Source organism: Pseudorasbora parva, chromosome 11 (assembly GCF_024679245.1).
Source record: "Pseudorasbora parva isolate DD20220531a chromosome 11, ASM2467924v1, whole genome shotgun sequence".
Classification (NCBI taxonomy): Eukaryota; Metazoa; Chordata; class Actinopteri; order Cypriniformes; family Gobionidae; genus Pseudorasbora; species Pseudorasbora parva.
In genome coordinates this window covers 8804802-8876890 of record NC_090182.1, presented here as the reverse complement: position 1 = coordinate 8876890, position 72089 = coordinate 8804802, and the positions used below count along the sequence as shown (strand labels likewise).

The following is a 72089-nucleotide window of genomic DNA, read 5'->3' as shown; positions in this document are numbered from 1 at the left end:
TCGAATCGCACAGTAGTCGCCATGCTGAGAAAGTACGTGTCTGCTAACCAAAAAGACTGGGATATGAAACTCCCCCTCGTGCTGATGGCCCTCAGAGCCACCCCGCAGGAATCAACACGGGTATCCCCTTTTGAACTCATGACTGGGCGGCAGATGACTCTGCCACTACACCTGCTGTACCAACCCGGCGACTCCAATCTGGTCACCGCGTACACCACATTCCAGTACCTCGATGAGCTCCATAGACATTTAAAAACAACTTTTGCCTTTGCTCAGCAACACTTGCAAAAGAGCGCTGAAGGTCAGAAAGCCTACTACGACCGCAAAGCCTCACACCAAGAACTGGAGGTGGGCAACAAGGTCTGGTATTACAACTTCAACCCGCCACCTTTGACAGGCTCCCGACGATTGTCAAAGAAATTTCTGCCCCACTGGACGGGACCCCATGAGATTATGAACAAACTCTCTCCCGTCGCATACCAGATTCAGCTAAACCAGGGACAAAGAGAACCAGTTCTCAAATGGGTTCACAGGAACCAGATCAAGAGACATGTGGCCACTAACAGAGAAAGACAGTTAGGGGCCAATGCAAGCTGAACACAACCGCCGTCCCCGAAACGAGAAGACTGTCCCACCCACCTGGGACAAATCTCACTGACACACACTCTCTCTTTCTCTCTCTCCCTCTCTCCCTCTCTCTCTCTCTTGCCTGTAACAGGATGCCACTGTGGATCCTGCTCCTGTGCCTCCAGACAATCAGAGGCCAGCCACCACCAGACATCATCACACCGGGTCCAGCCTCGGGCATCGTACTGAGAGAGCAGCCTGGACTTCTGATCACCAACTGCCGAACCCACACTCAGAAGGTGTATGTCCGACTTGACCCCCGCAACGTCTACAACGCACACTACCCCCGTGCAGTAGCCCAGTACAGCTGGGCCGGTGCTCGCTGGACAGAGGACTCTCTCCGCCACGCCGATGCTGATGTCACGCACATGCTAAAACAACTAGAGAAGATGACCGTCACCCAGGCAGAACTAGGTGGACACAACCGCCGCCCCAAACGGTTCCTGGGAGCGCTGCTCGGAGCCGCTGCCGCCGTCGGAACTCTGTTTAACATTGGTATGTCCAGTGTCAACGCAGTGAACATCGCCACAGTAAGACGACATGTGGCTGAAATCCAAACTGAACTTCCACAGCTCAAAGAGCAACTCACCACACAGAGTGCCGCTCTACAGACTATCGGCAAGACGTTGAGAGGAACTGTGGTAATTCTAAACACCCACAGTGTCCTGTTGAACCAGACCGTGAACTCCATGAAACAGTTATTCACCGTCTTCCAAAATGACTTTGCCCAAACACAGCTAGTTACCGCCTTAATGACGGACATGTTACGGGAAATAAGCTCGTCCATCGACAGCTTAGCCATGGGTAGAATCCCACCGTACCTGATACCCTTAAGCCTGGTGCAAAACGTGTTGGCATCTGCGATCAACGCACCCACTGACCCGCTGCAGATACACCTGGCCTACTCGTTGGGAAGCGCCATTCCCCTGTATGTGGATCCCGAGCAGAAAGAAATGGGTTTCCTCCTTAATTTACCCATCATCGAGTCGAGCCGAATCTACCGACTCAAAGACATTATTAATGTAGGCTTTTGGAAAGGTAACACCCACCTCAAGGTGCGCACTCCTCAGGTAGTCGCGTACCATGACAGCGACACACAGCTGTACCTAGCCCCAAACCTACACATGTGTACCCTGACCAAAGACATTCATTATCTCTGCCCAAGCAAACCTTTCCTCCGAGACAACACGGAGGGAATCTGCGGGTTGCAACCTATGCTCAGCAATACCCGCTGCCCCACCGACGCAACGCCTCGTACCCTAGTCACCGAGACGCAAGCAGAGATCGTAGGTGACAGGTGGCTCGTCAACACTCCCGTGCGCACCGCCACACTGATCTACGACCAACACGACACTGCGACTCGTATCAACCTGCTGGATCAGAGCATGTGGGTCCAAGTACCACGAGGAGCCATCCTCCACCTGGACGACTTGGCCTTGTACCACCTCCAGAGCGAAGAATACCAGTCGGAACTGGAAATCCCCGCCTTCTTCAAGGACCACAACTTCACCCTCGCTCCCGAGTTAGAATTGTGGATTGAGAAAGGGGGGCCCCAGCTCATTGACATTGCTCCCCTTGATACAGCCCTCCAAGCATTGTCCCGAATACCCATCCTGAATAACTCTCCTGTGGTCCAAACCTGGACCGCAGCTGACACTGCGCTATGTGTCTCTATGATCTTCAGCAATACCCTAACCCTGGGCATCGCTTTCCTCCTGTACAGAAAATTCAACCAGATGAGAACCTCCACAGCCAAGCTCACAACGGCCGTGTCCGGGGGTCTCCGATGGAAACCCCGGAGGGAAATTACAACGCCCGGAGTAGAGACGGACCTCATCGAGCTGGCGCCCCAGCCGTAACAAACACCTGCTCCCGACTGCCCGACTCACCTACCATCCATCCATCGTGATGGGAGGCTGTCCGAGAATAACCTCAGGAACCGAAGGCTGAAGAAAAACAACAATTAAGAAACCACTAGCCACTTGACCCTCATGATCCACCTGTCATCCGACCAAAACGATAACTGTCATCCGACGATGTCATACGGACTTCGTCAGATGAAAAGGGGGAACTGTAGCGTCTGTGGTCTCTTACAATGAGGATCAAAGAGGAACCCAATGTTGATTGTAAAAAGGGGGGGATAGCTTGTAGCCGCATGTAAATTAAGAGCCACGCCACAGAGTCTGGGGGAAGTGACAACTTCGGCAGTTTTACGACCCCGTCAAAATAACACAGGCCCTGATCGGGTCACACGACTCGAACCCTGTTTCCCCCCCCCTTTTCATTCCCCAGACCGAAAGGCGCCAAGGCTCCTGTCAATACACAAGGACTCACGAGCACACACACACATTCCTTATGAAGCTTTAATTAAGACTATTCTAGACTGTATACGAGGTAGCTTGGTGTGTATATGCATGCTCCTTGACTCAGGCCTACTCAGTCATGGCATAGAAACAATGTAAGCTCATTTTAAATGCTTGTATTCCTGTGTAAAATTGTATCTCTGTTTTAATATCTCCCAGCCATAAGGTGTTTGATATCTAAATATTCCTATTTCTTTGACTTACTCAACGATGCACAAAATGGGATTGTGAAATGTATCATTAATATGTTTAGCCGACTTGGGAGTAAAACCATACAAAATCAACACCCCTTTACGACACCTCAGGAACATGCAAAATAGGCCATAAAATGAGACAAAGAGAACTTTTCCCGCTACCGAATTCACCCTCTGGATTGGGTGAATTAGCCAGAAGGGGGCGTGGATTAATTCTCTTAAAAGACCAGTGGAGACCACAAACTCCCTCTTGACTCCCCTCTTCGCTTCTGAAACTTCTTCCCGGCTTGACTTCTGAAACTCTCCTCTGAACTCTTCTCTTCTGGAAACTCCTCTTCAAGAAACTCCGTTTCTACAATCCGGTCTTCAACAATCCTTTGTTCCTCGTTCCATCAACTTACTAGCCACGGGCTACTTCAGGAGGTAGACCCGAAACGCCGCTAAAGGAAAACTACGTCACCTCCCGACCTCGGAGAGAACTACCTAAGACGCAGACATATACACACACACACAAGCGAGAAGCCAAAACGAAACCAAAAGAAATGCAAGTATTCTTCTTCTTATAAAATTTAAACTGCTGTAAAGAAGGTGTGTATTGTCCCGTTGGGACAAGCTCCGTGAAGGTCGTAGTGGTTGAACTGAAGGAAAGTTGTGTTTTTACCTCTAAATGCTTTGTCCCATCTCTCTCTTTTATCTCTCTCTAATTTCATTCTATTCATTATTCTCTTTTATGTATTCTTTCGTTAATACCTACATGTCTACTTTCTTGATGCATATTTAGTGTGTACTCTCTGTGTGAATCGTAGTGTTATTTTTAGTCTGTGTTTATTAAACCTCCGAAAAGACATTTAATGAGTTGGGTCTGTTGTTCTCCCACATACACAAAGTCAATGAAACTTGCGATCTAAGTTACCTAACTGCTTATGCTACTATGTTAGTAAAGTAAACTGTATGACCATTTGAAATATTGAACTTGTCCTGATCAGTAAAGTTAATGTTTCTTATGCGCTCGTAAAGCAGTGATCCCTTATGGAGAATTGAGTTGAAAAGTCTATAACTAATTTGGTGGACGAACTTAGTAGGATAATTTCAAGCAATTTCATAAAGGGTTACTTGTATTTAATTAAACAATTTTCCCTATCGGGAAATTTTTAATACGTAATGAATGACGGGCAAATTATATTCATAAATTCATGAATATTGAATATTGAACCCCTTTTGAGTTAATTATTCCCCGAGACATTAAACTCATAAACTCGTTGTTGTTACATGATGTTCGTTTTAGCACTAGTTTAAACATTTCTTGGGTCAAATTATATGTGCCATTCCTTAATATTCACTTGTGACTGCTTATATAAGTATCATTATTCATTAAAAAGATTGGGATGCAAGTTATTTAAGTTTTGAAATTTCACATTTAAAGAAATCTAGTGTTTGATCATCATATCTAAATATTTATTAGAATGCAAAGACTGCAATATATTTTTGAGCAACTAGATTAGATACATGTATATTTATTAAAGAGCCATAAGGCACCTAATGGCATTACAAATAAACATTAATATTTTTTAGCCACAAAATGACTCTAATTTGCCTCTTTGAATTGGAATTCTCTATTTTAATATTAATTACTACACTAATTGTAATATAAATTTTAGAAGAAATACAAATATTAGAAGAAAAATATTTTAAGTGGTCATTTGTTGACAATAATTGTTGCACAAATAGTATTTAGTACCAAAAGATCTCCTCAAAATATTCAATAAATATAATTTAATGAGTATGAGTGTGACCTATTAGTAAGGAATACCTGAGGGCTACATACAAGAATAACATTAATGTACAATGTTGAATCTCTATCACTCTCCATAATAAAACGATCCTGTAAATATGGCTGACTTAATAATCAATAAACACTAACACTATGCTGTACTGTTTACCAAAACTTGCAGCAAACATCTATATGGTGAAACAGTTGTGTATCCGCTTAAGCCATTTAAATTCATTGGCACAGCGCTAGAAGTATTGAGCGCTCATGGGCCACGTGACCAGCGCGCGCCGCAGGGAGACGAGAGCATGCAACTCCGCTTTTCAACGCCTCTGGCTTTAACATTATGCCACATTAGCGCCAAAACGCTATTTATTGTTTGAATTTCATTAAAACACATTTAAAAAAATTATAGCTTATAGCTTTGTTTAATATCAAAAGCAGGTTTGGCAATTTGGCGTGAGATTGAGTTGGGCGGAGTGAGAGCGTGAGACAGAGCCTGAAAGCGTGAGTATCACGCCAGATGCGTGAGAGTTGGCAACCCTGTAATGGGTTATTTCAGCAATGAGCATATGGCTTTCTATCAGTAGAAACCCTGGAGTATATACAAATGATCGTGTCCCCTCATATCCCCCTGAGACGAGAGATTTCTGTATTTTATTTCTGGAAAAATTACTCTGATGACACAAATATCGTCAATTTGCGTCGTCAGTAAAACATTTGGACAGAGACTAAAGACTACAGCCAGCCGAGGGAGCTATTTCCACATGTTTTCAACCCGTGCATTGAGAGATCCGCCTCACAGCTCAGCTCGCAGCTGCAGGCATTCATGTAAACGAATGTACATTGCTCATGTAAGTGTTTTAACTTCTCAAATTAATTAATATTAAAAGTTAAGCTTCCAAAGGCATGACCTGAAAATGCGCCAGATTGAACCTGCACTGTGAATGTATGCCGCGCTTACCTCAGCTCATTCATCATGATGAGTGTAATCTTACTCTTTTTTTTTTTTTTGTAATCTTACACGTTTGTGCCGTGATACTCCCTCAGCGGCTTACTCACAATATATTCATGAGACATGTTCAGTTTTTAATTATAGTGTCTGTTCTCTAATTGAACTGATTTTATGAAGATGAATGCAGTGGGAAAGTGATCAGTGGTGGCTTTGGGAGTGGCCTCGTAGGGCAGTGAAGCATTCTGGTAATTGTTGTCTTTGATTCCCATGAGACAAAACATTTTTTTCTGTTTTTTTTTTCTCAGTCTAGAAAGCACCAAATTCAGAAATAATTTCACATTTCTACTACATTAATGACCCAGTTTAAATACAGATTCATCTTCCCAGCACTGAAGTACCCCTTTAATATTTTTATTTTTATAAGTTTTAGGGTTATTTTGTGCTGCAACTTTAAACAAAAATTGAGAAATGTTACTGAAATAGATTTGTTTTATTACTTTAATGTTTTTAATTCCAGTAATTTTTTCAACCATTTAGATGCCACAAACCCCCTAATTTCATGAAATTTGTGCATATAACCTAAAATTTCCTAATATTCAAAAGGCATTTATGTATATTATATATATATATATATATATATATATATATATATATATATATATATATATATATATATATATATATATATATATATATATATATATATATATATATATATAATATGTATATATATATATATATTATATGTATATATATGTATATATATATATATATATATATATATATATATATATATATATATATATATATATATTTATTGCACAGTATAAATCAAAATATTTTCTAGAGAATATTTTGTTTCTATTAAGTTACATGATTGCGTTGTTTTTCTCTTATATTACTGTACTCTTAGAGTATTATTATTATTTACATTTATTTTATCGGATATTTATTTGTTTATTTAAAAAAAAAATACACAGAAAAATAAAATAATACACATAAACATACTCTAAACCAGAAACAGTGTTGTGTTTTTGAACTCGGCCCTTTGATATACCAGTGTAAGCTTTTGGAAAATCGATATGACCTTTGACCCCCAGTAACATGCAAAGCAGCATGTCCATGCTGTTGTCAGACCGACCGCTAGGTGTCACTGAACGCCTACATACTCCAGCTAGACTGACCCGAGTTCATCCCAAGCGGCAACCTCCTGCGATCTCTTCTGAAGCCAATACGGAAGTAATGTAAACTGTAATTCCTTAACTGGCCACTAGAGGCAGGCTCCAGAAGGGAGCAGAATCTCATTGAGCCCCATATTAAAATTCTCAACTTTAAAGCAGAAAAAAACATGTTTACAGCCTGGTACAAATTGTGGTTTTGGCTTATAATGCTAATTTTGATCTTCATGACAACTCTGAGGGGGGTGAATTTTTTTATAACTCATTCGTTTCCGTTATATAAAGCCTTAAGGTTCTGCATAATTAAGGGCGTGGTTACAGGTGGATAGCCATTTATCCGCCGTCTATAGTTATTGCGTCACCTCAGCTCCGCGTACATCCCGCCTTTTTGCCCATTTTCTGTTATCCGGGAGTGACACGCGTTGACTTGCTCACAAGATGGCAACGCCCAGCTCGCCCCTACTTTAAGCTTCAGAACGGCTTATCAGAATCCTATGGGTGACGTCACGGACACTACGTCCATATTTTTTTACAGTCTATGGTTCATCCACACAGAACAAGCCTGAACGCTCCTGATGAGCTGCCGGTTAAAGCGCTTGATTGATTAAATAATAAGCGGATGACAGAGTGCCGTGGGCTGTGGATTACTCCAGACTCGTGCCAACGGAGAGAATTCTTCCAGAAATCCTGTCTTGTCTTGGTTTGTGTGATAAACACTCTGAATTGAAGTGGAGCCGATACAAATCTCCCTCTCTCTCTCTCTCTCTCTCTCTCTCTCTCTCTCTCTCTCTCTCTCTCTCTCTCTCTCTCTCTCTCTCTCTCTCTCTCTCTCTCTCTCTCTCTCTCTCTCTCTCTCATTATAAGGTTTTATATCAACGGGGGTAACGTAGTTTTATTATCTGAGATATTTTGCTTATCTTAACAATTGTATTACAATTCCATTAACTAAAGGATGGTTTTCACGGGAAATTGCGTACATCACTCGCCCATGCATGTTTCGTCATATCCGAAAAAGGTTGCAGCTACTTTGTTTTGTGTTTGGTTTATGTGGCATAAGTTAGTTGTCATAACTAAGCAACTAGCAAAAAATGTTAACATGGAGCATGAAATCTCCAATCACCCAAACGGGAATGACACGTTTAACATTGATACATATAAAGGCTGCTGGCAAAGGAGCTAAAAAATAAAACAAGAATCAACGTTGGTTTGGTTTTTCGTGAGTGGTGAAACCTGAGGGATGTGAAATGTTGTAAAAGTGAGATGGCGAAAAGAATGAGTAAGGTATTTTATTGAACAGATACATTTTCATATGTAGTAGCTAACTGAGTTCACTGTATTTGCAAAACGGCCTAAATCCACTTGAATCATCTGAAGAGATTTCTCAGTCAGTAAAATACACAGACAGTGTTGAGAGAACCAACGCTGTTTTTCAGTTGGTTTCCTCTGTGAGCATGCGCTAAAGGGATGTCTGACAATTTCGTTGCTTTTTGCAGTTTTCAGATTTAAAAACGCTCAGTGAAGGACACCCTGCCAACCACCTTCACCCCTGTGTGGACTTATGCTTGGAAATGTTAATATGTCCTCAATGGGTTTTCTTTGGCAAACTAGAGTATTTAAATACATAAATGTAACTCATCCAGAATAGATTGGAAAAATTCACAACAGACCAGCAAGAAGAGGGCACAAACTAGCACATTCAGGTTCTAAAGAGGTCCGAATCTGGTTAAAGTGGTTATAAGTAAAAAAATATTATTATTATTATTAATAATTACCTTTATATATATATATATATATATATATATATATATATATATATATATATATATATATATATATATATATATTATTAACCATCATATAATAATAATATATATAAAATTATATTTGTTATATATTTTTTTTATTGTTGCCATTATATATTGGTCTGAATATGGTTAATAATAATAATAATAATACTAATATTGTTATTAGTATTACTATCATCATCATTAAATGTAAGACATTTATTTGATCAAAATGTAAATTAAGCAAGGTTTTAGAAGTAATAATAGTACTACTAATAATAATTTGTTTATTTTTATATAAATAAAATTCATAACAAACCAGTAAGAAGAGAGCATAAAATAGCACAGGCAGGTTCAGGAGAGGTCTGAATCAGTCTTAAACTGTGGCCATAAACTTTTCCCCAACATTCCCAAACAAACACAGACAATCCCAAATGTGGGCCCGCCACGCTGCACCTGTTAGCGGTTCCTGGCGCACCTCAGAGACTCTCCCCCATTTCAAACAATTCCTCTGGCTCGCAGAGCGTTTTAAAGCCACCGGCCAACATGAGAATGTTTGTCTGGGAATGTTGAGTTGTGCAAGCCGATTCAGCCCATTTCAACCAAATACATCTTCAGAAAGGGCATTTGTCTTTGGAGAGTTTTATTGTCATGCTTTTACGGATTGGAAAGAGAGAATGTGTGTCAGTAGTAATTTGTTTGTGGTGTCGGTGAGAGAGAAGGAGCACTTAATGTTTAAAGCTGCTCGTTGTTTTACATTGTGGGTCTGGCTGCGGCGTGTCAATGTCGTTGTGGTTTGCTGTGCTGAAAAGTGTGTGTATGTGTGTGATGGAGCTGTGGTTATTCACTGAGAGCAATATGACCTGGATTCAGTCTGTACACTGTGATATTAGTGGCCTTCTAGTGAATATTCGTGGCTGGATGTTACAGAAGAGGTTTGTGTGTGTTTGGCCAAGTCTTATGAACAAATGCAGAGGCCAAATTTCAGTAAAGGTTAAAAACAAGAAATTATATTTAGCATCATGTGAACAACGTGTAATAATGCCACCACCAACAACAATTATTATTTGCTTTTTGACATTTGTCTTTATATTTTCAAATTCCTAAAGGGATAGTTCACCTAAAAATGAAAATTAGCCCATGATTTACTCACCCTCAAGTCATCCTAGGTGTATAGGACATTCTTCTTCAAAGTTAAATAAAAATATGTCCTGGCTCTTCCAAGCTTTATAATGGCAGCCCAAAATTTGAAGACCAAAAAAGTGCATCCATCCATTATAAAAGTAATCCACACAGCTCTGAGGGGTTAATAAAGGCCTTCTGAAACAAATCAATGCGTTTATTAAGTGTCAAAAATGTCATATACACCTAGGATGGCTTGAGGGTGAGAGAATTATGGGAAGATTTTCATTTTTAGGTGAATGATCCCTTTAAGGATGTGGTATTTTTTTATACCATAAAGTGAAAAAATACTATAATGTCTAAAAGTTTTATAATATTAATAATAGCTATATTTTCAAAGAAATATTAGTATCATAAAAAAAGTATATAACACTTTATTTATTTATTTTTGCATTATGATAATGAGTGAATTATATAATTAATTAGGATAATAAAGATAATAATTTTGGAGTATAATGTTCTTAAACGGATAGTTCAGCCAAAAAAAGAAAATTATTTCATGAATTACTCACCCTCATGTTTTTCCAAATCCATTTAACCTTCATTCATATTCAGAACACAAATTAAGATCTTTTTTTTTATGAAATCTGAGAGCTCTCTGGCCCCTCCATAGATATAATGGCCACTTTCAAGACCCAGAAAGGTATTTAAGACATCATTAAAATAGTCCATGTGACTCCACATAACATTACGGTTGAACACTGGAGTCGCATGGACTATTTTAATGATGTCTTTACTACCTTTCTGGGCCTTGAACGTGGTAATATCGTGCAGTCTATCGGGGTAAGAAAGCTCTCGGATTTCATCCAAAATATCTTAATTTGCGTTCTGAATATGAACGAAGGTCTAATAGATTTAGTCTAATAGATTAATGACATAAGGGTGAATAATTACTTACAGAATTTAAATGTTTGGGTTAACCAACCCTTTAATTATCATCATGATAGAATACTTAATTTTTGCTTATGCAAAATATAATTTCTTACTTTCAGATTTTAGTGTGAAATATGACCTGATTTTTGTGTGATTCACCTGTTTTTCGGCAATAATTTGCGGCCTATAACAGCATATTTTAGCGCGGTTATATGAGCGCGTCTGCGCGTCCATCTGGTTGAGGGTGTGTTGTGTGTCAGAAGTGTTCGGCGTGTGTCATACTGAGGGTGTGTATGAATATGTGTGAGCATGACCTCTGCGTGTCTGGCTCTAATGGACCGTGTGTGTGTGTGTATGAGAGAGAGAGAGAGAAAGAGAGAGATATGGAGATGGAGGGTGTGTGTGTTTCCTGTGGGTCGGTGGGATATGTATTTTTCCCATAATTCCTGCAGGTCTCAGGTCACCCCTGTGTTCTCACGCACATATTTAGCATTCTTTCCTCCTCCAGCATTACCATACACCTTCCTCTGGGTTTGGCTGACAAATCTTTCCACCACTTCGCCTTCAGAACAGTCTGTTTCTCTCTCGGAATCCTTTGCTTTTCCCGCTGACTCAGCTGGGCAGAGACTGCCGGGATTACAGGTTGTTGGTGACAGTAGTGAGTGTGTGTGTGTGTGTGTGAAAGTTCACTGCTTTAGTTAGAAGCAACAGGTCCACATGTAAAATATCTGGAAATATTTTGTTATTTACCTTATTTATGCACATGCATGTATGTATATAGATGTATGAGTGTAAGTATGTATATATATATATATATATATATATATATATATATATATATATATATATATATATATATATATATATATATATATATATATATATATATATATATATATATATATATATATATATAAACACCGATCAGGCATACCATTATAACTACTGACAGGTGAAGTGAATAACACTGATTATCACCTGTTAGTGGGTGGGATATATTAGGCTCTAAGTGAACCTTTTATCCTCAAAGTTGATCTGTTAGAAGCAGGAAAAATGGGCAAGCGTAGGATTTGAGCAAGTTTGACAAGGGCCAAATTGTAATGGCTAGATGACTGTGTCAAAGCATCTCCAAAACTGCAGGAACAGGAACATTGGTGAACTGACAGCAGGGTGATGGGGGGCCAAGGCTCATTGATGCATGTGGGGACTGAATGGTGGTCCGATCCAAAAGACGAGCTACTTTAGCTTAAATTGCTCAAGATGTAAATGCTGGTTCTGAGAGAAAGGTGTCAGAATACACAGTGCATTACAGTTTGTTGGCTCACGTGGATGTCCGGGTGCGTGTGCGTCGCTTACCTGGGGAACACGTGGCACCAGGATGCACTATGGGAAGAAGGCAAAAGGCAGAGGCAGTGTGATGCTTTGGGCAATGTTCTGCTGGGAAACCTTGGGTCCTGCCATCCACGTGGATGTTACTTTGACACCATCTACTTAAGAATTGTTAGAGACCATGTAAATGGCATTCCCTGGTGGCTGTGGCATCTTTCAGCAGGATAATGTGCCCTGCCACAAAACAAAAATGGTTCAGGAATGGTTTAAGGAGCTCGAGTTTGAGGTGTTGACTTTGCCTCCAAATTTCCCAGATCTCAATTCAATCGAGCATCTGTGGGATGTGCTGAACAAACAAGTTCGATCCATGGTGGCTCCACCTCAAAACTTACTGGAAATAAAGGATCTGCTGCTAACATATTTGTGCCAGATACCACAGCACACCTTCTGAACTGTAAAAAAATGTTGTTGGTTTAACTTAAAAAAGTAAGTAACCTGGTTGCCTTAAAATTTTGAGTTTATTGAAATTAAAAATTTGAGTTAATACAATGAAGGAAATTAGTTTAATAAATAGAAACTCAAAATATTTTTGTATCTGAACACATAAAAAATTTGATAAATCATGAAAATAGCACTATTTGGCATGTTTCACTGCGTCATCAGAAATAAAACACACACAATTACCCAATATGCTTACAAAATCTTTTAATAATCTTTTAATAAAGGTTGTCGAATCTCAAAAAATGTTCATTGTATTAACTTAAAATTTTAATTTCAATGAACTCAAAATTTTAAGGCAACCAGGTAACTTTTTTTCTAAATAATATTTGACAGTGTGGGGTCTAGTGCAGTCCATGCCTCAATGGGTCAGGGCTGTTTTTGCAGCAAAAGGGAGACCAACACAATATTAGGAAGGTAGTCATAATGTTATGCCTGATTGGTTTATATATATACAACATCAGAAGATCCCCCCGGGAACCACTCATCTCCACTACAAATAGGGAAAAAAAGGCTACAGTTTGCACAAGTTCACCAAAATTGGACATTTGAAGACTGGAGTCTGATGAGTCTCGAATTCTGTTGAGACATTCAGATGGTAGAGTCAGAATTTGGCGTTAACAGAATGAGAGCATGGATCCATCATGCCTTGTTACCACTGTGCAGGCTGGTGGTGGTGGTGTAATGGTGTGGGGGATGTTTTCTTGGCACACTTGTGCATCGTTTAAATGCCACAGCCTGAGCATTGTTTCTGACCATGTCCATCCCTTTATGACCACCATGTACTCATCCTCTGATGGCTACTTCCAGCAGGATAATGCACCATGTCACAAAGCTCGAATCATTTTAAATTGGTTTCTTGAACATGACATTGAGTTCACTGTACTAAAATGGCCCCCACAGTTCCCAGATCTCAACCCAATAGAGCATTTTTGGGATGTGGTGGAACGGGAGCTTCGTGCCCTGGATGTGCATCCCACAAATCTCCATCAGCTGCAAGATGCTATCCTATCAATATGGGCCAACATTTCTAAAGAATGCTTTCAGCATCTTGTTGAATCAATGCCATGTAGAATTAAGGCAGTTCTGAAGGTGAAATGGGGTCAAACACAGTATTAGTATGGTGTATCTAATAATCCTTTAGGTGAGTGTGTGTGTATATATATATATATAGTCACAAATTATGCATACGTGAATATAAATATGTGATTGTGTTGCTTGGTGAAATTTAGCACATTGCAATGCAGTATATTCTGTTTTCCAGATATGGTTTGTGTCTGACCACCTGCTTTATCGTCCACCAGGTAAGTCGTATATCTTAAAGTAAAGTAACAACACATAAACTGCCTTATTTGAGGAATCATTCATACATCTCAAATTTTACTTCAGATTTAAATGGACTGTTGGTTTGGGGTTCGTTCAGATCACTATCGTGGACTGACAAAATTGAGACAATGCTAGTACTAACTCATTCATCATTCTTCGTCAGCTGTTTGATTATAATGATGACTCACACAACATGTATGTTTTGAAACACGAACACGTTTCTGTAGAGTTTACTGGCTTTGGAAAGGTTTTTGCCGTACACAGAGATAAAATAAATAAGTGAAATTCTTTTATAGTAACAACAATGATAGTAGCAGTCAAAGTAATATCACTTAGTCAGCATTAATCTTTATATATATTTATATATATTTATATATTTATATTTAGAAAAGGTTTTGTAATGTTTTTCCTTTAATAAGCTGGTATAAGACTTTGGTTCTCCGTTATTTCCCAGTAGCAGCATTCCACATGGAATCCAAACAGGAACGTTGCTCCTCGTGTCATTTCGTGGCAACCCTCCACATCTCCCGGTTGTCACTGTCGTTGGTCACCATTTGTCTTTGGTCGTTTAGTTTGTATTTGGTGCAGCTTTTGAGAGAGATTCCTCATTATTGTCTTTTACGTTCCAGTTCTGGCAAATTCCGTCCATCCAGCAATGGTCTTCTTTTGTTATAAGTCACGTATGATTATATCCCTCATGGTCTTTAATGCAACCTGAAATACACCATCACTTATACAGCATTACATTCATTCGTTCATTAGCTTTAAATGAATAGTTCAGCCAAAAATGAATATTCTGTCATTATTTACTCATCTCAAATCTATAGTTTATATTGACCACGTCTCTCATGCTCCAAAAATGAACAAAGCACTAAAACTGTGGTCCTTGTGACTGACTTGTGCACTACATTTCAAGTAGTCTGATGTCACATAATGATTTCTGCAAGAGCCATGAAATCAAATTTCATATAAACAATTCACACATGCATGTGTTTAATTTTTAAAATTGACTTTGTAATGTTTAATTAAATGGATGTCATGACTAGATCTTCCGGTGAAGCTACCAACTTCTCTCTGTCTGGGGACATATGCAGGATTATCCAATTATTTAGTGTGCTTAAACTCCGAAATAAAATAATAATTAATAACTTTTGCTGCATGATTTTGGATGACCTGGAATACGATGCATGTGTCATATGGACCATTTTTAGGGTGTTTTGTGCTTTCGAGAGCTTGACGAACATGATAACTTTGAACTGTCGTGTGACAAAGAGACACACAATAAGCACATACAAGCTTAGAGTGTCATGAGGTAAAGAAATGATGCCTAAAATTTCATTTTTGGCTGACCGTGTCCTTTAAGTCAGCACTCCCAGTAGCCTTTCTCTCATTTGTTTCTCTCTTGGATGTCCATTTCTTTCTTTCATTCATCCTTCAGGTATATCTGCTCCTCTCCCTTAGGCGGGATCACGTCCAAGTCTTGTCTTAGGAAAATTGCAACACGATCAGCGTCTACAGGCCGATGTGTTGTGTTTTGTTGTGTGTCTTCATTGGATGTGCAGCCTTACGCTTCTTCCTCCGCCCGAGCGCTGGGCCGGCCTTTGCTTGTGTTTGCTTTGGTTAGTCATCTCCGTGTCAGAAGTAAGCTGTCATAAACCACAGCTCTGGTGTAAATTAGCTAGTATTTATTATTAGGGTTGTAGAGGTCCAACCCAGTGGAATATAAAGTGATGCCATCGCATTGTCTGGTCAAACAAGACAAGATGGTCCTGCTTTGCATTAGCAGTGTCATTTTCACTGGACTGTGGAGTAGGACTGTCTTTGTTTATTCCTAGTCCTCATGTAAACGTTAGCAGTGGGATATTGGCGTCCACATTAACGTGGTCGCGCGGCACGCACTCTCTTGCTCCTCTTGCTGACGGTGGTGAAGCGGAACGGCGTTAAGTCCGGCTGCTCTCCGGGCGGGAAGCGCTTCATAAAGTGGACGTCCTGCTGGTTGGGAAGCGTGTGCGGACCACGGCGAGGGCGCCCTCTTTTGGTGAAGCCCACGTACCACCCTGTGTAGCGTGCTGACATTAGCGCTGTGTAGTTGTTTTCCAGAACCTTCTCTATGAAGACGCAGTCTGCGCTACGATTGCTGGCTTTCTGGGGACAGAGAAAAGTCCATATACACATATGGAGACAAACATACACAAACAAAGAGAGGGGTGCATGTGTTAGCTTGACCATGAAAATGACATGAACATTACATGTTTAATGCATTAAGACCCCAAACTTGGACTAAAGTCACAGATATTCATCTAGTGGTTCTCCAGCTTTTTGGCTTAAATGCACTGATACCTTAGACTACGTTAACACTGTCAGTTTGGGGTTTTTTCAACCACATTTACTCATAGATCTGAGTCTCGAACAGAAATGTCCCGTTCACACAGAAACTTACAGCAGCTTCTTGGAAACTGAGTATGTATGTGCAACAGGAGTCAAGCTCTTATTCTCTAACCAGTGACCAAAGTAATATCAAAGATGGCGATGTCGATAAAGCAGAATAGACTTAGTCCACTTTTAACACAACAAGAGTCCAATCGAGCTGCAAATTCATCTGTCAGAGCGGAGCAATTGAGACACGCATAGAACACAAAACTGACGGGGGGCCCTCCGGTGGAGAGCAGTGACTGGATCTAAAACCTTCAGATAACACACTGCTCTTATTAGTTACCGAAAACCCACAACACACGTAAGATATGCATTTGTGAAGCACAGAGGGGGTGTGAGTTTGGTTATAGACTGGGATTGTAAATAACCTGTAAAAAACTGTGTGAACGAACGTAGTCGTAGTAAGGACTCAAAAACAGGACTGACAAACGTATTCTGCTGCTTTGTAAACGTGGCCTTTAATAGATGTCTAAAATATGGCACAAAGTATTAATATGAACTTTTGGTAACACTTAAGTATGGGAAACATATTTACTATTAACTACGACTTTTGCCTCAATAAACTCCTAATGTACTGCTTAATAATAGTTAGTAAGGTAGTTTTTGTAGCATTTAAGTTTAGGCATTGGGTAGGATTAAGAGATTTAGAATAAGGTCATGCAGAATAAGGGATTAATATGTGCTTTATAGGTGCTAATAAACAGCCAGTATCCTAGTAATATGGGCTAATAGCATGCTAATAAGCAAGTAGTTAATAGTTAATAACCGAACCTTAAAATAGTGTTACCAACCTTTTTTGTTTTCATATTTATTTTAACAGGTGTTATTTTGATTTACACATTGCATTGTGCTAAAGGAAATGCATGTAAACATAGAATACCAGTATCTTTTTTTATTTCTTGTACTTCTGCTGTAATAACATAGCTGCATGTTTTCAAATGTTTTTATTTACATAAACTAGGAATGGTAATATATTAAAAATAATTCAGTAAAATAATTAAAGTAACCATGATTTAATTTAAAGTTTCAAAAACGGAATTATCCAGTAGTTTATACAGGTAATAGAAATGTTTTCCCTCAGCATTTTCTAATTGATAAAATATATATCAATATATTTCATTAATATTTAATAGTCTAAAAATCCCACTATTCCAGCATTTCTGTGGGAATCCTGGCTCTTAAATAAAAATGACAGTATAAGATAACAGTGTGTATGTATGTGTATATATATATATATATATATATATATATATATATATATATATATATATATATATATATATATATATATATATATATATATATATATATAAATATAAATTGCTTCAGTGTTTTTCTTTAACACTGCTAATGGGAACTTTTACACCACAGACTGAACAAAATGAAGCATTGCTTGGTCATTGGTTGACCTACTGTAAATTTGTATTATCTAATTGTGTACTTAAATTGAACAGCTGATTGGTTGATTGTAATCTATTATCAAAATTATCTGACATTATCAAGATGAATTTGTTCTGACACAGTTTAACTTCTTATGTTCTTGTCGTGTTTTATTACCATTTTCTAACTATAGCGAATAAACTGTAATAATGTACATTTTAAACCATCTTGTCCTCTGGTTGAGAACCACTGATCTATTTGTTAGTATGCTAAGTTGAAATAAATCCAGCAGGTAAATACATTAAATATATAAAGTGTACTCTCGTTCTCATCAAGAAAAACAAAAACAAAAGGTTGAAGCATATATATACATTTCTGTCCAATCAAATGATTTCTAGAGTAAGAATATACTTTATACTAAGGTATCAGTATCCCATGACTCTCACTAGCAACCACCTAGTTCCAAATCATTCTTCATCACTGTGATTATTGGCAGCTTACACAAAGTGACAATGATGGTTTGTGTTTCAACTTTCTGTTTCAATACAGGAAAGAAGCAAAGTGAAAAGAAGTCAGCAGTGTAGTTCACCTTGCCTACGAGCTTTCCTCTGCGGTTCATACACAGGTAATAGTTGGTTTCCTTCCCTCGGATTCGCACCTGGCTGCCGAAGGTGTCTGCCTCCACTACGAGCTGGGCTTGTGAAGAGACAGGCAGAGAGACAGACAGACGTTACTAAAATATCACGGTGAGCTCTGGTTTTGCAATGACGTAAAAATTTAAGGTTTATAATTTGATGCGAAGGCTCTGTTTCAGCAGCTGCCTCGACTGGCCCTATTAATTGATAACCTGATGGTTTTAAGCCAAATAAACCTCAATATAATTGACATCAGCAGTTGACTATAAATGCAGCAATACCAGTATATTTTCTGTTTCTATACAGATTTTTTTTCCTCTCGTATGGTAATGTATTAAGACTTAATAATAATAATTTAAAATAAATAATTTAGTTCTGTAATTAAGTTGCACAAATTGAATTCTCCAGTAATTCACGACAGCAGCATTTTTACAGTTTAATATTATTATTATTAACTCAAAACAGCAATTTCTACCTGATAAAATATTTCAGCACTTGATATGACTGAATATATATAAATAGTATCCTACATTTAGCAAGTAAATATGATATTTAAATCCAATTTTCTGAACAAATGTCTTTCTGCAGTCTGATCAAATAGTTAATCAAGACAGATGTTTTGTTCATTGCACTTCATTATGGATACACGTTGGCAGTTGTAAGTCATCAAGATTTCCATGCATATTTTAGACAGTATTCATAATGCATGCTGCAGAAATAGAGTAGTATTGTACTGTGCTCTTCTGAATATAGCCTCTCTGTCATTGCATTTAAAAAAACCTCCAGCTATATTTCACTGAGGTCATTGTGTGTGTGTGTGTGTGTGTGTGTGTGTGTGTGTGTGTGCGCGTGTGTGTGCGCGTGTGTGTGTTTCAGGATATGGCAGTTGAAGCTCTGAAATGGCTCCTACATGACCTTTATAAGCGCAGGGGTCACCAGAGATCAATAACCTCTTTGTCATCCTCCAATCTCTCCTCATCCAGACATCCCTCACTCGCTGAGTAAATACATTCATCCTCATCCCCCTTCCCATCTCCCTGTCTTTCTCTTCCCTTTATTTCCTAAATAGGAGAGCCGATCATGAAAACCCGGAAGCTTTCAGAACAATATTTCCACAAAAAAAAAAAAAAAAGAAAGAATAATGATGAGATGATAAGGACAAAACCTGGGAAGATCATGTCCAGATAATTTATTCACTACGGAGAAATTAGTACAAAAATTATATTTAGCTTAATTAAAATGAAACTTGTTTAAGGACCATTAATATGTTCTAAATTATTCTGACATTCATTTAGTGAGAATTAAGCCCATTTCAGCCTATTTTCTCATTACGTTTTATTCTGATGAATTTATTGGGGGTAAAATCAATGATAAATTATTTAAAGTATTTATATATATATATATATATATATATATATATATATATATATATATATATATATATATATATATATATATATATATATATATATATATATATATAAACAGTTAGTATTTGCTGTATTTCATTTAGAGTGGTTTAAATATAATGTTGTATTATAATACATTAAAGTACTTACAGTACAGCATTATTTTAGTGTAATTTAGATACTTTGTGATTTAGTATTTTGAAATTGAAAAGTTTTAGTAACTTGTTTGTTTTTGTCATTTTTATTAGTTATTGGTTTTTGTCCACATAGTTTTATGATTTTTTTTTAAAAATTTTTTAATTAATTTAGTACATTAATTTTAACTTAAGGAAAATGAGAAATGTTGCTTGAATGAAACATGCCCATTGTTAGATTTGAGTGCAGATATCCATATTCAGCTCCCTTATCCATTGAGTGTGTGCTTCTGAAACACATCTGAGAGGAGGAGAGGGGGATGGATGAATGGATGAATGAATGAATGGGGGAGAGGATAGTGGTCGACTGACAGGTTTTCCGTAGTCAATATAATGATATCTAGAGGTCAGAGTGGCTGAGGGCCAAAATTACATTTATTTTAACATAAAATGTGCAATGGTTTGTTATTGGATAAATATTGAAACTGAAACAATTGGAAATTTGGGCTTTTTGATGTGATTTTATTTAAAGGGTTCTGTCATGCGCATCAAATATAAAACCTTTTAGAGGTTCCCATCATTTGATCGTTATAATGAGTTTATATTGTTGAAGTAAAATTTTATAAATTAAGCAGCATGTAAACACTTTATCACTAGAAGAAATAAAATGTAAATGACCCGTTAAACATCAATGCATTATGCAATAATTTAAAGCTACACTTTGTGATATTTTCCCCCATCTAGCGGTGTAAAGGTATATGACCATCCAGTGAATATTAGTTTCTGTTCCTCTCAATTCTGATTTCGTTTTAACTCCTACGGTGGCCGATTTAGTCCAAAATTAACATGGCAATCCCCCTCTTCACATTCGACACGGTGCCATCGAGTGTTAAAACCCGAAAGGTGAAGCTTGAATTTACGGGTATGTCCCTCTTTAGCTAATGTACTTTCAAGATGGAGGGACAACATGGAGACCGGCATTCGAACCCCTCACCCGTATGTATTTTCAATGGCATATTATAAACTTACGAGAATACTTTATTACTTAAAAGAAGTAAATATACAATTACGAGCACAAATATTTTTTAAAGAACTAAGTGTTTTAAGCTAGGAATAAACTAAAAAAGTTACACAGTGTAGCTTTAAGACATTTCTCCTTATGTGGAACCCTTTTTGGCATAAAGCAGAGGTTTCAGATGTCACAGACCTACAAATATGATTATCTCTGTGTAAGGGACCCCCATTAAAAAAAATGTAATAAACACTTTATACACAAAAAAAATAATAATAATATAATCTAAAATTAGTTTGTTGCATGATCATATATTTTGTTCCCATCAATGTAGTAATGTATTGTTATATGTATTACATACATGCATATTATTTCTTTCTTATTTAATTTTAATCAAATTTTTATTTATTTATATTAAAGGTCCCGTTCTTCGCGTGTTTTCGAAGCTTTGATTATGTTTACAGTGTGCAATATAACATGAGTTCATGTTTCGCGTGTAAAAAAAACACAGTATTTTTCACACAATTTACTTATCTGTACAGCGCTGTTTCCTCTGTCCTAAAAGCGGCCTGATGATTTCCTTGTTCTATGAAGTCCCTCCTTCCGAAACACGTAACGAGTTCTGATTGGGCCAGCGCTTACCTTGTTGTGATTGGACAGCAGCTTAGCGCACTTTGCCCGGAAAGGTCCCGCCTCTTACCATAACGGGGAGATGCAAGCGCTGAATGCGTGCTCTTGTTCTCCACGTGGGAGAGCAACAAGACCACGCCCCCTATTTTGCGTGTTCTTGTGGGCGGAGGGTTAGTCAACAAACGGTTCTAGTGACGTCATTACATCCCTGCACTTCCTGCTGTAGTCCAAACCGGCCGTTCGCTGTAGGCTTTGAAAGGGAACTTCTGTTAAATAAAATATCTCGCTTGGCATTGAACTTTGAGCTTTATAATTTTACAGGTATTATTTATGCTCTAACAGCAACATTACACACTAACTGAAGTTTGAAAGATAGAATCGCGAAGAACGGGACCTTTACATTTTTTATTCTATTTGAATCTAATATAATTTATTTAATAGATTAATAACATACATTTTTTTAATCTCTTTTCTTTTTAGATCTAATTTATTGTTTTACTATTTTATTTTAATCAAATTATTATTATTATTATTATAAACATTTTTTTACAGTTTTTTCTAGACTTTTCCACGAAGTCTCTGTCCCTGGACCCCAGTTTGAATCACACTGAACTTTTTTTCTAAGAGTGAGTTGTTTTTTTTGGAATTTCATCAAAAACCTACAAGAAAACAGAATTCTCTGGCTTTTTTCTCTCTCTATCTGTAAATTACTGTATCAGCAGTAGCTGAGTCTTTGTCTTCAACTTTTCCTGTTTCCTGTGTCTGTGTGCGTGTTTGTGGGTGGTCTTTCTCGTGTTTTTGCTAGAAGAGTGTGCGCATATGTGTGTGTGTGTGTGTGTTGTTACCATATTTGTCTCCGTCCTCTCCGCGGGCGCTGATTTTGCGTCCGAGCACCTGGACGTGTTTTCCGCTAGTGCGGCTGTAAAGCTGGTACACGCGATGATGTCGCCGGCTCATGGCGTCTCGTGCACGAGTCTGATTCTCCACGTGCACGCTAAAATTCACCCCATCCACTCCAAACACCTGCAGGCCACAGACCACACACATCCTCATGTCCAGTCTTTCTTCCCCTCTTAATCTGACATTTTTCTGTAGTGAAATCATTGTAAAAACAATTCTCATCACTAACAAAAAAGTACCATGGTAATGGCCTATATAGTTTGATTTTATGGTGTTTTTTGTTAAAGCAGGCATTTCATATCAGAATGTGAGTTTGCAGTGGATTGTGGATGATTTGAAACGTCAGCGGTCAAGTACACGTATACCAGCGGTAACATTTTGTTTTTCACATATGTCGACGTTTGATTTATTTATTATTACATAAACTTTAAATTAATGTTAACCATTAGCCGAAAACAATGACTTTGATGACTACAATAAGGTTTCATTTAGTATAGCATAGCATTAGTTAACTACAGTAAACAATGAACAATACTTCTACAGCATTTGTTAATCTTAATATTTATTTTAACCTTTACTAATACATTTTGTAGACCAAAGATGGCTCCGTTAATGTTAGTTTATGCACTGTGAACTAACATTGAAAAACAATGACGAATTACTTCGAATAACTGACACATTTTTATTGCTTAACATTCACAAAGATTATTAAATGCTGTAAAAATAAATTGCTTATTGTTAGTTCATGTTAGCAAAGTTGTAAATAAAGATTATTGGAGTACGTTTTCTACTTCAGAATTTCTTGATTAATTCAATGGGTTACTTCAAGCTCTTCTCAAGCTCTCTATAAACGTGAAAATAGTTTCTACTCCAAATGACTAATATTATCGGATGTGACCTTATCAAGTGTTAGCAAATGAGATCGGTAACACTTGATCACATATTTTTTAGTTACTATTTTGATGTTAGATTGTTTAGACAAACATTTGATATTTGGTGATAAATTATGCACAGTAAGACAAGGAATGTGTATTACATAGTCCATTTTGTTTGACGTTGTGCAGGTTAACTCACCTGTAGAGGATTACACATGACCAGCATCATCTGGATATACCTGAGGGAGAGAGAGAGAGAGAGAGAGAGAGAGAGAGAGAGAGAGAGAGAGAGAGAGAGAGAGAGAGAGAACAATCAAGGTCAGGTGAGTGTTACCATAGTAACAAAAACAAATCCACCCTGCATCCCAAAGCCCTGCTGATGGAGCAGATCTACAGGGAAAGGGATGTTATTATTAACATCTTAAGAGCTTGAAGTTTATGTAAAGGTTAATATACAGTCACACACTCATCAAAAATAAACCTAGACTGGGGTCTTAAATCATACTGAAAGATTCTGTTAATCCCCCTTATAATGCTGCTACTTATCAAATAAACAAAATAAATAAATGGACATAAAATATTTAATATTTAATTGTTTGGTTACACTTTAACCATTACTTAACAATGAGCAATATGTTTGTTAAAGTGTTTAATCATCTTTTTTAATGTTAATGTTTTATTTCTGGAACCGAACAGTGTTCATGTAAAAAAAGAAAAACCTCATATCCAGACGAATCTCATCTAGTGTTCCCATCCGTCATTACTTCCGTCTGGTGAGGTCAAAACCGGCACTATCATAGAATATATAGAATTCTCATTAGTGCCTGCGTGGATCGGCCAAATGAGGCATCTACATAATATATATCTATGATCGCGGCTGTTTGACCTTATCAGATGGAAGTAATGACGGATGGGAACACTAGATGAGATTCGTCTGGATATGAGGTAAATAAATAACATAAATACTGTTCGGTTTATCACAGAAACCGATCGGTTCGTGTCTTAAGACATCTTATTGTGCATGTTGTCTAAGCATGTTTTTTTTACACTCATAGAGTTGTTACCCATTCACATGCTTTATGACTGGCAGACTGCAACCTATTAAAAATCTTCATTTGTGTTCTACTGAAGAAACAAACGCACCGACATTTTGGATGCACTGGGGGTAAGCAGATAAACATCACATTTTCATTTTTGGGTGAACTATCCCTTTAATAAAAATACAACTGTTCCACTGGGAAAACTTTTTTCCATTCACCACTATCAACCTTATTTTGCAATGCAGAAGTACGTTATTTTTGGTGAATGTGCAAAATTTCAGATTCATTAATAACTAGAAGGTTGACAAAGAAAAATACCAAAAAAATACCAGTTTGCAACATAAATCAGTATAATGTCTTTGTACAGTTAAAATAACTGGAAACGAATGACACTGGAAGACACGCGCATTCAAAGTTACAAATGGCTGATCGCTCTTACATTAAAATGCAGTGGATAGAAGTTATATGATGTGACGACTTCAGTTTCGGAGAACCCCAGAAATGTGAAAAAAATCCATTGTTTATTATAAGATCTATAATATGCATTTAGAAAATAGATGAATTTTCTTTTCGTGCTGATTTTAAGCTACTTTCCCTTCTTGGTTTAATCGCCACATGTTGTCGGAAAAGGGAAAAACCTGACATTTGAAGCATAACTCACATTTTCATGGAAACTTGGACGCCCGTGGGTGTGAGTAAGATTTTAAGCGTATAAGAGCGAGTGGATGAGGGCAGCGCTCCACGGCCCACGGTAAAGTTCTCCATCACCACAGGCCCTTTTCTGGCAGGGGACTGTGACTTTGAAATCGAACAGGCCTGCAGGACGGATCAGTGCGTCTGCTCAACATAAGTCAGTGTGAAAAGTCCGATGTTATGACAGCCAAAGAGGAGACCACAGGCCCCTACGGGACTAACGCCTGCTGCAAACTCAAAACTATAGAAATCAGGGGAGGAACAGGTTTCACTTTTGCTCAAATACACTTGAATGTGACGTGTGTAATTTTTCTGATGTAAAAACACTCTCATGTCGCAGCTAAATATGTGGAGACAGCATAAAACTGTGAGACTGATTGTTTGAGCTTCAGATCAACCAATGGAGCTTTATTGAACTAAACTGAATCAACATTGAGCAGAATAATGACAGAAGTCTTCTGTAGAGCTGCTTTACGGCTGAAACTGTAAGTCATTTCATTAGGCTGGAATTCTGCAACATGGTTATTTTCCTGTTTAATTCTGTGACTATGCTTTGAAACACTCTGTATTGACTTATAAACACATCTGTTCCAGGAAATTTGTTTGAAAACGTTATTTTTACATTTCCATTTGGTGTGTTATGCAGAAATGACATGCTGCTTCTTAAATTGCAATTACTTTTTGTTTTAGAGTTTAAAACGGTTTATCACAATTAATCAAACAGCGCTGTTGAAAGGAGAATTCATAACAGAATTAACTCTTAAACTGAACTGTTAAATTTGATGTGAACACAATGCAATTACTTAAAATTCCTTTGAAATAAGACACAAATTACTATAATCTATAAAATTAGCTCAGATAATTTGATCATGATTTATATTGTGATCATCCCCTGGTTTCACAGACAAGGTTTAAAGAATGTAAGTGCCATTGTTTTGTCTCAATTATGCTTTTATTTTTTATTTTAGTTAGTTAAAGGACCTCTGAAGGTGTGCTGTGGAATCTGGCACCAAGATTTTAGCAGCAGATCCTTTAAATCCTGTAAGTTTCAAGGAGAGGCCTCCATGGATTGGAGATCTGGGGGATTTGGAGGCCAAGTCAACACCTCAAACTCGTTGTTTTGCTCATCAAACCATTCCTGAACCATTTCTGCTTTGTGGCAGGAGCATTATCTGCTGAAAGAGGCCACAGCCAACAGAGAATACAGTTTCCATGAAAGGGTGGATATGGTCTGCAACATGCTTAGGTAGGAGATACGTGTCAAAGTAACATCCACATGGATGGCAGGACCCAAAGTTTCCCAGCAGAACATTGCCCAAAGCATCACACTGCCATAGTGCATCCTGGTGGCATCCATGTGATGTAAAACAAAATGTGATTCATCAAACCAGGCCACCTTCTGCCATTGCTCTGTGGTGCTTTCGGCCGTGGACAAGGGTCAGCACGGGCACCCTGACTGGTCTGCAGATATGCAGCCCCATACAGAACAAACTGAGATGCACTGTGTATTCTGACACATTTCTATCACAACCAGCATTAACTTCTTAAACAATTTGAGCTACAGTATCTCTTCTGTTTAATTGGACCACACGGGCCAGCCTTCGCTCCCCACGTGCATCAATGAGCCTTGGCCACCAATGACCCTGTCGCCGGCTGTCCACTGTTCCTTCCTTGAACCCCTTTTGATAGAGACTGACCACTGCAGACCGGAAACACCCCACAAGAGCTGCAGTTTTGGAGATGCTCTGACCCAGTCGTCTAGCCATCATCAAAATTTGGCCCATGTAAAACAGGAGAAAATGTTCACTTGCAGCCACACACCCACTAACAGATGCCGTGATGAAGAGTTAACCAGTGTTATTCACTTCAACTGTCAGTGGTTATAATGTTATTCTTGATCGGTGTATAATTGGTACACACATTTCTGAAGCCTCTAAATGATCAACATGATCAAAACCTGCTGTTGTACACAATCTATACATGCCTTCTGTCATTGATAGTATTTAGCAGGTAAAATGCCTTTTATTATAATAAATAATAATTTTCGCTTTTAGCTTGTGGTTCTTTTTGCTGTGGAATCTTTACAGATTTTTTATAAAGTAAAATGTAAGAATAACTTTTATATTGTTAGTAAAATTTCAAAACAGACTTACTGGACTGAAGCATCTTAGTCTTACTTGATTTATCCATACATAATTTTTTGTAACAATTTTTCAAATGTGAGTATCAAATATGATCCATCTCTCAATCATTAGCCTTATATGTTTTACAATGACAGAGCTTTAATCATAAAACTAAGCATTTAAATATCATCTTAATCATATTATTGGAGATATAGCACCCTATCACACACCCGATGCAATGCAATGCCAGGCGAGTGTTTTTTGCTAGTTTCAGCCTGACACACTTTTCATTGTCACGTCCAGCGCCATGTTGTTTAAATAGCAAAATGCATTTGTGCCCATCTGCTCCCTCATGGGTTTGCTGGTCTTAAAAAAGCTGTATTGTTGGTGCGTTGCCATTTTCAGGCAACTGAAAAAGCAGTATTTTTGGTGTTATTTAAAGGGTGCATTAGTAACATGCGCCGTTAGGTGGGTGCACACCGCCTGTACACTTTGCTTATTACACACACAGGAATGCGCAGCAGCACACACAAATTTTTAAATATATTAAAAATAAAATAATTCCACTCTAGAGAAGTGTTCAGTCTTTCAGTTCACAAAATTCTGCCATGTAAAGGGCGAATCTGCCATACTAGCTTTTAATGGGAATGGGAGATGAAACTCTGATTGGTTTACTGTACATTACGCCCAAAACACACCCATGACTCATTAAGAGACTAGGTACAAACGTTTTAGACCATGTGCCTGGCACACCGTCCGCAAAACATTTTTTTTTTACCGTTGTTAAACTAGCAAAAGTTGATTCTGACCCACCCTAAGTGTACCTGCACCATGCGCTTCAGACCAGGCACTCAGATCGTTAAAATAGGGCCCGTAGAGTCTGATATACAGTTATAAAGATTTCATAGATTTACATTACATGCAGAATTACAAACAGAATCAGAATTTCATTTTTCAGCCACATAAATATCAGCATCTGCACCAAATTGCATATGTTTGCTCATTTTGGGCCTGATATAACAACTGAGGTGTTTTTTCCACCATAAAAAAACATTTTCTCACTAAATCAGAATATTCGAATCATAAAAGCCTGATTTATCAAATATGAAGCACAGAACCTTTTTTAAAGATTGTTCCTGTAAAAAGAAAAAAAGCCTTTTATTTCATGTGTCAGGATTTACAGGGTTAATAATAATCTCCATTGTGATTTTTCTTTCCTATAGGTAGAGACTTTAAAACAAACACATGCATCCCAGTGGCCTTGCCTCTTCATGCAGTGCTGCAGTTGGCACTAGTCTACATGATGCTGGTCAACACCTGCTCAACAGAAGAGGTAGAGCTACGATTTTATGCATCTGCCTGCAGATGTGGTTTGTGAACAGATTTTAGAAGTTAGACGAGTGTCATTTTTGGGATGTTAAAATGCATTCTTCAATCCCAGTTTAATGTGCAAATAGGCATTTTTCCATGCAGAACTCACTGTCATGATACTAAGGTGTTGCTATAAGGTTATTAAAGGGCTCTGGGTGGTTTTAGCAACTGCGATTGTTTGCTTTGTAATCTTCTGGTTTCTAGACCCAAATCTGTGGGATTTAAACATTTCTCAGCTGTTTTATCATCCAAGTTTGATTACTTAAAGTAACATCGGAGGCCTCAACAAAATAAACGTCTGTCGCAAAGTGGTATGGCATGGGTAATGTGTAAGTTGCATTTTTAGGGTAATGGTTTGTTCAGATGTTGATCTCTATAATAATACAGATGATTGCCCTGCTGAACACCACTAACTGTAATGGAGCCATTGGTGTGCTGACAGTCATTATTTTTGCTTTACTGTTGCATCTTTGAACATGTTTAAGGCAGGGTTATTATCATTAACTAAAACTGAACCATAAAAAAATAATTACATGAACTGAAATAAAATAAAATATTAAAAACAAAATACTAACAAAATGAACAAACTACTAAAAAATACAACAAAATTGCTAAACTTTAAAATGAAAACATATAAAAAATAACATCTATATCAAAAACTAGGATATCATTGATATTAAAATACTAAATTGTTTCGCCTCTACACGTTCTCTTTATTTTTTCTCTCACTCAGGGCTTGTGCACACATTTCTCCGTCTTTCCCTCCCTGTGTCCTTCTTGGCAAATGTTTCATGAAAACAGTGAATCAGATATCGCTCTCTCTGGGTGGTGTGGGTGTGGTCAGTGTGATGTCACTCATTGAGAAGGCGAGAGTGGGTGTGAACCGAGAAAAAAAAGCGGAACACATCACTTCCTCCTTATCGTCTCGCCAGTGACCCCGCGACCTCCCCATGACCGAATGTCTGAGATCATGCGCGTTTGGGTGTGTGTACAAGTTTTGCTATACTTGTGAGGCCAAAATGCTTTTTTGACACTAGTCAAAGTGAGTAGTTTAAGCAAACTACTCACAAGTCAGCTGTAAGTGTACTTCTGTTAGTGGTTAGTGTGAAGGTTGGTTTAGGGTATAAAATGTATTTACCAGTCCCAGATACCATGCATATTTGCCTGGAATTTAATTAGATATGTGCTGTATATATTCACCTGGAAGAAATATTGGAAGAGTTAAATGCTAAAATGTTAAGTCTCGCGTAGACTGACGGCAGAAGGTCTGGACTCTTTCGCAGCTTTCAGTGGCCAAGGCAATCCTTGGAGGACATTGACTGACATGTAACACAACCAATCACAGTTTATTTAGTTTATCCACGTCATGTTTAGAGGCGTGAAAACGTACAGTTGATGTAACTGCAATAACAGACCAGTGTGCATCTATAAATTACTCATTCAAGAACGTTGTTCAAGTTTTACTGCAACAATGGAGCCACGAACTCTATATACTTTATCCTATGTAAGTTGATCCTGGTAAGCGCTCATTGTCACAGTTGTAATCTCGACGACATGAGGGAGTTTGGCATCACAGTATTTGTTTCCAGATGGATCGTTAAAGAAAACGACACGTCTCGCGGACATCCTGTAGAATTCAACCAAATCAGAATTCAAAATCAGATGACAACTTCAATTGTTTCCAGAAAAGTGTATCATATCAAAACCCCTTTAAAACAAGTCCTTTCACTCGGCGGCCATTTTTGAAACGCCTTTAGGGCATGCAAGTGCAGCTCCTATCTCTCTGAATGGGGAAATATCAAATTCTCCAAAACTGTTTGCCAAGCTTACGATTAAATTTCATATTTGATTGAAATCACCAATGAAATCTCACTGTCTCATACAACTATCTCATAAATTTAGTTTCTAAACGTCTGGACATGGCTAATGCGCATGTGTCTCAGAACACCTGTTTCTATAGTAAGTGGAGCTTCTAACGTGACTAAGTGAAGCGATGACCTTACTAATCAGTGATTGGCTCTTTCATTTAGAAGGCGGGGCTTGTTCGCCATACTGCGCTTTGCACGTTCTCCCATTCATAAGTAATCGGACTGCACCATCTTCCTATATATAAAGTATTTGGGCATATGCATCAGACATTCAGCCAATGGTCCGTGGGCGTGACGTCTGAGGCTGAGACTATTTGAATGTTAGAACAGTCAGCAAATGTCCCGAATGTATGTAAATCTTTTTTTTAAACATGTATCATGTTTAAACACAACATGCAGCACCACCGTTATAAAAGTATAATTTTCAATTTTTAGCATGCATAAACTATACAATCTTTAAATATGCCATAGAACGACTTTTTTGGGTTTCACAGAGAACTATAAACTATAAAGTTTAACTTTATTTTCACTGCAAAAAACCCTTTACTCAATAAAAAAGTCCCATGGATGCTAAGGGTTCTTCATGGACCCTCCAATGCCAATAAAGAAACTTTATTTTACAGAGTGTGAGTAAATTACAAGTAAGCCAACATTTATTTTTCATGATTATTTTTGTGATTTAGTTTAGTGATACAGAAATGACGCATTTCATCCTTTAACAGACGCCCCAGTCATATGTTTGCTTATTCAGAGACAGCCGCAAAAGAAGGCTTATGATTTCTTATATGGTTTCAGAAGCAACACGATTCCATTGACGCTGAAACACTCGATTCCAGAAATGCCCCCTGACCCCTGATGTAACGGCACATCCGTGAGCTCACTCCACCAGATTCCCAGTCAATGAGGTTTCCTCTGTCTGACTTTATGATTGGTGAGAATTGCGGCCTGGTTGTGGCTCTTTGCAAAATTAATATTACTCTGATCGCGATAAGACGGTAGTTTTTGATTTATTACGGATGATTCAGCTGCGGCCCATCGCTTGTTTACATCCCAAAAATTCACCCCGCAAAATGAAATCACCGCCAGGGTCAGGGGAGACGCCGCAAACAGAAGAAAACACGCCGGAGGGAGAAAAAAAAAGACAGGAATGGAGGAGATATGAAAGGAATTGAAAGAGTGTTTCTCATCTTGTCGTTTTTAATCCCTTGCTCTTTCTCTCCCTTCCTCTCTCTTGTTTCCCTGTCTGGAAGTAGAGAATGAAAGACTCCCCCACACTGCCTCAGCTATGAAGAGATATGAGAGAGAAGCAGGAAGCGTCTCACCAGCTGACAGCTGCAACGAAACAGACATGCACATGTACACACTCTCTCCATCATGCCTGTCAACACACACTCAATGTACACATGCACTCATAACGCCAGCCTCACATGACTAAACCATGCAATTTAAGGAATGGTTTGTTCAGTACAAGTTGATGGAATAGTTCACCCAAAACTATGGGCTTTGAGCTCCAAAAAAAAAGGATTATGGTTCATTTTTAAAAGTTTTGTGTGTGTGTGTGTGTGTGTGTGTGTATAAACACAGACCAGGCATAACATTATGACTTGTGAAGTGAATAACATTGATTATCTCTTCATCACAGCACCTGTTCATCGGTGACCAAGGCTTATTAATGCTTATGGGGAGCAAAGGCTGGTCTGATTAAACAGACGAGCTGGAGCTCAAATTGCTCAAGAAGTTAATGCTGGTTCTGATAGAAAGGTGTCAGAATACACAGTGCATCACAGTTTGTTGTGTATGGGGCTGCGTAGCTATAGACCAGTCAGGGTGCCCCTGCTGACCCCTGTCCACGGCCTAAAGCACCGACAGTGGGTACGTGAGCATCAGAGCTGGACCACAGAGCAATGGAAGAAGACAGTCTGGTCTGATGAATCATGTTTTCTTTTACATCACGTGGATGGCCGGGTACGTGTGGGTCGCTTTCCTGGGGAACACATGGCACCAGGATGCACTCTGGGAAGAAGGCAAAACGGCCGAGGCAGTGTGATGCTTGGAAACCTTGGATCCTGCCATCCATGTGGATGTTCCTTTGACATGTACCACCTAGCAAGTATTGTTGCAGACCATATCCACCTATTCATGGAAATGGTATTCCATGGTGGCTTTGGCCTCTTTCAGCAGGATAATGCTCCTGCCACAAAGCAAAAAATGGTTCAAGAATGGTTTGAGGAGCACAACAATGAGTTTGAGGTGTTGACTTGGCCTTCAAATTCTCCAGATCTCAATCCAATCGAGCATCTATGGGATGTGCTGAACAAACAAGTCCAATCCATGGAGGCCCCACCTCGCAACTTACAGGACTTGGATCTGGACCTGCAGGATCTGCTGCTAACTTCTTGGTGCTAGATACCACAGCACACATTCAGGGTTCTGGTGGAGTTCATGTCTCGGGTTAAGGGCTGTTTTGTCAGCAAAGGGGGACCAATACAATATTCGGTCATAATGTTACACACACATAAATACAATACACGCAAAATGTAAACAATATTATCGCCCAGCTCTAATAAACTAATTGTGATAACATGGAATTAATATATTGAAATTCATATAGATAAAAATTATGATTCTCTGTAAAGCTGCTTTGGAACAATGCACATTTCTGAAAAGCTCTATACAAATACACTTGACATGCTGTAATGTGGAGGATACCTTCAACAGCAAAAACAAGCAGAAATGCTCTAAATAGAGATTAACTTGTTTTGAAATGGACTATTTCTTAAAACATTTCTTAAAACACACACACATTGTGTTTTCATGCTTTATGGGGACTTTCCATAGACATAATGGTCTGTATACTGTAAACTGTATCTTCTTCCCTTTACACTGACCCTACCCTTCACACAAAACTTTAATAAATAATAATAATAAAAACATCACTTAGTATGATTTATAAGCTGTTTTCCTCATGGGGACAAAAACATCTCCCCACAAGGACAAGGATTTCGGATATTGTCATCTTTGTTAGGACATTTTGTCCTTGTAGGCAGGGTATACCTGGACGTGTGTGTACACATACACACAGGTACACAGTGACATTTCCTTTACATTTAAATGAGTTGTACACGTCAGCTAAACACTCCCTACATTAAACAGCAAACCACAGGAACACACACCCTATAATAGCTGCACCATGTACAAAACCACATTTCCCATGTTCTCCGTTATTGCACACTTGGCAACTACCCACACATGATGTACGGTAATAGTCTGTCTGGTGATTGTTTAAACACTATATTGCCAGAAGTATTGGGACACCCCTCCAAATCATTGAATTTTGGTGTTCCATGACCACTTTCAGGGGTTAGGCTTGGCCCCAAAGTTCCAGTTAAAGGAACTCTTAATGCTTCAGCATACCAAGCTGATACCAAGATATTTTAGACAATTTCATGCTCCCAACTTTGTGGGTTTGGGGATGGCCCCTTCCTGTTCCAAGATGACTGTGCACCAGTGCACAAAGCAAGGTCCGTAAACACATGGATGAGTGAGTTTGGTTTGGAGGAACTTGACTGGCCTGCACAGAGTCCTGACCTCAACCTGATAGTACACCTTTGGGAGGAATTAGAGCAGAGACTGCAAGCACACTCCTAAACCTTGTGGAAAGCCTTACTAGACGAGTTGAAGTTGTTATAGCTGCAAAGGGTGGGCCAACTCCATATTAAACCCTACAGATTAGGAATGGGATGTCATTAAAGTTCATGTGCGTGTAAAGGCAGGCATCCCTAAACTTTTGTGTGTGTCTGTATACAAGTCCCTTGGAGCAAGATTGTAAATCCGTGAAGATAAATGCTTCCATGAACGACTTATAAATAACATGTTTGTGCAAAATGTTTGACTTTTGAGAACATTATTAATAGCCTACATTATTAAAGATCAGATAATTGAACAAATGTTTTATTAATGTTACTGGAAGAACACTTGTTCATAACATTGAAAGAACCTTGCCAGAACATTCGGAGAACGTTTTTTTGTTATCTGTGTTCATGCTGTTGTTCATTATGGTAGGCTCAGTTGCTGAACAGTTCTGAAGAGTTGGGGAGTTGCCCATTTCATAATTTCTGAACAAGTTGGTTTTGCATTTTAGGGCCAGATTTACTAACAGCTTGCACCAGCACAAACCCCCTTTTGCCGTTAAAAAGCTACTGTCAGGATTTACTAAAGACTCGAAGTGAAAAATTAGCACTGAAAAGGCATGGACAGGGTTATTTTTGCAGCTGACCTTATTGCATATGCATTTGTAGGAGTTTCCTTTCAGACACCAAATATATAGGAGGAGAATATGTAAATGAATCATGCGAGGTGATTTACTACGGTTTGTGCTGGTCAATGTACTGGTGTTTGCGCCATTATTAAGCAACCAAAAAAGGGCGTCTTAAACCAGATGCTAACTGGCAGATTGTGTTGGTCATTATGGAAATGATCCGGCTGTGGCTGTTGTTTAATTTACGTGTCGTCAGTAGATCACGAGCAGAACTTTTCTCTCCCATCATTGTTTTTTTGGAATTGCGCTCACGTTTAGTAAACTTGTCCCTAAATCTCCATTGTGAATATTAGAGTGTGCTTATTTTCAAGGACAATATTTTCCAGTATATGTCCAGTTTAACCTTTGATCTCACAACAGCTGACCTATAATCAAGCAGGCCTATAATATTTGTAGAAAACTAACGTTAGACTTCCCATTCATCTTTATGGCAGTTGTTTGACTGGTGCATGCAAATCCGAAATACTTGATATGAAATGTCCCATTCTTGTATTGTACATACACAAACAAGAAAAAATATCTGCCAATGCATTCTGAAAAATAAGCTTAAAGTGGAAACAAGATTATATTTCTTTTCCAATTGTCAGATTTTTTTTATCTAGTTTTAAAGGTCCCATTCTTCGCGTGTTTTCGAAGCTTTGATTATGTTTACAGTGTGCAATATAACATGAGTTCATGTTTCGCGTGTAAAAAAAACAGTATTTTTCACACAATTTACTTATCTGTATACCGCTGTTTCCTCTGTCCTAAAAACAGCCTGATGATTTCTTTGTTCTATGAAGTCCCTCCTTCAGAAACACATAACGAGTTCTGATTAGGCCAGCACTTCCCGCGCTGTGATTGGACAGCAGCTTAGTGCACGTTCCACCGATTCCACCGAAAGGTCCCGCCTCTTACGGTAGATACGCGCGCTCAATGTTATTGCAAAAATGTTTATATTGCCTTATCAATTTGAATCAGAATCAGACCCGGAGAATATCGAAGAGGATCAATTACAACCTGCTCAGGAAAGACTTTTGCTGGATGTTTCAGAATGGTAAGCTGTCTTTTCAGTAGTTTAAACTGATCATTACAAACACCAACAATCGATGGTGTCTGAATGAATTACTACACTTTTATATGCTGAGTTTTTCGGATTAGTTTCAATTACCATCTAACATTAGTTAACAAAGCTAAACTGCGTTGCACTTTGTGTCATGAGTTACATAAACTGTTAAACGGACCGACTTAATAAAATACACTTACCGGTTGTGGTCCATATAAACAACGCCTTCTCCAGACAAAGAGGGAACTGCGTCGTCTTTTTAAAAAAATCTTTCTGCGAATCCGGCATTAAACTGATTGAGATTGAGGAAGCAGTCCTCAGCAAAATGTGCTGCACATAGTTTTAAATTGTGATTATAATTTTCCGGAACCGAGTTAACCATAAACTGTAGCCATTGATCTCGTACATCGTCCGTGGGAAGGCCAAACAAAGGTGATTTGACTCCGGGATGAAAATAACAGCGTTTCAATGGCATGGTGACAAACACACTCTACAAAAACAACGCTTCCTATTCTCGACCTGCGAGAGCAAAAGGACAACGCCCCTGAATTTGCGTGTTCTTGTGGGCGGAGGGTTCGTCCACAAACGGTTTTAGTTGCGTCATTAAAGCAGGAAGTGCAGAGGTGTAGTCCAAACCGGCCGTTTCGCTGTAGGCTTTGAAAGGGAACTTCTGTTAAATAAAATATCTCGCTTGGCATTGAACTTTGAGCTTTATAATTTTACAGGTATTATTTATGCTCTAACAGCAACATTACACACTAACTAAAGTTTGAAAGATGGAATCGCAAAGAATGGGACCTTTAAGCATTTTTTTCTTCAGAAAACAAGACTTAATATCTTAAACCATAGTGTATATCAAGTAAATGTATTTTGTTTTCAAAATATTTAGATATTTTTACTGGAAAACAAGATGAAAATACAATGAACGTACAATTTATTTATTTTTTTTAAGTTCACAACACTTCAGAAGTCAAATGCATAACTTGCATTTATATATGACACCATACCCTTAACTTTTGTTTAGGTAGGGCGGCAGTGGCTCAGTGGTTCATGTAGGTTGTCTACAAACCGAAAGGTTGGTGGTTCAATCCCCGGTTCCACCTGACCAAGTGTCGAAGTGTCCATGAGCAAGACACCTAACCCCAGCTGCTCCCGATGAGCTGGATGGCGCCTTACATGGCTGACATCGCCGTCGGTGTATGAATGGGTGAATGTGAGGCAAAAATGTAAAGCGCTTTGGATAAAAGCGCTATATAAATGCAGTCCATTTTGTTTATAAGGGATTTATTTATTATTTTACATTATAATACATTTTTCCTGTGGCTCTAGAGTGATTAGGGGAAAAAGTTCACCACTTTAGATGTTTTTTACAGCCAGATAGTATAGTTACAGTTGCTAACGGGGCCGTGCTAACCAGCAAAACCCCTTGATGCTGAATTATCTTCAGTTCAGGGTGTCCTAAGAAATTCAAACCAGATTCTTGGATTTGATCTGTCATTCCGTTTCCTGGCGTTTATAAAGCTCATAAAACAAGTCATGAAGTGCAGGTGTCACCGCACCCTAAAAACATTTTTCTCTATTATTAAACTCCTCCACTTGCTGAAGATGTTTAAATGATGCTGTAGGAAAATGTAAAAGCATGTGAATGGGCTCCTCTCTCTCCAGAACAGATCGAGACGCCCCTTTTCTTCACCTCCACTCATACTGGGCCAATATGCTCACAAGCTCACGTGTGTTTGTGAAGTTTTCTCAGCAACAGACGCTCTGTGTATCATGTTGCTAAACGGTGCGTCACGGAATGGCACAGACTTCACCTGTCTGCGCGGCACACCTGCGCTTTGACCCTTCGCACCTGAGATCCCCGATCGGCCACACACCTCGGCATCATCACTGACCAGATGTGCATGTGCTGACCAGGTTCTTGTGTGTGTTTGTGTTTGAGCACCTGCTCACATAAACAGCTCTTCTCCACCGGTGTGTGCACTGATTTATGCTGTCTGCATTTCTGATGTTAATATGCATGAAGCTGTATACACAAACTAAGATATACTAGCGTTCAAAAGTTTGGGGTCGGTAAGATTTTTAAACTGTTTTTATAATACAGTAATACAGTAAAACAATAATATTATTACAATTCAAAATATCTGTTTTCTATTTGAATATATTGTAAACTGTAATTTATTCCTGTAAAGCAAAGCAGAATTTTCACCATCAATACTCCAGTCTTCAGTGTCACATGATCCTTCAGAAATTATTCTAAAACGACTTGATTTCACAAAGCTTTTATTATGCCGTAGACGAGCACTTCCGCTTCTTCCTATATGGGATAACACAGCACTGTTTTATCATATTACATACATTTGAGTGTGTTGAAATTTATTTTATAATGCTACTCTGTACGTTTGCTCCGCGGCTACTATGAGACACTTGTTCACACTGCAGTGAGCTAGATCGACATTAAAAATCCCTCAGCACGCAATAGGATAGCACTACAACCAACCAGAGCAACGTGAAGCGGAGCTAGTTGATAATTAAACTTTCGCCGTATCTGGTTGGCAAAACTCCAAACACATCTTGTGGCCAAAGCTAGTACTGCAATCACTATCCCCCTCCCCCTCCCCCTGAATCGAGGTTGCCAGATTGGCTGCAGGATCAGCAGGAACGTTTGTAGATCTGCATCTGTGGTAACTAGAACAGATCTGGCAACCTGGATGCTGAAACACTACTGACGTCATGATTGGTCGATAGGTGGAGGGCGGAGCTTCAGGCCAAAACACAACATGTCAACATCAACATCAGTTGAGGGCTGCAACATCAACTTTTAAATGAAAATATCCTGGCTGGACTACTGTTATCAGTGATATAAGTGTTTGAAATTAACATGATTTCTTAATGGCTAGTGACATATCAGGGCCATTTTATGATTCATTGAAATACATTTCAAACGTACAGTTCCTTTAAGAATGATTTTAGTGCCGTTCTTTTCTCAAAGTCTTCCAGAGTCGCAGCTAAAGCCGATTCAAAAGACCGCCGTTCGCCAGTTTCTTTGCTTACAAGTAACACGCGGAACCTCCGCAACTCTGCCGTCGTTATGTTAAGCCCGCCCACCGACTCTATACACGATGTGATTGGCCTGACCAGAGTTTGGTTTTTCCAGCTCGCAAGTCTGTGGAGAGTTGCTAAATGACACTGGCTGCAAATTAGATTTGCTGCCGCTAGGGTGCGTCAAGATTTCTAAGCTACTAGATCGATATTAGGCATGGTAAAACATGGTAAGAAAACGAGACTTAAACAACAAACTGAACTGTGTTGAACTGTATAACAATGATTAGTTTTCTGTCGATGAATGTATCCAAACAGTTGCTCACCTGTCTAATAAAACACATTTAGGCTTCTGTGGTGTTTTCATTGTTTCTACAACATAAATAAATTGAAGGGTAATAATAGGTAACGCGGTGTGATGTCATAGATAGGTGGTGCACAACGGTCCGTGTCCTGGTGTTTGTAAAATTGCTTATTTCTTTGGATTTAAACATTTTTAGTAACATTTGGGATAATTTAATACACAAGTAAAAAATATATATAACATAGTGGTTTTTGGATATTTGAATCCAAAAATCTTACATATTGTGCCTTTAACTATTTTGTTTGTTTATTTAAAAAAAAGCTTATATTTTCTGTGCTTGTATGGTCATTAATACAATCTTAAGAATGTTATTGAGTGTATTATGAATAGTTAGCGCTTTACTGATCTCTAATTCTAATATGTGTTCTTGTATGTGTTTACTATACGCACATGCAGTAAATTTGACTGATACGTGTTGTGTTTCTCCAATAGGCAGCAGAGGTCATGCATGCACACGTGCCGCACTGTATGCAGAACTGCACATGCAAGATCTGTGCATGCTGGCTGCAGATCAGCACACATTGGCAGTGGATCTGTGTATGAACGGTTGGTGTGGCTGCCAAACCCTGGCTGCGCAGGTGAGACTGGCTCTGGGTCCCGTAAGAACTCTCAGCTGTTAAAACAGTAGTGCTTCACTGGGAGAAAGAGAGAGAGAGTGAGGGGGGAAAGAGGGAAAGAAAATGCAAAAAAAAAAAAAAAAAAACGACTTCAGCTGCAACCTCGGATTCTCCGTATCCCTCCCAAACCGCAACGAGCCTGCGGCCTGCCAGAGAGAGAGAGAAAGGTGGGGGGAATGGGGAAAGAGAAGGAGAAAAGAGAAAGAAAGTAGCTGCGAGCTTTACTCTACTGAACGCTATTGTCGGTGGCCAAAACAAGCAAGGTGATGACATCATCAAACCTGAGACAGAATGATTCCTGAAGGCGTTCGTGTGTAGAGTTGAGCGCAGCGAGGTGGAGTCGTATCCCAAATCACCCTGCACACCCTTCAAGCACAATTTACACCGCTGGCCAACTTTAAACAATATAACAGCACAGGGAAGGAAAGAGAAATGTAGTCAGGGCTGTAGGTGCTGCGAGTCTTAAGATTAATGTTCCGATGGTGTTCTCTGAAAGATCTACAGGAACAGAAAGTCCCGTTCGTGCATTGTTGCATGCAACATATGTCACTGTAAAAGCCTCGATTTCTGCAGCACTCGCTCAAGGTGACCGGATCGGTCCTGATATGGAAATATCCTTTCCTAGATTTTTTTACTCCTCTTAGGCCTGGGCTTAGATTAAGCCAGGATTAGGCCTTAGTTCAATTAGGACATTTAAGTAGCTTTTATAAATGTGCCTTAGAAAAAAAAGCATTACTAGTGTGCATCTTGAGACAAAACAATGTCACTGATATACTTTAAGATTTGCTCAAACATGCATTTTGGTCTGCCTTGTCTGTGAAACCAGGGTATAAAGTTTACCATTTTAGACCTATTTTGCTTCTGATGTTCTTATCAGTCTTGGCAAGTGAGACTTCTTTGGTCACCTGCTTCACCAGAACAAAACAGCAGCACTTTTGCCAGACCAGCACTAGAAAAAAAATCGCTTTGCTACAAATTGCACTCAATCACAAATGATTACAAAGAAGCTGCAAGTAGAACGACTGAAGTAGTGTTTTCCTGTAAAGCATACTCATTAAAACTTGAAAAAGGATTTTAAAAAAAATAGGGCCATTAGGAAATTGATTGGTTTGTTAATCGTTTCAGCTCCATGCATTCCATCTTTCTTCTTGGAGAGCATGCGGTTTGTACATTTCTGTCCTGATTACACGAGCGCACTAATCAAGTCTTCTTCCATTGTATACAGCTTATCTCTGTGGCCTTGAGCAAGTCACTGAACCGCAGGTGCTCCCCTGAGAAGAGCTTTTCAAGTAACGCGTCTGATAAATGGCGACCAACTAATCTTCAGCTCATCTCAAACAAATAACCTTCAACACATCTGTCTCCTTCTGTTTCTCCAGACCCTGAATTGAAACCACCTCAAATATTAGATATCATTAGATAGTGAATCAGTTCGGAACGACACCAACCTTGAGAACAAGCGCACATGCTAGGCGAACATGATCTAGTCTCACTTCCACAACTCCTGGCTAATTTTGCATGACTGTCTGAGAATGTTAAAGCTCTGTTTGATGTTTTTGTCTCTAAACGGCAGTTTCCTGTCGGAGAAGGTCACCCGGCCGCCGCTCTTTCCAGACAGCAGATAAGGTGCCAGCTCTGCGCCTGCTTGAACAACCATCCTTGGGCGTTATTATTAGTAATTTGGAGAGCCCGGGACCAGACAGGCACTCGGGATATGGATTATCAGAGGCCCTTTGGTCCCATCCGCAGGTTGGGAATGGAATGATAACCATCTCAAGATGACTGCCATGTGTGCACAACAAAAAAAGAAAGGAAAATAAGGAGAGTGGCAGACACACCTTTGAAGCTGTTTTCATTGGATGGGCCTTACCTGAGCTGGGTGTGATTGACACAGTGCGCCCATGGTAACCCAGAAGTGTGATGTCATAAGATCATTATGTATGCAAGACTTGGGAGTTTGTCATGTGAAGTGAAGCGTGTGGCACACAGACTGGTAATTGAGCTTTTTTGAAAGCAGCATTAATAATTTACGCATTACAACTCATTCTGCATGAGGTCATTCAGAAATGACTTACAAGACAGCCACCGTGGAGAGAAAGGCCCACATCGCTTCCTCCGCGTCCGTGTGGCTCCGTGCGCGCTTGGGAAACGGCTCTCCTGGTCACGGCTTCACGTCTGTCCGGTTTGTTTAATCCGTTTGAATACAGGGTCGGCGGACGTTCCCGCTGGCGCCGGTGGACTGCATATTTTCACCGTCAACGGGCGGCTCGGGGTCAACGGGGTGTGAGTGCGCCACCGCCGATACGGATGGCTGCGGTCCGCGGTCGGTAACGGGCAGGGGGCGGGGCGGGGCTGAGGCGGGGCGCAGCTGAATCCTCCGGAGTCTGACGAACAGGTGAAGCGAAGTTCAAACGCGACCCACACCTATGCGCCGTTTCCGCTCATAAAAACTTTCCTGACAGCCAGCAAAAGGTTTCCAAACAGTCCGACCGTAACTTTTCCTGCTAAAAATGTCCTTCCACAGATAAGGATTAAAACTGATTAAATCCGTGGAGTGCATGCGCACGCGAGAGAGTCTGTGTCAATGCTGATCCGTCACGGGCGAAATGACGCGCCGCGGGAGGCAAAGCACCTGGACGGGGATGGAGCGATGAAGACGCGGCGGCGGCGAGCTGGACCCCGGGTACCATGGAGCGTGCTCGGTCATGGCTACTGCGCCGGGGAGACGGGGAAATGATGATGGGGGGAAAGTGAAAGCAGAAGGCAAGGCGGAGGGGTGAGAGGCACACGCTCGCAGCCACCCGCGACAGCAGCTCCCTGCACCTGATTTCCCGGACTCAATTCTGTAGCTCCAGCGCAACAGCAGCCAAAACACGAGCCGATGACATCACCTCCAAAATGTTTGAAGGGGGAAAGAATGCAATCTGAGCTTTTTATTTATTTTTAAAATGAAGAAAGTTTGCAGCTCCCCCCAGAACAGCGCAAAAGTCTGCCCGACGAAAGGGCTCCGGTCGGTGAGGTAAAACGCGTCTTTTTTTGCGCATTAAAGAGGGCGACCTGTACACTGGATGCAGCGTCCACTTAACCTGTGCCTCCTCCTCTCCCTCGGCCGCTTTCATTCACAAATTCACGTAAAACGTTGGATGCAAAAACTAGCGACGCGTTTTTGCGCACGCGGTGCGTAAACGCGGCTTGTTTCTTCTCCGCTCGTTTGTCTTCTGAAGCTCCACGGCGGAGCACAGAAATCACTCCAAGAAAAAAAAAAAAACAGAACAAGATTTCAGATCAATCCACCCTCCCTCCCCCAGCCCCCCCTTCTCTCTCTCCCTCTCTCTCTGCGCGCGCGCGCTCAGTCTCCTTTCCCCCCTCACACACACTTATTGGATCCAAACGAGATTACTCAGCCTCTGTGTGATGTCGCCCGACTACAGCGAAAACACGCCAATGTCACCGTGCGCAACAAAGGAGCGCGCGCGCGCGCACGCATAAGCGGTCCCCCCGGGACGCATCGCGCTTCCGCTATATCGGGTCCTATAGCTCAGGCCGGGTCCCAAACTTATCCCACAATTTAAGAGGGTACAAATCTGCCTCTGGTTCAAACCCATATCCCCCACCTCGTGTAAACCTGGACCGGCCAGAACACTTTACAGTTCTTCCAGAAGTTTAGTGCTTTTGATGCATTTTGATGCGTTTCATGACTGTAAAACTCAAGAGGGCAGAGTGAAGAGAGACGGTTCGTTTGAAAGCGAGAGGGAGGTATGAAAGCTCACGGTCCGATCCAAAAGGAACATTTCTCAGCACCACGACAGAACCGCAGACGGTCGGCCAAGCCAACACTCACCCACCCTCGCAGAACACCCCCCCCCCCCTCTCGCTCTCACTCACTCACACACACACACACACACACACACACACACACACACACACACACACACACACACACACACACACACACACACTTTTACTTAGCTATCTAAATGAATGAGGACATACCATAGACATCTGTTGTTTTATATAGACCTAAAGCAAGACTATTAAGCTATGAAAACGTTATTTCTAAACGTTCTCTGGATGTTCAAAATGTTCAGTTTTTCCAAATGATTAAAAAACGTCAGGGAATATGTGAACGTTGGGGGAAAACATTCAGGAAGCATGTCATTTTATCATTTTGCATCTGAACGTTTTGAAACAAACTAAGTAATAACGTTTAATAAATGTTAGACAAATGCTAGAAAAAGTTTAATGGATGATGTATTAAATTACCTTTGGCAAGTGTCATCAAAGACAGACATCATTGAACTATTATTGAAAATCATTGTTCTATTAATGTTACTAGAAGCATTTTGTTAGAATCTTTTTTTTTTTGAGGAAACTTTTTTTGAGGAAACCTTGCCAGAACGTTAAAGTTCTGAGAACGTTAGAACCAAATCACTCTAAAAAATGCTGGGTTGTTTTAACCCAATGTTGGGTCAAATATGGACTAACCCAGCAATTGGGTTATTTTAACCCAGTGATTGGGTTGTTTTAACCCTGCGGTTGGGTTAAATACTTGCTTAAGACAACCCAATCGCTGGGTTAAAACAACCCAATTGCTGGGTTAGTCCATATTTGACCCAACATTGGGTTGTTTTTTATCCAGAATTTTTTTAGTGTACAGTTAACAACCTTAAACCAGTCTAGGACAGTTGAAGTTGAGTCTGATGAACACCCCTTTAAGTTAAATCCAGCCAACAGAGCAGCCTGATCATGTTTAATTAATTGAGGATGTCTTGTCTATTTAAGCTAATTTCTGGGGACGTTTTTGAGCTCAAAGTATAACTAAGTAAACCCACACGCGTACTCAAACACAATAGTCATGTGCATGTGTGTGAGCTGGAAGACAGTTATTAATAGTGGGCCATCAGGGTCAGTAGTTAGTCAGTGATTTGGACTTGCGGGTCATCCCTTTGGTCCCCTCCACCCATTGTAACACACACACACATTGACTTTCTCCTCTAAATGCATTCATGTTTGCTTCTTGTTCAACCTCTCCCACCTCATGAAGTATGTGCCATTGGAAAGAAAGTTGTTTTTCAGAGGAAGAGAGAGGAAAGGAGGGACAGTGAGGAGGAAAGAAGAGGCAGATAAGAACCATTATTAATTCACCTGACATTTAGAGACCATTTCCCTCCGGTCTTCCCAACGTCCGTCACCTCCAGCATCCGGTTTCCTTTTGAGTTCTGTGCTGTGCTTCCACTAGAGGGCATCTCTTTAGGATCCTGTCCTCATTCAACAGCAGGTATTCAAGTGCAACAATCAGGATACATTCATTCTCAATAGCATTCTAGCATGACATTTTTATTTTCTGCATTGGATAAAAAACTGTGCATAGTATGTGTATCTGACATAATTCACAGAATACAATGAATCTTGAGTGTTTCATGCTTGACACATAACAAATAAACCAGTCCGTTTATTTTCTTGATTCATTATTTCATCAGGCTGCCAAAACCGTTCTATATAGCCTATGTATTATAATATTCACACACACAATATTATAAACTGCACAGTACAGTAAGTTTGTACTTTTGTCCTGTTTTGGCATCAAGGTGATTTCAGCACATCAGCCTCTGGTACTAATAATGAACATCTGTACTGGACTGGAGGTCCTGATCTGGTAAGACCCCAAATACACAAAGTATCTCTGTAATTTACTAATAGAGGTCTGGAAATATCGGGGAATTTTATAACCGTGCTTTCCAGTTAATGAAAATTAATTTTGAAAGCCATGGTAATTTCAGTAATGAATGCACACTGCTCTAATTATGCTCTAAAATATTTCATCGGTTAGATATTATTCTTGTATCAAGTGAATCTTGCTCATGAGCCATAGTGATGTCTGATTTGTGAGCGAATTGTTCTTTTCGAGTCGCTTCTTTTCGATGAATTAGTCAAACCGATTCACAAATTGTCTGTAGGATTTATTAGTGAATCCTTATCCAGTAATCACAAACGACTGGAAAGGTCATGAAACAGTCACGGAAATACGTTGGGCAAAAGGTATGAGAACCCTTTGCTAAGTGCATAACTCTCGGATTTTTTGGCTTTGTTGCTCTGAATTTTAAGGGTGATTTGTAGAGATTGTTTTTCTTTTTGTCCTGTCCCTTTAATTCATTCTCTCGTCTTTCCCCCTCTCTTTCTTTCAGTCCCTGCTCGCTGCTTGTAGCGGCAGTATTGATTGCCCATGTCTTTGCTTTTGCAGCTTTGGGCTATTGATCTTTGGCTGAGGCTCCACACACACACACACACACACACACACACACACACACACACACACGTATTGTCTCTGTTTGAGATGGCTTGCTTCGAGATTGGTACGAGAGGAAGAGCTGTGGGTTAATGAGTCTGTCTTGGCAATGTGTTTGGCTGTGAGTTTCTCTGTGTTTAATACCTCCATTCTGCTCTACAATTAACATCAATCACTTCAGCTCAATATATTCTGAGTCAGACAAAGACTCGAGACCAGCTGTGTGTGCATGTGGGCATCGTCGCTGCACCACAACATACACTGATATATACATGTCGAGCATATTGCATATTTATATTGCACTTGGCCTGTGGTCATGGCTGTAGATTTGGGATTGAACGGTAGGGGCCTGTCCTTATCTCAGGAAAAAATGAAGTGTGTATATTGTCACCAAACATATTGCGAAAATAATTACTTTTTTCAATCCAATTTCCAGAGCATTCCCTCTCTCTCAAACAGACATCTGGTTTAGTCAATCTGACATATCAGCAACTATTAAAAAAACATAGTTTTGACTTAAATACGATTACTTATATAGATTAGGAGAGGTAAAAAATAGGCTGACTCTGCAAAGTCTGATTGATTTCACATCGTGTTCCGGTCATTTTGACACAGAGAGGATTTTCCCATAAAAAATGGCCGTTAATGTTATTGCTTTGGACTTAATCTTCCTGACTTTGCTCACACATGGTATCACAAAATCGTAACTTTTTATTTGTGATCTTTTTGTTTTGTTTTTTTCTCAGTTTTTGTTACACTTGTGGTGTTCCCAGTCAAGAATGACCCGCCTACAAATAATTGCTTATAAATCTCTCATTATGCTGTTATTGCCAAATATTGGATTCAGTCCTTTTTTCAACTTGTTTCAGTTAGGACTGGTTTTGTACTCGTTTTTAAACTGATTGGTTCATAGGCCTCATTGATGGAAACGAATGCACCACAGTTTTTTTAGGTGAATAAGCCTGAGTGAACTTTTCTTAATTAAAGGAATAGTTCACTTTAAAATGAAAATTAGCCCATTATTTACTCACCCACAAGCCATCCTAAATCTATATGACTTTCTACTTTCTGATGAACACAATCAGATTTATATTAATGAATATCCTGAGTTATATTAATGAATATGCTTCCAAGCTTTGTAATGCAGTGATTTGTACTCGAGATTTGTACTCGGATGGTCTCGGTCTCATCATGGACTCATGTGCAATTGGACTCGGTCTTGACATGGACTTATTTCCGAGTCCACTCCTAATCAAAATATTCAGGATTATTACTCTATGTTAATATTTCTTTAAATTGATGTTTGACACGTCCAATGATGGGATTTTCTTGAGAGCAAATGCGCATGACTAACGTTAGTGCAAAGGACGCAGGACTCAGGTCAGGAAGGATGTCATGTGGAGCGAGCCTCTAGCTCTTGGGAATGTCTGCTACATTATCTGTTATTCAGTTTGCATATACGAGCCACAAAGAGTTCATATGTAGTAAGACTTAACATTCTGCCATGTGTAAATTCTGCGGTACATCAATTACCGAAGCAAAGGGAACTACTTCCAATTTTCATTGACATGTGGAGCGAAAGCACAAAGATTAAGAACTAATAATGCATAAAATCTCAGCATTTTAACCGCTAATGCTAGTTCGTTCGTTGTAGAAGTCTGCAAGTGACTTTTTAGGCCTGCGCTCATGCTCTCCCTTCTATTTTACGCTGTGTTCACCTAGCATCCGCCTAGTGATCACGTTTTCCAGAAAGTCACATTGCTAATACATTATTTGTCTCAAATATTTACTGTTTACCAAGTAAATGAGAAATCCAAACCTTGTTTAATTAATAATAAAATGAGCATCTCCCCTGAAAATGTCTATCAGAAGGTCGTCCGCCCTCTCTTCCTCCGGCACGTTTCTCAAACACACAGACATATGAATCCATATTAAACCCTTTGGCTCATGGCGACACATTTTCATTTTTACCCAAAAATGAAATGTATGTCATTAATGACACACCTTAATGTCTTCCCATGCCTGAAAGACCTCCGTTCATCTTCCGAACACAGTTTAAGATATTTTATGTTTAGTCTGAGAGCTTTTCTGTTCCTATATGAAAGTGTATGCACACTATACTGTCCATGTCCAGAAATGTAATAAAAACATTATCAAAGTAGTCCATATGTGACATCAGTGGGTTAAATAGAATCTCTTGAAGCATCGAAAATACATTTTGGTCCAAAAATAAAAAAAACTACGACTTTTTTCAGCATTGTCTTCTCTTCCTGTTTTGTTTTCAATTCTTAAATAAAGATTTGAAAGGTTATGAATCAGCGTATTGATTCATTATTCGGATCTTCAATGTCTCGTGATTTCAGCAGTTTGACACGTGATCCGAATCATCAATCAATCCGCAGATTCATGACCGTTTGAATCTTTATTTGAGGATTGAAAACAAACCCGAGAGAGAAGACAATGCTGAATAAAGTCATAGTTTTTATTTTTGGACCAAAATGTATTTTCGATGCTTCAAGAGATTCTAATGATTCTAACTGATGTCACATATGGACTACTTTGATGATGTTTTTATTTCCTTTCTGGACATGGACAGTATAGTGTGCATACACTTATATACGCTCTCGGACTTAATATAAAATATCTTAAACTGTGTTCTGAAGATAAACGGAGGTCTTACGGGTGTGGAACGACATTAGGGTGAAACTAACCCTTTAATTTAACTGATTGTGTTCATCAGAAAGAAGAAAGTCATATACACCTAGGATGGCTTGAGGGTGAGTAAATCATGTGCTAATTTAGATTTTAAAGCAAACTACTCCTTTAGAATCCTTTCACACCTACCTACCTATTTAGTTCGGTTGAATCGTACTAGAGTTCGTTTCCCTCTTTGGAGATTGTTGCCGATATTTTTGGAAGATGAGCATGTCATGTTAAGAATAATTAATGCACGCCTCCGCTTGATGTGACGAGCGATGCACGCTCACCATTTACAGTGCATTAGAACGTTGTTTTCAAGTCGCATCTGCGCTTCATTATAGAAAGGTATTGTTTGCATACTGTGGTAAATACACACGATGTAGTAGATTATGGCCAGGGACAGCCCGCGCAGTCTTCTCTCCATAGGTGTGTAGTTTGCTGGCTTTTCCTCTTCTGTTGGAATTTTCCCACATGTAAATTCTGACCAATCGAAAAGCAGTTTAGAAAATACGCCATGGCCAATGAGTGATGTGGATGTTGTCATTGGTTCATTTCAACTGGTTCGGACCAAAGCAATCAGTGTGGTGTGAAAAGAAACCAGAAAAGCTAAAAAATGCAACAATGTATAATTGTTTGCCCTTGATTTGGACCAACTGAATCGTAATAGAGATGTGAAAGTACCCTCAAACACTGAGGTGCATAAGCTCAGATCGGTGTGTACAATGAATCTGTTACGAAAAGAAACACAAAACCTGTTTTTGTTGAAGAAGAAAAAAACAAGTTGGGAGAAAGATTGAACCCAATATTTGGTGATAATACAGCATAATGAGAGATTTACAAACAAGTCGTTTTTGTCATGGAACACCAAATTAGGTAAGGGATTTCCAACACTGCAAGGGGTTAAACATTCTTATCTATAGCAAAACTAAACCTATATGTTCTCTCTTGTGCTTTCAAACAGGAGACACATCTCAGTTTTATCGCACCTTCACGGTCGTAAGATTTTCACTGGCCGCTTTCTCTTTCACGTCTGCAGTGGAGAAGATAATCATCTTGGGTCTGGTCTGGAAATAACAGTCCCTCTGTGGTGAGGTTAGTCCGCAGGTTACCAGTAAATAGCTTTTTAAACCGCACAAGGAAACCGCACGTGCATGTTAAAGATCTGTGGTTGATAGATATAAAACCAGATTGGATGATTCCAGGCTTCCATTAATGTAAAGTGGTTACGAACCTTCTGGTCTGTCGGTTAACCTGTCTGACCTGAGGTAAACTGGATTAAGATCTGTGGCAACACGGTTTGTGGTTTTTGGGGAGGGGGGGTTGTAGTATTGTCCCATTCCAGCGCAGTGTTGGAATCTGGATTGTAGTTCACGGTCTCATGGTTCTCATTAGGGCCGCACATGATAGAAAGGCTGTTGAACTAGCGCGTCACATCTCATCATAAAGTCGTTATCTGCAATGAAACTCCTTTTATCAGTGACTCACTAAATCTAAACCGTTCCCCAATGTGTAAATGTATGAGACACATTATTGAGTGTCTTTGATGACTGGCCCTGGCGAAAACGTCAAGTGCCGCAGAGCTGCGGAATTTGCGCGGCACTTTGAAATGAGAACCTGTTAGCCACTTGTACCGCAAGCGAGGACAGCTGCGAAGGGAACGGGTCAGGAATTAATTACAGCAAGACGTGTGTGTGTGTGTGTGTGTGTGTGTGTGATATCACCGCAAGGAGATGAAGGAGACTGAGGGGTGAGCGAGCAAGAATAAGAGATGAAATATTGTTTTTATTAGCGACGATGTAGGTGGCGGGGTGCCGACTCTTGCGCTCTGAGATCAATCCGCGCTTCGCTTCGTGTTTGGAATCCATCACGGCTGTCTTGGTGATGAGGGATAACTTTACTTTTCTCGCTGTGGTGCAGTTCTTGTAAAAAGAGTGTGAAATGTTGAACGTGATAACTTTAACATGACACCGGTGACATGGAGCAGCGTACGCACCTCTCAAGTGAAACCAATAGAGAACAACCCTCGCCAATACCCTTTCACTGACTGTTATATTCAATCCTGTATATTTATAGATGACAAGACTGATAACATGCCAAAAAAAATCTAATAAAGTAGAAGTTTTAATTGTTTGGGTGTTAAAGTGCCCTTATTATGCTATTTTAAAGGATCCTACTTTTGTTTTGGGGGTCTCCTGCAACTGGTTTACATGCATCAAAGAAAAAAAAAAGCCTCAATAATAAACATTGCCAATTAAAATGTCTCATAATAAACATTGCCACATTTTTCAGTGATTCTCAAACGACTCGGTGGATGAATCAGTCCCTCTAAACACCTCCTTTCCAAGAGCCTCCTCTACTCTGATTGGCCAGACAGCCCAGTTTTTATTGGTCTACTGTATACAGCGAATGTCCGAAGCTAAACACACATTACCATGAACTTCAGCTCCGAAGGCTTCCTAAAGCTCAGTGATTGTACACACTGTCAGTGTGTCAAATCACTAAGCTTCAGAGAGCCAAGTAACAATGACGTTGATTTCACCATATCAGTCCGAGTGCGAGTCCGAGTATGAAACATTGGAAGAACTAGTTATTCAACCCGGACCTCCATCGCAAGAAAGACTTGAGCAGGACGGTTCATGAGATGAGATGTTGCAACTGTAATTCCTCACCATCAGCATTAAATGTCCCATGGCATGGATTTTTTTATTATTTTATAATGTTTCCTGAGGTGCACTTATATTGTTAGTATGGTTTTTACATCAAAAATGTCATTATAAAGAAATAAAAGGCTTTTTATTTTTATTATACTGATATTAGCCCTCTGTCTTGAATGCTCTGTTTCAAGGGGCGTGTCTGCTGTGAGACTTCAGGGAAAACACCCACTGTTGTGATTGGCTGACATAGATTATGTGGCAGAGGGGGCGTGGTTTAGTCAGGCACAAGCAGCTCTGCCAGTCCAGACTCCAGAGAGAGACGGAGAGCTGGGGAAAAATTGCTGAGATAGTGTTATTGTACCGAGTTGTTGAGAGCGCGAGTTTTTGTTTGTGTCTGAGAGCTCTGAATAAACACGAGTGAACTTTGCAACGTTATTTCTCTCACAAAATGTTTTCACCACAGCTAACAGCAAACACGACATGGACATGAATACAGTAAGAGCTTCTGTTGTGCAGCTTAACGGCAGTTTGGACAAGTGTGTACTGCAGATATACGTGTGATTGACAGATCCGAACATTATAAAGACTGTTCTTAGATTGCTCTCTGTAGTTTAATAATTTAAATAACATATTTGTATGCTACCAACAGAAACAACGTGAAGTTGATCGTTTTAGTCACTGGCTTGATTCACGGATGCATTAAGACGGCCAGTGGCGGGTCTGACAGTTTTAAATGATTTAGAAAGTCTGTGTGAACATGAATGATTAGCTACATATCAGAAATCACTGATCACAGATCAGGCTTTAAAGGAACTGTATGTAAGAAATGTATTTCAATGAATCATAAAATGGCCCTGATATGTTACTAGACATTAAGAAATCATGTTAATTTCAAATACTTATATCACTGACACTAGTCAGGCCAGAATATTGTCATTTAAAAGTTGTTGTTGCAGCCCTCAACTGATGTTGATGTTGACATGTTGTGTTTTGGCCTGAAGCTCCGCCCTCCACCTATCGACCAATCACGAAGTCAGTAGTGTTTCAGCATCCGGGTTGCCAGATCTGCTCTAGTTACCACAGATGCAGATCTACAAACGTTACTGCTGATCCTGTAGCCAATCCGGCAACCTCGAGTCGGGGGGAGGGGGAGGGGGATACACCTGCAGTACCTGTTTTGGCCACAATCTTACATACACTTCCTTTAATGAACACTGTTACTCAGTGTTTGTGGCAGTGCTCTCGAATCCTTATGGCAAAGCCTGTGCTGACAACGCAACTGATAAACTGAATCCATTCTCTTCTAATTCTCTGTGCGGGGAAAGAAGAGGAAGGGGAGGAAACCTTTCCTGTTATGACGTCATAACAGGAGAATTCAAGATCAGCTCATCTGGGATCTCATTTTCTCATAGGCATAGTAAGACAGCCAGAACTCGGTTTACACCGATCAAAATTTCTAGCCACTTGGGGACAATATTCAGGCTAGGTGAACTCATAATGTTGAAATTAATGTTGAAAAACCTCATAAAATTAAAAATTCATGCCATTGGACCTTTAACAAGAGTATATCCATCAACAGACTAATTTGTATATTTCCTTTTTTTTTACGGTGCTCATGCAGGAACAGCACATACTTTAGCCGAGCACTAACGTGAATGACTGATATAATATTAAAGTTTGTAAAACAAATCTTGCTCTGTCCTTTAAAGCTACACTGTGTAACTTTTTTAGTTTATTCTTAGCTATCACTTAGTTCTTTCAAAAATATATGTGCTCATTAATGTATATTTACTTCTTTCAAGTAATAATGTATTCTTGTAATTTTATAATATACCATTGAAAATACATACGGGTGAGGGTTCGGATGGCGGTCGCCATGTTGCTCCTCCATCTTGAAAGTACATTTGCCAAAGAGGGACATACCCGTAAATTCAAGCTTCGCTTTTCGCGTTTTTACACTCGATGGCACCGTGTCGAATGTGAAGAGGAGGATTGCTTGAGGCTGCTATATGATGATGGAGGATCACTCTTAAGCCCTTTTCACACTGCACGTCGGACCCGCAATATTCCCGGAACATTGCCGGGTCGCCTTCTGTGTGAAAGCAACCACGTCCCGGAATTGATTACCGAATTCGACCCGGGTATCAGAGTCGCCAAGGAAGCGGAGAAGAGAATTAAGACGACAACGCAACGGGCAAATCAACAAGACAAAAGTAAATATTGGAGTGGCCTTTCCAAGATGGAAAGAGCTCATGAGGAGCAACGATTTTAAAAAGAACGCCGACCTTGCCTGCTTTCTTCTCGACAGGTAATATTAATTCAGCCTTTTTGTGTATATTGGAAGTTTTATTGTTGCTTGGCTAGTTATATCATGGTGTGCTGTGCATAACACTAGAACGACGTCTAGGATAGTTTTCCTCACGTCAATGATGAAAAAGTATTGCTTACCTTGTAACATAAATCCGTGTTCTATGACGGATAACATGAGTTTAATATTTTAATTGCATTATAATTTGTTTGCCTTACGCTAGTGGTGTCGTACAATATACAGAATAACGATAGCACTGATAAAAGTTACTTTACTAAGATAAGCTTGCATTCGTCTGGGAACATGATAGCTGATGTTAGCAATGAAATGGTAAAAAATAACGAAAACATAAAAATATTGTTCATTTTACATAGATTAATTTGATCATAGATCATTTGGCAAATTAAAAAACTGCAAATTATAATAGTTTTCAAAAGTAACCTCATCACTTTGAAGCAACACTCACCGAAGAGGTCGAACTGGAAGCCATGACTAAACCTGCTACCGTAGGAGTTGAAACGAAATCGAAATTGAGAGGAACAGAAACTATTATTCACTGGATGGTCATATACCTTTACACCGATAGATGGGGGAAAATATCACACAGTGTAGCTTTAAGAACAACAGACAATCTACATTAATAGACAGAGTTTTAGGTAATACTGCAGTCCACAGCCGATTAGCAGAAGTATTACGAGTAGAGTTATTACGAAAACATACACAGTATAAAACACAAAATTACGTATTTTGAACACCCGGTAGAAAATATATGCTTAAATAATTATTCATACTTACAGGATGTGATTCTGAGGAGCAAGCTGGTCCAAATAAACTGGGTACTGAACCATCTTTCAAGAGCAAGCATTTTGCAAATCCCGCATTGAACTACAAGATCTGAGAAGCAGTCGACAGTAAAATTGTCAAGTTGTGCACGGGTGGACAACGTACTACATAGGCGGACATTATGCAAATGTCTTTTCTAGTGATGTAGAAACGTAACGCAGAGGGATTCAAAATACAAACGGCTCGTAAAGGCAGTTCAGAGGCAATTCTTTCTTTTGGGAGACAGTGACTTTATTTATTGTGCACTTTTGACTTTACAACTTTTTCAGAAAGTTAACATTCACAGACAGCTGTATCACACACTGCATGAAAGGGAATATTCGAAAAACCATAATAGGGGCACTTTAAAATACTTTCTCCTTTCTCAACTTAATTTGTAGAGACAGCTGTAAGGCATTAGGCCATTGATTTAACAGAGTATCACTGCTTTCACAACATTACTCTGTTTGTTTGAGCAGCCTGATGCAGCAACACTGTCTTGTCAATGCCGTGCGTTTTGGGGCGGGGCTATCTGTTTGCCAACCAATGGCAAGTGTTCGGGAAACCTATTTGTAAACCATAATTATTCTTGCTGTTCCTTTTGGTGGCACTAGTGGTGCAGAAATTGATATAAAGCTATAATGAAATCAAAACTAACCATATTTACTTTCTGTAAATACATGCTTCTTGTATTGTTGTGCAAACGATAGAAAAGTGTATTGTGAATGTTTGTCTTTCATTAAAATGTAACATTCAACATGTAAGAAACTTCAGTAACACTTTACTTAAAGAAGTATTTTTTTAATGATGCCTTGTAATAGCCTAGGAATCTGGACGCACCCTAGCAGCAGCAAATCTAATCTGCTGCGAGTGTCGTCTAGCAACTCTCAATACTCTTCTGAGCTGTAAACACCAAACTCTGGTCGGGCCAATCACATCGTGTATAGAGTTGGTGGGCGGGGCTTAACATAATGACGGCCGAGTTGCGCTTGCATGCTTCTAGTAAACACAGAAACTGGCGAACAGCGGTCTTTCGAATCAGGTTTGACCGCGACTCTGGAAGACTTGGAGTTAAGCTTTTCTCTGAGAAAAGGACAAAGAACGGCACTGAAGTCATTTTTAAGAAGGGAAGATGTGTTCAGAGTTTTGCCGACTGGATACGGTGAAAGTTTAATCTGTCAACTAGCTCTGCTTCACCTTCGTTGCTCTGGTTGGTTGTAGCGCTATCCTATCGCGTGCAGAGAGAGTTTGAAAGACAACCGTTTATCCCGCCTCTCGGATTGAGCCCTGTCTATGGTGAGTTTCCAGACCAAACATCTTGATGTGGGTCTGGCTTGTCAGGCTAACCTTGTAATGCACCTTATAATGAATTGTATGAATAATTGTAATTACAGTTAAAATACATTATAATAATTATCTATTCATTGTTACACCTTTAGAAAGTATAATGCTTTAAACCACATGACAAACAACCGACTTCAGATGTAACTTCAGAATTTTTTTTAATGCAATTTTAACTTGGGTACAATTATTTATGAAAAGAAAAGGCTTCAGGTAAAGTGGTACCCAACTTTCCTTTTCAGTTGATGTCATCGGTAACACTTTAGTATGGGGAACACATATTCACTATTAACCATGACTTTCACCTCTGTAAACTCCTAATATACTGCTCATGAATAGTTAGTAAGGTCATTTTTTAGAGCTTTTAAGTTTAGGTGTTGTGTAGGATTAAGGGATGTAGAATAAGGTCAAGCAGAATAAGGAGTTAACATGTGCTTTATAAGTACTAATAAACAGCCAATATCCTTATATGCATACGAATAAGCAATTTAACAGTGAGTGAATAAAAAGTGTTACTATCAGTCACTTTTCTTTTCCCACCTCCTGTCATATAGAGACACTCTTTATGTTTAAGTCAAGTGCCAACCTAAATATTTATTGAAGAATATCTAGATCACTAGATCTGAATATGTCACATTATGGAAATCAGATGGTTGGAAAACACCATTTAATGTCTCGTTCACTTTGAGAGTAAAAATTCTGACTTTAGGTTAAAGCTTATGCTTTGCAAAATAAGAGTGGAGCAATCTCCAATTTGGCTTTCCTAGAGTTTCTCAATAATGTCACAATCTGTGCTCAGATTTGCCAGGATGCCAAAGTCTGCAATCAAAAATCAGAAACTCCAATGTTTCTCATAAAATGATCTGGGCAATCATTTTATAGCTCTAGACTCTTACTGGATGATGACAAGGGACTCATTTGTGTCTCCCAAGGAGAACCATCTCAGTCTACTGAGATATGAAAGTGCAACTTTTGAGCAATAGCACCTTCCACAGGGATATCACTACTGGAAACGGTGACTTTGGGTTGAAGATGGCATATGCAGATCAGCTGGTTCTGCTCAACCAACGACCCGATTGGCAACACGTTTGGACGTTGGTGCGAATCTGACAGGAGCAGTGTGTCCTCGCAGGTAGTGACTTACTTCTGCTGCCAGGCCCAATGAATGTCAGCTATGAGTTTAATTCACAAAGCCCCGTTAGCAAGTGCAAACGTCTTTTCGCTGCAAATACCAGCAACTGGAGTAAATTTATTCCTGAAGTTCCTGGCACCGAGACCCAACATTCCCCAGCAAACACAAGAGTTCTAATGTTTGCCGTTGGCTTCAGAAAATGGAGTGACAAGCCAAATGAACTTGTCTAAATGGAGGAGAACACAGCTAACCCTGCCAACAATTACTAACAGGTATGGCACTGCGGCCCAGGAGCGCGGCGGTTGTTGGTGTTTGTTGGAGGGATTCTGGGGTCAGCGCGCAGGGGGCGGCAGGGCCCAGATCCTGGAACTCTGTCAGCGTTCTCCTCGACTCGCAGGGAAAGCACAGGCGGAGATGGTTAACAGGTAATTGTATAATTAGCAGCAGGTATTGTTTTTGAATAGCTGACTGACTCTGACATGTGTCCGCCGACAGAAACAGCAAACTTACATCATCGTCTTGCCCTGCCGCAGCTGAAATGGAAGCATTTGTCCTTTGCTGGAACGGAGCTGGAAAAGAAAATCATGTTTCGTGCAATTGCTTCTTTCCCTCAGTTACATACGGGAAGGAGATAATCATATCCTGGAAATCGTATGACCATATGAATCCAAATTTTTTATCTAATTCCTAAAGTCACCATAAAATCAAAATTGACAAATGTTATTTATGGAATATTGCAGTATTTATTATAAATGATTTACTTTTTATTCATTTATTTTTTTCAAAGGGATAGTTCACCCAAAAAGGAAAATATAATGTCTATCTGCTTACCCCCAGCGCATACAAGATGTAGGTGTGTGTTTCTTCAGTAGAACACAAATTAAGATTTTTAACTCCAACCGTTGCTTGTATAATGAATGTCAATGCGATGTCTTAAGACACAAAATGATCGGTTTCTGTGAAAAACTGAACAGTTTTTATTGTATTTTTTTTTACCTTTTATGGTATTTAAAAAAAAAATCTCATCCAGTATTCACAACGCCATTACTTCCGCCAAAGAAGTTCAGAACTCGGCGCAATCATAGATATATATTCACATAGATGCCTTATTCGACTGATCTGCTTAGTCACTAATGAGGATTCTATATATATAGTGTATATAGTATATAATATATACCTATGATTGCACCAGGTTTTTACCTTCTTCGTCGGAAGTAATGGCATTGGGAATACTGGATGAGATCGCAGAAACCGATCGTTTCGTGTCTTAAGACATCAATATGTCACCACGACCCGCAGGGTTTAATATGGATTTGTATGTTTCTATGTATTCTATGTGTTTTTTACTCTCATAGTGGCTCTCACAGAAAACACCCCATTGACATGCATTATACAAGCAACGGTTGGAGTTAAAAATCTTCATTTGTGTTCTACTGAAGAAACAAACACACCGAGATTTTGGATGCACTGGGGGTAAGCAGATAAACATCACATTTTCATTTTTGGATGAACTATCCCTTTAAAAAGACCTCTTCTCTGATGTGTTTACTGGCGTGAGGGCGGGGCAAACTGTCACTCATTGAGATCAACCAATAGCAAACCAAAACCATCCAATTAATTCTCCATGGCAAGAAGGAAGTCTTGCCCTACATTACTTCTTCTTCAAGAAGCTGTTTTACTCTAGCCTAGAAATTTAGACGCACCCTAGCGGTAGCAAATCTAATCTGCCGCGAGTGTCGTTTAGCAACTCTCAATACCCTTCTGAGCTGTAAAAACCAAACTCTGGTCGGGCCAATCACATCGTGTATAGAGTCGGTGGGCGGAGCTTAACATATGGACAGCCGAGTTGCGCTTGCATGCTTCTAGTCAACACAGAAGCTGGCGAACGGCGGTCTTTTGAATCAGCATTTACCGCGACTCTGGAAGACTTGGAGTTAAGCTTTTCTCTGAGAAAAGAACAAAGAACGGCACTGAAGTCATTCTTAAGAAGGGAAGATGTGTTCTGAGTTTTGCAGACCGGATACAGCAAAAGTTTAATCTATCAACGAGCTCCGCTTCACGTTGCTCTGGTTGGTTGTAGCTCTATCCAATTGCGTGCAGAGGGAGTTTGAAAGACGACCGTTTATCCCACCCCTCGGATTGAGCGCTGTCAATGTTCCCAGACCAAACATCTTGATGTGGGTCTGGCTTGTCAGGCTAGTTTCACTCTGCTATTTGTCAAAATAGGGAAGAAAAGACAATAAAAACTTCCACTTCATGCTGACTTTAAGATTTCTGCCATTTCATTAAAAATGGCATCAGGGAATGTCACAAGCAAAGTGAAGACCTTTGTCATCTTCAGAACACAAATTAAGATATAACCCCTTTATAACCCCACTTAGACTGCAATTTCAAGGCCCAGAAAGTAATGATATCGTTAAAATAGTCCATGTGACTCCAGTGGTTCAACCTTAATGTTATAAAGCAACGAGAATTTGTTTTGTGTGCAAACCCCTCCCCCCGCCTTATTGGCCAACGCTGTTTACATGCGCACAACAACATGTGATGCTGACGCAGGAGCTGGCCAATCAGTTGGCAATAGTGAGCCTGTGTTCTGGCGTAACCCGGAAGTGCAGCTCTGTGTTAATATGGGAACAGCGTATAATGACATGGAAAACAAAAAAAAAGTATTTTTTTTGGGGGGGGGGGATTTGCACACAAAAAGTAATCTTGTCACTTCATAACATTAAGGTTTAACCACTGGAGTCTCATGGACTCTTTTAAGGTTTTTAATACCTTTCTTGGCCTTGAAAGTGTTAATTAAATTGCTGTCTGTGGAGGGGCCCGAGAGCTCTCGGACTTCATCAAAAATATCTTCATTTGTTTTCCGAAGATGAAAGGTCTTATGGGTTTGGAACAACATGAGGGAAAGTAATCAATGACAGAATTTTCATTTTTGGGTGAACTAACCCTTTAACATGCATTTTCAATTGGATCACACTTTTCCCCATTAAAATCTAGATGTAAATGCACCTAAGAAACCCTAAGTGATCAGGGTCGGTTGCATCAGCCTAAGTTCTTAAATGAATTGTAATGTAAAGTTGACACTAGAGGCTTAGTAACTCACCATTTGTTCTTATGGCAGAGCATAGCTTGTAGGTCGTAAGCCCTCCCTAAAGTAATGTGTTGCATAATATGACATTTACACTCATGCTCCAATAGCAGCCTAAAAAATGCAGAAAGAGCAGAAATAGTTTAAATTTCAGTTTATCTAACGTTTGCCTCTAACGAACAGTAAAAATATGTTTCCATTTAAATATTATGCTACTTAAACATGAATAACATAAGTATGTTATATGCAAATAACATTCAGAAACAGAATTTGAAAAAAGGATCAATAAATCAATATTATGAAGGATTTTATTTGACATGCACGACACGGACCGATGCACTCAGTTGCATGCTGTTTAAGATGGGTTCATGTTAAAGAGCCATTAAAAAAAGTCATGTATTCACGTAATGTTCTCACTCTTAAAATCGATCGCAACAAGTGTAAATGTCAACATTATAATGTATATCTGTCAGGTAGAACAATTCTGTCAATCTGTTTACATAAATATGTATTTCATACGTAAAATTACAAGTCAAATCTAAGTTTAATGGTGCAATGCAAGGATATTGAGTTAGTTATGCTTTTGTCAAAACTAGGCCTAAGTTGTAACTTGCGCATGGCTGGTTTAGCTGGCCCCAGGTCAGATCACTGAAAATGTACAGGTAGTTTGTATAGCATTTAGGATTTAGCATGACAGCTGTGAGATCTCTATCCAATCAAACTGTACATGCATTTCAATTTGAATAAAAACTAAATATCCACATGCTGTCCAGATGCGAAAATTTTATCTTAGCCAATAAGCTCTGTGCCTCTCTGACTTCTCTTATGTGCTAAGTCTATCAAAAGTTTGTGAAACAGCTGACAGCACCTTTCAGAGCGAGCAGAAAGCTCTGTTAATCGGATGCATCGGCAGTGGACTGAACTGAGGACGCTGTAATCCTGCCATGATGAGCAGCCACTTACCAGCCTTTCAGCAAATCAGTTATGTCACCTAATTAAGAGCCAAGCTGAAAAGATTTATAACACGCTCTCGCACACTTCAGATCAGTCCAATGCCCTTGGACCAGAAGCGGGCGACTTCTCCTCTGTTTGACCCCGAGTGTGTGTCTGAAATGTTTGTGTGTGTGCATTGTCAATGTGTTCCAGATTGTCCTGACATATGCTCTTCGTGTTTATTATGAGACGGATGCATGAGTGTGTGTGTGGATTGCGATGGCATGTGTTGCAGGTGTGTGTGTGTGTGTGTGTGTTTGAGAGTGTAAGGTGTATGGTATGATTGTGTATATTTGGAATATGAGGTCAGGATTTCAGGCCATGCTGATGGCGAGAGCAGATGTGGTTTGTGTTGGATTCTGAATTTTCTGGATGTTGTTTTTTTTCTCTTCCTCACCTTTTTTTCACTTGCCTCTTCGTCGTTTAGGTTATAGCCTTATTCCTTTTTTCACCTCCTTTTTTTCCTCACCTCTCCATCATTTTGCTGCTTTGCAGAAGAGGAACTGTACTGTTTATGAAAGTCTTTAATGTGCTGTGTAATTACTCTTGGCTACGGCTTCATTCATTAGTCACATTAATAAAGCACCTTATAATCACCAGGGAGAATGAGGTTAGGAACAAACTCAGGTACACAAGTGCAGACATGACGCTTGACCAATGCTTTGCAGGCATGAGGTACTTCAAATCAACGTGAAATGTAAGTTGTTATTTTTCTTCCCTATTGGAATCTATTTCCAAGTGAAACGGCATCACGAACAAGATAAAAATGTAGGACGGGACTTGATTTTGTCCATGGGGAAGTGATTGAATATTTGTCGTTTGGTATTAGTGGATCGCTTGTGAGATCCCTCTCAAACGGGAGAGGAAGTTGTTTTGATAAAAGATTAGAATGAGAGATGGCAGATAAAAAAACTAATGTGGAAGATAAGTGTGGAACAAAAGAAGGCTTACGATCATGCAAGAACTATCAGCTTCCAGAACTCAAGGAGCGAAGGCCGTGGTTGCTTTATTTTTTCTCGATAGGCGAGTAACATTGATTTTGTTTTGTTTCACAGAACTAATATATGCTGGCTTGAATATGCGTGTCATGTTTGCTTGCTTCTCCATTTGCGATCGTATTGTCGCTCACTTACGTCTTGACAGTTACCCATTCATTTACACACCGTATAAGCCTGGAGCGTCTAAACCTCCTCCACTGTCTGTGTAAAGCATCAGCTCCCAAAATGTGTCTGACAAGTAAGATAATATACACCTAATTTATGTTTTTTTTTTTTTCTCTTTTCATGATCGATATCCCTCTAATCTTGTCATAATTGTAATTCACTATTAACTACGAATTTTGCCTCAATAAACTCCTAATTTACTTCTTATTAATAGTTAGTAAGGTATTTTTTGTAGCATTTAAGTTTAGGCATTGGGTAGGAATAAGGGATGTAGAATAAGGCATTAATATGTGCTTTATAAGTACTAATAAACAGCCAATATCTAGTAATATGCACGCTAATAAGCAACTAGTTAATAGTTAATAACTGAACCTTAAAATAAAATGTTACCATTTTTGCATTTCTTGTTTGCAGTGATAAATTGAAAATGAAAAAGAAGTCTTTTGTAACATTGTAAAAGTCTTCACTGTCACTTTTTTTGTATTACAAAATAATAATAAAAATTAAAACTTAAAGGGGGGGGGGGGGGATGCTGTTTCATGCATACTGAGCTTTTTACACTGTTAAAGACTTGGATTCCCATCCTAAACATAGACAAAGTTCCAAAAACTAATGTTGGACGTTTGATGGAGTATTTCTGTGTTAAAAATACTCCTTCCGGTTTCGGAGAGTTTTTTTCGAGTATGGCTCGGCTTGACGTTGACAGAGCGGAAGGTCCTTGTATGGGCCGTACGGGCTCTTCTCCCGGAAGGGTGCGCACGCGTGACTAGAGCGAGAGAGGAAATGCACGCCCATAAACACTCTCTCAGGTGCAGATCCACTCGTCCGCGCAACACTTCTGTGGTGCCGTGCTCCACTTTATTCCTATGGGTGACATCAAGCGACTTCAACGCGCCCACACAGCATTCTGGGAAGGCAGCGCTGCATTTGAACCGATTTGAACGCAGAAATGACGAGAAGCGTCACGCTGAAGTCCTGTCGCAAGAGTGGATCAACAAGTGTTACCAAAGAAGTTTGTTTTTGACGGAGCAGTCCCAGCGATAAAGGTTCACGGTCCTGCTTTGGAAACAGGTGGTGAGTAAAACTGCTTCAAATGTCGTTGGCTATCGTCGCGTGAGTAAACATCAGTAAGCAACACGATCGTGTATAACGTTAGTTAATTTATCAATGGAGCATGCGATCTATGGTGTGTGTTTAAATACATTTGTTTAGCTGACCAATATAGATGTCAGTTTGTTTATTGTAAAACCACCCAAACATAAACCTAGCGTTCTCACAAAGTGACTTATTCAAATGCGCTAACGTTACTCCATTGTTGTTCTATGTATAACGTTACACTAGTCTGACGTGCAAAACTGTTTTGCTTGGAATTTGTTTTGCTAAGGTTTAGTCGCATACAGTAGTCCATAAACCAAATGTCCTCATAAACTGGGAGTAAACCCACACAAATGTTGACAGGCCACTAAATACAGTACATACCACAGAGACGGACTTCCTGCTGTTACTCCCTCTCCTGTTCAATTTATTTCAGCCTCCGGATCTGATTCTGGATCATATCTGTATTAGTTGAATCTGATTGATAGCCATGGTTTATTAGAGTAACGTTTTCTTCTCCACGCTTGAGGACGTCACTGCTTTGTGCATACTCGTCAATCTTTAGCTCCGCCCACACGATACACCTCCAGGCGCTCGTTTTTTTCCGGAAAGACTCGGTACAGCCTATATTTCTTTTATAAGTATAATAAAACTAAAGACTTTTCGAAGATATGAAGGATGCAATACTACTCTATAGGTACTCAAGATTTACATGAGATCATTTTTGATGACATCAGTTGATGACATCAACTGAGTCATTTTTGTTGGTCTGTAGTCATAATTTGCCTTATATAAAAACAACGACAACAAACGACATTTATGGTGTGTCCTTATTTAGCTAGCTGAAGTAACGTGTGCGTGTGTGTGCATGTAAATGTGCGCATGTGTGTGTATTAGTGTGTGTGTGCACATGTGGTCCTGGTAAACCCTATATTGTGGGGATACAATGTCCCCACAAAGATAGCAATACCAGAAATCTTTGAGATTGTTTGGTACCCGTGAGAAAAACAGCTTATAAATCATACTTAAATGTTTTTTTGTAAATTTAAAAAGGGGAACCCCAAGACATGTCTCTCTGTGTGTGTGTGTGTGTTGACACGTGCCCCTTTCACTGGCTCTTCCACAATCACTTACCACTCCACAGATTAGGGGCTTTAGCATGGATCTCATTCAGTCTGTCTTTCTGCTTGCTGACGGCCGGACGCAGGTCTCCACTGTCAACACAGCTGGGATCTAAAGTACTGAACGACGCTTGTCGAGGCCCTAAAATTGGATCAAGCAGAATTTTCTGCATATTGTTTTAGATGTGTTCCTGATCCCTTTCGTAACCCTTGGCTTTAAAGTGTTGCCACGCTCCACCTCGCGACCTTTGAATCTTTACCCCTGCCCCCGGAGATTCGTGAGCGAGCGTGAGCTCTCGTTTGTCCAACAAATACTACAACAAATTAAGCAGCATTAGAATAGTCGGGCGTGAAGCCTGATGTCCGTCTGCGTTTCATTAGTGTGGCTCTCTAACGCGTTCCATCTGGAGGGGCTGCCGCGAGCTCCCTCTTGCCCCGTGCGGTGTGGCCCGGGCTGGGTCAAGATGCCCTCAGACCCCCCAGCAGCACGCGGCCCTTTGTCAACTCTAATCACCTAGACTCAATAGAAAGGCCAAAATATCTGATAACGTAGCGAAAACATCAATTTATTTTTTACGTTGCACATTCATTTTCACAATAAATAAAGCAGATTTAAAGTTACAGTAATTTGTAATGCAACTGTAATGTCCTTCAGAAGTGACCAAAATGATTCTGGCACATTTATCCATGTGTTTCTCTCTCTCCATTCCCCCTCCTTCAGAAAGCAAAAAGGGATGATGGGAAAGAACAAGTGTGAATCCGATGACACCTCCTCCATCACTCGCGCCTCTTTAGTGTTACCGATGGGATTTTTCCACATACACACGCACACACACACACACACACACACACACACACTTGCCCAAAGAGTTTGTCAGATCCTGTTTAGAGCGAGTCAGGAATATAAGATGTGACAGGGATATGGAGGCCGGCAGTTGTCTGGAATGTGGCAGAATTTTAGAAAGTGACAAAAATGGAACGGTGAGAGAGTTCTGGAATACTGCAGGCCATCAGAACCCTATAGAACTGTACGGACATAAGGAATATGACAGAATTCTGGAAGAATAGTCTGGAATGAGACACAGAAAGAGAAATAGAAAATGAAATGTAGACAGAACTTTTTTGTATTATTCAGGGAATGAATAAGAGAATAGGGAATAATCTGAGTGTTGAGAAATGAGGTGTTGAAAACTTATGAGTTTGTGTGGTTGGGATGGGAATGGGGTTACGGGGGGTGGTGGTGTGTGTGTCTTTATATGCATGTATGCATATTTCTATATAAAGATTTCTTTAAGGTTTCAGGTTGGTCTTATGTATATATGTATAGTAAGTTCATTAGTTAAATTAACTAACATTAGCAATACAAAAATTAGTTCAGGTTAGTTAATACAAATATTAGTGTTCAGTGTTAAATCATGTTAAATAATAACAGATACAACATTTGATTTTAAATAATGTTTTTAGGAAATTCTGACATTTTGTTATATTTATTTATTTATTTCTATAAAATATGACGTGCCATAGAACTGTTGGTTACAAGTTTAGGGTCCAATTCTCACTATTAACTAGTTGCTTATTAGTATGCATATTACAAGGATATTTGCTGTTTATAAGTACTTCTAAAGCACATATTAAGCACATTATTGAAAGAAGTTTTTGACGGAGCAGTCCCAGCAAAAAAGGTTCACGGTCCTGCTTTGGAAACAGGTGGTGAGTAAAACTGCTTCAAATGTCGTTGGCTATCGTCGCGTGAGTAAACATCAGTAAGCAACACGATCGTGTATAACGTTAGTTAATTTATCAATGGAGCATGCGATCTATGGTGTGTGTTTAAATACATTTGTTTAGCTGACCAATATAGATGTCAGTTTGTTTATTTTAAACAGTGCAAAACTGTTTGCTGCTTGCTACTGCTAATGTTTAGTCGCATACAGTAGTCCATAAACCAAATGTCATCATAAACCACGAGAAAACCCACACAAATGTTGACAGGCCACTAAATACAGTACAAGGATATTTGCTGTTTATAAGTACTTCTAAAGCACATATTAAGCACATTATTGACCTTATTCTATATGCCTTAAAGGGATAGTTCACCCAAAAATGAAAATGACCCCATTATTTACTCACCTTCACGCCAACCTATGTATATTAATTCTTCTTTCAGATGAATACAGTATATTTTACAGTTATATTAAATTATGTCCTGGTTCTTCCAAGCATTATAATGGCAGTGAATGGCAGCCCAAAATTTGAAGCCCACAAAAGTACATCCATCATAAAAGCATCAGAAGCGTAAAAAAGCGTAACTAGCGCGATGATGACGTCAGATGTAGTGCATGCATTTTTCACTTTTTTCGTAAGTTGAATACGGAAGACGGTCCGGCAGAAGCAATATATTTTACTTCATAATGTTTTAAGTATGGATATTTTTTCTCACAAAAACCCATTGATTCACTTCAGATGTTCTTTATTAGCCCCCCATAGCCGTGTGGAGTACTTTTATAATGGATGGATGCAATTGTTTGGTCTTCTTTTGTGCTGCCAATCACTGCCATTATAGAGCTCTGATTATTTGTCATTTATTTTAAATATAACTCTGATTGTATTCGTCTGAAAGAAGAATGTCATATACACCTAGGATAAATTGAGAGTGAGTACATTATGGGATAATTTTCATTTTTGGGTGAACTATCCCTTTAATCCTACCCGATACCTAAACTTAACAACTACCAACTAACTATTAATAAGCAGTAATTACGAGTTTATGGAGGCAAAAGTCATAGTTAATAGTTTGTTAATTGTGAGAATTGGACGCTAATTTAAAGTGTGACCGAATTGTTTTTATACATAGATTATAAAAATTAAAACAGACTAACCCAAACCCAAAAAGAAGTAATTATATATAATTATATTTCAGGTATTTTGTATTCTTCCTTATTTATAATCCTTAATATGTTTTTCCCACAGTCTGTCAACAGATGCTCGTCTGACATTCAGGAATGACTCAGTGGTGAGGTCATGGGTCAAATATAATTGTTCCTCTTTACTGTAATAACAATGATAATTCAGGCCAGAGGATTCATGCGAACTCAGAAGATTCGTTTGCCAGGTCCAGCCTCAGAGCCAACCAGTCCAGTCTCTAAATCAATGTTTCTGGAGTGGTCTGAAAATATGTGAGCTGGAGGTAAAACTTTAAATGAATGTCTGCATAATAGTTTCAAAGCAACTTTATAAAGACATGATGCATTTTGAATCTTTGTTTTCATGCAATTAATTAGATTCATAGTGGTTTACACATGAATGCATATTTAGTGGTGTTTGCTAAGTGAAGCATAACTTTTTTTTTGTTCTGAATATGTACCCTTTTGCTAGCCTGACAAGCCAGACCCACATCAAGATGTTTGGTCTTGAAACTCACCATTGACAGCTCAATCCGAGGGGCGGGATAAACGGTTGTCTTTCAAACTCCCGCTGCACGCGATAGGATAGCGCTACAACCAATCAGAGCAACGAAGGTGAAGGGGAGCTTGTTGATAGATTAAACATTCGCCGTATCCGGTCGGCTAAACTCTGAACACATCTTCCCTTCTTAAAAAGGACTTCAGTGCCGTTCTTTGTCCTTTTCTCAGAGAAAAGCTGAACTCCAAGTCTTCCAGAATCGCGGTCAAAGCTGATTCGAAAGACCGCCGCCGTTCGCCAGTTTCTGTGTTTACTAGAAGTACACAAACGCAACTCGGCCGTCATCATTATGGCACCGCACGCCGACTCTATACACGATGTGACTGGTCCGTCCAGATTGAGAGGAATACAGCTCAAAAGGGTATTGAGAGTTCCTAGACGACACTTGCGGGCAGATTAAATTTGCTGCCGCTAGGGTGTGTCTAGATTTCTAGGCTACCCTTTTGCACTTTCAAGTTAACCCACATACTTTGGCTATATTCAGAACACAATACTAGTGTACACATTGTGTTCTGCATACTGCCTTAAAACAATGTAAGCACTAGATAATACAGTAATATTCCACTATGACGAGCATAAAAGGTGCATGTGAGTTTGTTTCAGTGCCGATTTCTTGAAAAGAGTTTCCCCTTAAAGGGGGGGTGAAATGCTGTTTCATGCATACTGAGCTTTTTACACTGTTAAAGACTTGGATTCCCATCCTAAACATAGACAAAGTTTCAAAAACTAATGTTGGACGTTTGATGGAGTATTTCTGTGTCAAAAATACTCCTTCCGGTTTCTCACAAGTTTCGGAGAGTTTTTTTCGAGTATGGGTCGGCTTGACGTCGATAGAGCGGAAGGTCCTTGTATGGGCCGTAAGGGCTCTTCTCCCGGTAGGGTGTGCGCGCGCGTGACTAGAGCGAGAGAGGAAATGCACGCCCATAAACACTCTCTCAGGTGCAGATCCACTCGTCCGTGAACACTTATGTCATTTGAACCGATTTGAACGCAGAAATGACGGTTCAAGGCTTCACAACATAGCGTATCTCCACGGTCACTGCTGTCGCAGGACTTCACCAAATCATACCAAAGAAGCATGTTTTTGACGGAGCGTCCCAGCGATAAAGGTTCGGTCCTGCTTTGGAAGCAGGCGGTGAGTAAAACTGCTTCAAATGTCTATGCTGTTGGCTATCGTCGCGTGAGTAAACATCAGTAAACGACACGATCGTGTGCTTCGTCATTCAAATGCGCTAACGGACTCCATTGCTGTTCTATGTATAACGTTACACTAGTCTGACTCTGATGTGCAAAACCGTTTTGCTTGCTACTGCTAAGGTTTAGTCGCATACAATAGTCCATAAACCGAATCATGTCCTCATAAACTGCGAGTAAACACACACAAATGTTGACAGGCCACTAAATACAGTACATACCACAGAGACGGACGTCCTGCTGCAGCTGTTTCTCCTGTTCAATTTATTTCAGCCTCCGGATCTGATTCTGGATCATATATCTATTAGCTGAATCCGATCGATAGCCATGGGTTTCTCCACGCATGAGGACGTCACCACTTTGTGCGCATTCGTCATTCTTTAGCTCCGCCCACACGATACGCCTCCAGGCGCTCGGTTTTTTCCGGAAAGACACGGTACAGCCTATATTTCTTTTATAAATATAATAAAACTAAAGACTTTTCGGAGATATGAAGGATGCAATACTACTCTATAGGTACTCAAGATTGACATGAGATTGACTGAAACTTGATGAAAATTGACTGTTTCACACACCACCACCACCACCACCATATATATACATATACACATACAAATTTTGCCATTGATCTGTGACATCAATGCTTCTTCACTTTTGAAAAGCTCCAGCCGCCAGTTTGATTGGAGTTGAACGCAGGAACTACAGAGGTTTGTTTGAGCAACACTTTCTCCTGTTATGCAGACCATGGAACTTTTGGCATGTGCACCTATGGTAAGATTACTCTACAGAAACCTGACAAAGTCTCCGAACTAGCAGATCCTGGGACTAGATTCATCCCATATGAGAAAAATGTACAAGATACAAGATGTAATGAGGAGGCTAAAATGGTATGTTTATAGTAAAATAACACCGTTTTGAACAATGTGGATCATTCACAGCAAAACCAGGTTATTGTACTTGCCTTAAAAGGATGGAGTTTCATCTAGATTCATTACCAAAAAACAACAACAAAAACAGTAATTTTGTAGTGTGTGTTAAATTGAGGTAATATTTGTAGCATGCAGTGTTCTGATTAATGATGAAAACTGCAGTGTATATATAGCTAGTTGATATGTTGCAGTTCCATTTTGTTAAAGGACAACTCCGGTGAGAAATGAACCTAGGTGTAATTAACAGATGGTTACAGGGTAGATCGTCCCCTGGGATGCGTTTTCATGAAAATCGAATGTAAAGAGTTTAATCTCTAAAAACAGATTAGCTTATAGCGCTTGTCTATGGGGCACAGGGTGGTAAAATTAAATCGCTAGTTAATACCACTAACAAGGCTCAAAATAGCCTCACACTAATAATAATGAGGGTCCCTACATGCAAACCGAAGCATTGAGAACTTTGTAAGTGTACAAACAGTTTAATAAGAAGATACTTTATAAACACAGTGCATTACGCGTTCACGGACAGGCACCATCTTGGAAAACAGTCTCGAGGAGTCGATCCACAGCCGCTCTTCTAAGTGAGCTTGTCGATAGGAATTAAGTTTGTGAAATGTAATTACATGGACATTTTTATTTTTATTTATTTATTTTCTCTGTTGCGTTCAGTGTTTTCTTCCGGAAATAACGGACCATATGAGATTCCAAGTCACAGTTCATCACTTAGCAGAGCGCTCGTGGCTCGACAAGTCGAGACTGTTTTCCAAGATGGCGCCTGTCCGTGAACGCGTAATGCACTGTTTATAAAGTATCTTCTTATTAAACTGTTTGTACACTTACAACGTTCTCAATGCTTCGGGTTGCATGTAAGGACCCTCATTATGCTACTGTGTTAGTGTGAGGCTTTTTTTAGCCTTGTTAGTGGTATTAACTAGGAATTTAATTTCACTACCCTGTGCCCATAGAATAGTGTTATAAGCTAATCTGTTTTTAGAGAGAACTCTTTATTTTCGATTTCCATGAAAACGCATCCCAGAGAACAATCTACTCTGTAACCATCTGTTAATTGCACCTAGGTTCATTTCTCACCGAAGTTGAGAAGGTGCAGTAAGGTGTTTTTCAATATAATATAATTTTCGTATCTTTGTGAAGACATTCATTGACACAATAGAGTCTCTAGCTGCTTACCCTAAGCCTACCCATCACAACTAACCTTAACCATCACTCTAAACATACCCTTAACCTAATTATAACATTATCCCTAAAACCAACCCTCAAACAGCAGTTTTTAAAAGAGTATCAGTAACTGAGGGATGGCCAAAATGTCCTTTGTCCTCACTCCCATTATCTAAAACTCAAACCGGTCCTCACAAAGATAGTTGTAACACACAGTACAAACACACACACACACACACAAACACAGTTTTTGGCCTAAGGGCCAGCGTGTGCTGGCTGCAGACATGCTGTATGTTTGGCGTGTGCTGTGGTTTTATTTGAGTAGTAGATCACAGTTGCGTCATAGTTGCATGCGTGAGAATGGCTGCATCTCTATCGGAGGGTCTGTTTGTGATCAGGGTTTGATCTATGATGGGGTTTTTAGAAGCAGGAGTGTGTGTGTGTGCGTTATCTCTTTCAGTGTAGTAGTTTGCGTTCAACTGATCTGATGCATGTTCGAGCAGAAGAACACTGTTCAGATGAACATGTTCTTACTCAGATATTGCACTTTCATAGCTCAAAGGTCAAATAGATGCAAAGTCGATAGTTCCAGTAGGAGTGTAAAATAAATGTGATGCAGCTGTTATCATTTGATGAGAAATGTTTGAGTTCGTATT

The 72089-nt window shown here is 39.5% G+C and overlaps 1 protein-coding gene across 3 annotated transcripts; it reads right to left on the bottom strand.

Moving 5' to 3' along the window:
• Positions 1–14478: 14478 nt before the first annotated feature.
• On the bottom strand, positions 14479–45128 carry fgf18a (fibroblast growth factor 18a). Of its 3 annotated transcripts, none has more exons than XM_067456462.1 (5): positions 45112–45128; positions 23685–23724; positions 22556–22733; positions 18480–18586; positions 14479–16222 (listed from the first exon to the last, which is right to left on the bottom strand). In XM_067456462.1, the coding sequence occupies exons 2-5, from the start codon at positions 23712–23714 to the stop codon at positions 15953–15955; spliced, it is 585 nt and encodes a 194-aa protein (XP_067312563.1). In that variant the 5' UTR covers positions 23715–23724; positions 45112–45128; the 3' UTR covers positions 14479–15952. The 3 variants fall into 3 exon arrangements, with proteins under 3 accessions (XP_067312563.1, XP_067312561.1, XP_067312562.1); XM_067456460.1 differs by lacking the exon at positions 45112–45128 and adding an exon at positions 42042–43246 and having other exon boundaries at positions 22556–22799; XM_067456461.1 differs by lacking the exon at positions 45112–45128 and adding an exon at positions 42042–43240.
• Positions 45129–72089: the final 26961 nt, after the last annotated feature.

What these genes read in the sequence shown, in the direction of transcription:
- fgf18a (XM_067456460.1), bottom strand. Translation starts at nt 42,073, where the DNA reads ATGTGGGCCTTTCTCTCCACGGTGGCTGTCTT. An exon ending in TCATGTGTAATCCTCTACAG is followed by an intron (nt 22,800 to 23,684) that starts GTGAGTTAACCT and finishes ATTTCACTACAG; the next exon opens with AAAAATGTCAGATTAAGAGG. An exon ending in GAGGAAAGCTCGTAGGCAAG is followed by an intron (nt 16,223 to 18,479) that starts GTGAACTACACT and finishes CTCTGTCCCCAG; the next exon opens with AAAGCCAGCAATCGTAGCGC.